Source organism: Lactuca serriola, chromosome 2, assembly GCF_051521515.1.
Source record: "Lactuca serriola cultivar US96UC23 chromosome 2, Lser_US96UC23_V15, whole genome shotgun sequence".
Classification (NCBI taxonomy): domain Eukaryota; kingdom Viridiplantae; phylum Streptophyta; class Magnoliopsida; order Asterales; family Asteraceae; genus Lactuca; species Lactuca serriola.
Window position 1 is genome coordinate 201,333,492 of NC_136409.1, and position 72,089 is coordinate 201,405,580.

General features: G+C 35.5%; 6 protein-coding genes across 6 annotated transcripts; 1 reads left to right on the forward strand and 5 right to left on the reverse strand.

The window, feature by feature from the left end:
* Positions 1–10,593: 10,593 nt before the first annotated feature.
* LOC145088133 (Mitochondrial glycoprotein family protein) lies at positions 10,594–12,711 on the reverse strand. Its single transcript, XM_079026352.1, has 3 exons — positions 12,427–12,711; positions 11,867–12,207; positions 10,594–10,882 (listed from the first exon to the last, which is right to left on the reverse strand). Exons 1-3 carry the CDS (start codon positions 12,694–12,696, stop codon positions 10,717–10,719), a joined length of 777 nt encoding a protein of 258 aa, XP_078882478.1. The 5' UTR covers positions 12,697–12,711; the 3' UTR covers positions 10,594–10,716.
* Positions 12,712–13,777: 1,066 nt separating this feature from the next.
* LOC145088134 (ubiquitin carboxyl-terminal hydrolase) lies at positions 13,778–15,759 on the forward strand. Its single transcript, XM_079026353.1, has 4 exons — positions 13,778–13,989; positions 14,501–14,705; positions 14,817–15,076; positions 15,184–15,759. Exons 2-4 carry the CDS (start codon positions 14,507–14,509, stop codon positions 15,541–15,543), a joined length of 819 nt encoding a protein of 272 aa, XP_078882479.1. The 5' UTR covers positions 13,778–13,989; positions 14,501–14,506; the 3' UTR covers positions 15,544–15,759.
* A 1,401-nt stretch (positions 15,760–17,160) lies between these two features.
* LOC145088135 (nuclear pore complex protein NUP1-like) lies at positions 17,161–22,602 on the reverse strand. The gene is made up of 8 exons (XM_079026354.1): positions 22,238–22,602; positions 20,911–21,025; positions 20,629–20,830; positions 20,224–20,517; positions 20,069–20,143; positions 19,349–19,984; positions 18,811–19,265; positions 17,161–18,711 (listed from the first exon to the last, which is right to left on the reverse strand). Exons 1-8 carry the CDS (start codon positions 22,488–22,490, stop codon positions 17,442–17,444), a joined length of 3,300 nt encoding a protein of 1,099 aa, XP_078882480.1. The 5' UTR covers positions 22,491–22,602; the 3' UTR covers positions 17,161–17,441.
* Positions 22,603–26,344: 3,742 nt separating this feature from the next.
* Positions 26,345–29,927, reverse strand: LOC145088137 (calcium-dependent protein kinase 1-like). Its single transcript, XM_079026355.1, has 8 exons — positions 29,639–29,927; positions 28,363–29,223; positions 28,102–28,245; positions 27,711–27,863; positions 27,507–27,622; positions 27,253–27,420; positions 26,948–27,169; positions 26,345–26,628 (listed from the first exon to the last, which is right to left on the reverse strand). Exons 2-8 carry the CDS (start codon positions 29,138–29,140, stop codon positions 26,503–26,505), a joined length of 1,707 nt encoding a protein of 568 aa, XP_078882481.1. The 5' UTR covers positions 29,141–29,223; positions 29,639–29,927; the 3' UTR covers positions 26,345–26,502.
* Positions 29,928–37,898: 7,971 nt separating this feature from the next.
* LOC145088138 (fasciclin-like arabinogalactan protein 15) lies at positions 37,899–41,477 on the reverse strand. Its single transcript, XM_079026356.1, has 3 exons — positions 40,455–41,477; positions 39,887–40,368; positions 37,899–38,336 (listed from the first exon to the last, which is right to left on the reverse strand). The coding sequence occupies exons 1-3, from the start codon at positions 41,258–41,260 to the stop codon at positions 38,257–38,259; spliced, it is 1,368 nt and encodes a 455-aa protein (XP_078882482.1). The 5' UTR covers positions 41,261–41,477; the 3' UTR covers positions 37,899–38,256.
* Positions 41,478–63,191: 21,714 nt separating this feature from the next.
* LOC145090723 (glycine-rich RNA-binding protein 4, mitochondrial-like) lies at positions 63,192–64,238 on the reverse strand. Its single transcript, XM_079028824.1, has 4 exons — positions 64,081–64,238; positions 63,936–64,004; positions 63,541–63,647; positions 63,192–63,427 (listed from the first exon to the last, which is right to left on the reverse strand). The coding sequence occupies exons 1-4, from the start codon at positions 64,187–64,189 to the stop codon at positions 63,323–63,325; spliced, it is 390 nt and encodes a 129-aa protein (XP_078884950.1). The 5' UTR covers positions 64,190–64,238; the 3' UTR covers positions 63,192–63,322.
* Between the last annotated feature and the right edge of the window lie 7,851 nt (positions 64,239–72,089).

Here is a 72,089-nt window from a genome sequence, read left to right on the forward strand (position 1 = left end):
GCGAACGGTAGTTGTCCCCGTCGGTCTGAAAACTGGCGTTACTATACCCTTGCACCTTCAAGTCATCACTCCCTCCAAGGACTAAGAACCATTCCTTCGTTCTCCGAAGGTACTTAAGGATATTCTTCACCGCAATCCAATGTGCTCTGCCAGGGTTCCCTTGATATCTACTAACCATGCTCAAAGCGAAGGCTACATTAGGGAGAGTACAAGTCATAGCGTACATGATTGAGCCAACTGCGGAAGCGTATGGTACTCGGCTCATTTCTGCTATCTCAGCTTCGGTACTCGGACTTTGAGTCTTACTCAACTTGGCATTACTTTGTATCGGTAATTCTCCCTTCTTCGAGTTTTCCATACTAAAACGTTTTAGTACTTTATCCAAGTAAGTATTCTGACTAAGTCCAATTAGTCTCTTACTTCTTTCTCTTACTATCCTTATTCCCAAAATGTAAGAAGCCTCTCCGAGGTCCTTCATAGCGAAGCACTTCCCGAGCCAGGACTTAACGTCCTGCAGAGTCGGGATGTCGTTTCCTATGAGTAGTATGTCATCGACATATAGAACAAGAAAGCTTACTACACTCCCACTGGCTTTGACATATACACATGATTCGTCTTCGCTTCGTACAAATCCAAACTCTTTAACTTTCTCATCGAAGCAAAGATTCCATCTGCGAGATGCTTGCTTAAGTCCATAAATGGACTTCTCAAGCTTACACACTCTATTCGGATGCTTCGGATCCACAAACCCCTCTGGCTAAGCCATGTAAACATCCTCAGCCAACTTCCCGTTAAGGAAAGCGGTCTTGACATCCATTTGCCAAATCTCATAATCATGAAATGCGGCAATTGCTAGCATCACTCTAATAGATTTTATCTTCGCAACTGGTGAGAAGGTCTCATCATAGTCAACTCCGGGAGTTTGAGTAAAGCCCTTCGCAACCAATCGTGCTTTATATGTGTGTATTTTTCCATCCACGTCGGTCTTCTTCTTGAAGATCCATTTGCACCCAACGGTCTTACGTCCGGGCACATAATCAACCAAATTCCAAACTTGGTTGTCATACATGGATTGGATCTCGCTATCCATTGCCTCTTTCCACTTTGCAGACTCCGGGCCTGCCATGGATTCCTTATAGCTATTAGGTTCATCAAGATTTATTAGTGTGCCATCACTAATATACGTGTCCCCTTCGGTAGTAATATGAAAACCATAAAACTGGGGTAGAACTCTAACTCTATCGGAACGTCTAAGAGGTAAGGATTCGTCAATCGGTTCAACCGGAGTTTCCTCCTCGGGTTGAGTGCCAGCGGTAGAGGTTCCTTCATCTATCGACTCTTGAATCTCTTCAAGCTCGATTTGCCTCCCACTGTCTCCTTGGCCTGTGAGTTCTCGCTCTCGGAAAACTCCTCTCCTCGCAACAAAGACAACATTTTCCTTCGGTCTATAGAAGAGATATCCAAAGGATGTCTGCGGGTAGTCGATGAAAATACATCGCTCACTTCGGGGTTCGAGCTTGTCGTGAGTATCTCGTCTTACGAAAGCCTCGCAACCCCAAACCTTGATATGTGCCAACGAGGGAGCTTTCCCTGTCCACATCTCGTGAGGTGTTTTGGCAACCTTCTTGGTAGGGACTCGGTTAAGGATATGGGCGGCAGTCTCTAAGGCATACCCCCAAAAAGAGATAGGTAGTGAAGCACGACTCATCATAGAGCGAACCATATCCAATAAGGTTCGATTACGCCTTTCTGCCACACCATTCAATTGCGGTGTCCTAGGAGGCGTCAATTGCGAAACTATTCCACACTCCTTGAGATAATCGTGGAATTCAAGACTTAGGTACTCTCCTCCTCGATCGGATCGAAGCATCTTGATTTTCCTGCCCAATTGATTCTCCACTTCATTCTTGAACTCTTTGAACTTTTCAAAAGTTTCTGACTTTTGCTTGATTAAATAGATATACCCATATATACTATAATCATCGGTAAAAGTCACGTAGAAGCGGTTCCCATCCTTCGTGGTTGATCTAAACGGTCCACATACATCGGTATGTATTAGGTCCAATAGACCCTCACCCCTTTCACATGTACTCGTGAAGGGTGACTTAGTCATCTTTCCAAGTAAACAAGACTCGCATATGTCATCTTCCCTAAGGTCGAATGACTCCAACACTCCATCCTTTTGGAGTTGGGATATGCGTTTCTTGTTGACATGTCCAAGACGACAATGCCACAAGGATGCTTTATCCATACTAGTGGAAGAATCTATATTCAAAACATCATTTCCTAAGTTATCAACAATCATAACAGTTTCATATATTCCATTACATGGTATAGCTTCAAAGTAAAAGACACCATTTAGATAAGCCAAAATAGAACCATTCTCATTATTAAAAGAAAATCTAAATCCTTGTCTATATAAACCATGAAATGAAATGATGTTTCTAGCCATTTCTGGCGAATAGCAACAATTGTTCAAATCTAAACACAAATTATTCCTAAGCACTAAAGAATACACTCCAATCTTGGTCACAGGCGACGATCTTCTGTTCCCCATGATTAGATTGATTCTTCCTTGCTCCACATCCCTACTTCTTCTTAGTCCCTACACATTAGAACAAATGTGGTAACCACAACCGGTATCAAGAACCCAAGAAATAGCATGATTAGAATCGTTAGATTTAATTGTGTATATACCTGCGAAAGATGGCTTGATCTTTCCTTCTTTGATTGCTTGCAGGTACTCTGGGCAGCTTCTCTTCCAATGTCCTATCTTGTGGCAGTGGTGGCACTCTTCCTCCTTCGAGTTAGGACAGGGCTTAGCGGGATCAACTTTGGTCCCACTAGAAGAGGCACCATCTCAGGCTTTAACCTTGCGATAGTTCTTCGATGAAGCTTTCCTCTTCTTTCCCTTCCCTTGACCAATAGCCAAGACAGGAGCAGTAGGCGGATTGGGAGTTGGTGCAACAGACTTGTCTTTGAAGTTGCTCTCAGCAACCCTCAAGAGACCTTGGAGTTTGCTTAGGGTGACCTCTTCTTTGTTCATGTGGTAGGTCATCCTAAATTGGTTGTACATCGGAGGCAAAGAGTGAAGCACCATGTCGATCGCCAAGTCTTCCCCAAAGTCAACATTTAACTTGCGAAGGCGGTCGACATACCTTTGCATCTTTTGCAAGTGCACGGTAAGAGATTCTCCATGACCCATCTTAGCGGAAATCATGTTGGTGAAAATCTCATAACGCTCTTGTCTCACGTTTTGGTGGTATCTCTCCAATAAGTCTTGATGCATCTCGTACAGGTACATGTCCTCGTAGGACTTTTGGAATTCGGAGTTCATGGTGGCAATCATGATGCAATGTACCTTCGTTGCATCTCGCTCATGAGTTTCAAAAGTGGTGATTTCAGCCGAAGTAGCGATTTCGGGGTTGATCTTCTCGAGCTTCTCATCGAGGACATACTCCTTATCCTCATAGCGAGCAATGGTGCGAATGTATCTTATCCATTCGCTAAAGTTCGTTCCATCGAAGGTGACCTTTTGGCAAAGGCTCATCAACGTGAAAGAACTAGCAACAGCGTTGTTAGCGTTCGACATCTACAAATAGAAAGGACAAAGATAGATTAGAATAAGAATCCCTAATTATCACCCAATTAGAAAAATTAGGGCTAGGATCCAACAATAACATTTACATAGTAGAAAAGGGATGTCGTAATCTAACATGCAAATAAATTGAAGGTAAGTGAATGACGATTCACTAATTCTCCATCACAAAAACCTAAACTATTAGTCCTAAGTGTATTGAGAATTCCTAGGTTCGGATGAGATTCATTAAAACTATTCAATGGCATGTTTAAATCTCGATATGTCCCTCTTGTTTGTGACTGGGATACCGAGGATCACAAAGCGGGTGTGAATTACCATGCAAATTCACATGGTGCCTTCATTGTAACGATCACCTATTCGATGTGTCGGTAAACCACACACGCTCCATCGAACTATGATAAACAATGAATCACCCTTTGCCACCTTTGCTTATAACCAATTAGTGTGCCGGTAAACCACACACGCTCCACCAACTTCTTAGCAAGGGTGCAAAGTGTACTTTCATGGGATTGCATCAATTCACTTTTCCTAAAGTAACTAACATTGGGAAATTTTAAAATATGTGCAGTTACTTTGTATTACTTATTATACTTTTAATGAGAGGATGAGGTTGCCCTATCCTACCCGTTCGGCTAACGACCCTCCACCGATCAAGCAAGCGGTGGGTGTGAGTGTACACCCATTAAGCGCCATTTTATAGGCCGCAACCTTATACCCACCTTATAGATCGGCTTTGTGAATGAGGCCTACTAACGGTAAGACTAGCATTTAGTTATACATACATATATATATATATATATATATATATATATATATATATATATATATATATATATATATATTATTCTAGTAATATCATATTAGTATAGGGTTGTATTTTAAACCTTTTAAAATCTTGGGTTTGAAATTTAAATTGTCTAAATTAAAACTTTTAATCACAAAATATAAATTTCAAAACTTGAGGACAAGTTTTAAACATTTAAAACATGGAGGATCAAATAACAAATAATTCCAATTAACAATTAATTTCCTAATTATCTATATTTGATTTATTCAAGATTTCTTGCAAGATAATTACCAAAATAATCAAAATAATTAATTAATTATCATATAAGGAAATTAAATATTTTATTAGTTGATAAATATCTTTAATTAGATCAAGATCACAGTCATATATATCAAAAAATCGGATTAGGGTTGATCTAATATGATTAAGGTAAGTTTCCATAAGATAATTATGAAAAAATCCCGAATCTGGCCATTGCTGACGCCTGGACTCGCCGAGTGCACAAAGGGACTCGCCGAGTCAGGCCTACTCGCCGAGTCCATGACTCAGAAACCAAAAATTGAATTTTGCAGATTTGTTTCAGTTAATCAAGCAACAATTTAATGAAAACCAAGCTAATCTCTGATACCACTGATGGGTTTTAGCCATAAGAACTTTCCTATGTGCGCATGCAAAACCCTAATGCTTGGATCTAGGCTTTCTAATTAAACATGCTTTGAATCCAAGACTTCTAATGGCTAATTAGATTAAATAACAACATTGAAACAGATCTAGAACCATACCTTTGAATTCCTTGTTGACCTTGTTGTCTTGGAGCTTCTAGAGTCACAATTGTCCCTCCTCTAATGGCTTACAAACACCAATAGCAATAAAGATGATTTAGGAGAGAGGAGAGGGAAGGAAATCGGCCAGGGTTTCTATTCTTTTGATGAAGTGCCGATTTCCCTTGCCCATGGGGTCTATTTATACTTGTAGACTCCTTAAGGGTTACAACCTAAACCCTAATTGGATAATCGTCTCTTAAGGCTATCCAAATCCTTTCCATAGATAAGTCATTGGACGATTTTGGAGCTATCCTAGCTTCTAGAATCCGTCCACTATATATCTATAAGGATTTATAGTCTAAAGCTTAACTATCAAACAATTGACAGTTTATACCCCTTTATTTAATTAATCTCTTTAAGTCACCAAATTAATTCCAATTAATTCTATGACTTATATTAATCAAATAACAATATATTATTCTTTATATTATTCTCATAATATACTAATAATATTTACTCTCTCTTAATAAATCATCCTATCAAGTTGCTATGGTGAAGGCAACCCAAAAGGACCATGCACAACCGGGTCAAATACTTGCCTAATATAGTTGCAGCCTTAGACACCATTCCAACAGATGCTTCTAATGGCTCACAACCAAAACCTAGAACTAAAAGATAATTGAGGAGAGAGGAGGAGAGGGAAATTTTGTTCATATACTTTTAGGAAAGAATAACTATGAAAATCCTAGCCTAAGGGGTCCTATTTATAGTTTAGGTAACTTAGGGACAAAGCTAGATTTGAATGGATTTAATCTCCATCCAAATCATTTCCTTATATGCATCCAAGAGGCTTCTGGGAACCCCAAGGAGGTTCCCAAAACCGTTCTTCTTTGGATGGTTCTAGAATTGCCTCTTTTGTTCAACTATTAAACAATTACAATTCACTTCTTGTACCTTTAATTAATTCCAATTAATCTCGAATTAATTCCATATTGATTTTTATTAATAATTAATCAATTCTAATTGATTTCATGTTAGTTTATTAATCATATAAATCAACAAATCAATTATTTAATAATTGATCTCATATTAATTTATTAATCACATAATAAATTAACATACTAGTTATCTCTTTCCAATTAATATATTAATATTAATCACATAATATATTAACAAATCATTTCCTTATAATAGTTTATTAATCATATAATAATCTAATAAATTATCCTCTCCCTCTCCCCCCCCCTCTCTCTCCCTCTCTACAAATGTCATTCTAACTAAGTTCTAGTTATGAGAGCAACCCAAAAAGGATTTTGTTTCTAATTACAAGAATATACCAATTTAATTACTGACATAGACACCTTAATCCAACATACACAACATATGTTTTAATTGTTTAGGACTTTCAAATTGTATACCTAGCATATGCTTCTACTTTTTCCACCGAACAACTTCATTATAGGTTCTTTTTTCATCAACTATTGCCTCATTTTCATCCATATGAAGATATGGCTCCTCATGAGGTGGATTGCATGGGGTTGGATTCACCTTGGGGAAGAGCTTACTCAAAAACACATCATTGATGGTCTTGTTCATAGAAGTACACTCATCTAAGTTAACCCCATCATCCATCTATCCTTGCAAATCATTTAGGCCAATGTCAACACCCATATCACCTTGAAAAGCCATATACACTTGAATGCTCGTCTTCAGGACTGCGCACTTCAACTTTTTCATCATTAAGCCAATTATGCAAATTCATACCAAGGTGATCAATGTAAACAGAAAGTATACAACCACAAACGTACCCTATTTTGATGAAGTGTATATAGTCGATGCCTATAGCTATTATCCTCAACCGTTCAGGAAATTGCAAGTCCGACATATAATAATACATATTCTTATACTTCTCATGTGTGAATCTTTAAAGAAAAACCACAAATTTGTTCTTGTCCGTTCTAGCAAAATAAAATGCACATCCTCAAACTGACGCTCTATTCCATTTGCGTAACTGATAGTAGGGTACCTCGTAAAAATACTTTGGAAAAAATATCAATCATCATGTAAAGAAACGAAGCCATTAGGTCAATTATTATCAAATATGACAATTGAGGTGGCTACTCATTTTAATGGTGTGGCTCATTAAAGTTGATGATTAGGAATGGGTTCACTGGGTGACCTCTTTTTTTTTCACAACGAGACGTTTAAAATACTAAACACTTGAATATGTATCCTTAGAAAGCGAAATTCAAAAAACAAAAGAGATATTTTAAATCAAAATCGGTAAGTTATAAGCAAAAATGACAATAACTATATCTTTGAGAGGGGGGGGGGGGGGGGGGGGGGGGGGTTCACTCTTGAATGGACGGAGAGCTCTAGATGCCAAAGCTTAGGAAAAAGTTGTTTAAAACTAAGGTATATCCGTGGACATATAATGTCGAGATAACTTCTAAAATTTATTGTTAGTCATACAAAAAGTCAACCAATTGCGTATTAATTATACATTGGCTACTACGTTTTCTTTGTCCTTTTTTGTCTAACATTAGAAATTTAGTTAAGCCACTCAAGTTTCAAGCAAAACCCTGTGAAGGTTGTTCTTTAATACCATCATTAATAATTGTCATAAATTATGGTTTTCTATTTTTTGAAAGACTTTAGATGAAAGTTACTTATCTCCATCATAAGAATCACTATACACACCAACAACGTTGTATGACCCATCATCTTTCATCACCACTTGAAGGTACTTACGGATTTTCACTAAGAATTAAAAAGAAATATGTTAAATAATGTATACAATTATCTAATTGAGCAATTAATTTCATGACATGTATTGATCTAAATAAGCTTATAAACAACAAATATGTGCGGTGAAATGCCAAAAACTTAATAACATATTTTGGTTAACAGTATTTTTGACAATAACAATTAAAATTTATATTTATTTGTTGATTGAATCAAATCTGATTGAGTCAATGTCTGGTTCATTCGAACTCAACTTCTTATCGGATCTGATAATAAAGATGTCAAATACTATATTACTTAATTAAATGTTTTTAATTATAGTATACTGATTGAGATTGAGTCAAACCATACAACTTACCATACCTAGTAAAAACATATATGAAAAAACCTTAGTATTATTTATGCAACTTCAAACCCTCGGCCTTACTTTGATATCAATACAATATAGATTTTGCTTGGTCAACTCCCTCCCTGTACTTAGAAAGTCAATAAAAAGAACTAGTTTGGGCCCACGTTGGCCTCATGAGACATGAAATGAACCACCCAAAATACAATGTGAAAAAGTTGGCAAGGCATGTGAGAGAGTCAATGGTTGGCTACAATAGAATCATCATGGCCATGGTATATGGGCATCAATCATATTTATCATGCTTTTATTGCTTTGTGTCTCACATTTCTTTGTACCTTTTTTCTCTCACATGTGGCTCATATCACTCATTCTTTCTTTAATTCTTATGGCTTAAGATTTTAGACAAATTAATATTCATCTCCAATAAAATTTCCAACATGAATTTGATTGCTTTATGAATTATGAATAACGTGCAAATTTAATGAGTATAATCGAAACAAAAATGACAAATTAGGTACTTAGCACCAACAATACGATACGTAAGATGGAGTGCACATGTCATCGATGACGTACCATAACTCTTTAACATCTAAGATATATCATTAATTATCCACGTGTCAAAGATATAAAATAGATAAATAAGGTATGAACTATCAAACAAAAATTCTTTGGTCTTTAATAATCCTTGTAATTTTGTGAAAAGTTGATTATTAAAATGACAATTCTATCCTTAGTTTATGTAGTTAACGAAAACGAACATTGGAACAGAAAACGAATGGTATATTCAAATCGGAAGGTTGTGGCCCATCAATATATCATTATCAAGTGCACAATGACCAATCCACTCACTTTTTGAATGATGAATTGACGAAAATAACCTCGAATGGTCCTACTATTGGGGAGAAAAAGATCCAAAATCTCTTTTGTATCCCACATAATATGAGGAGAAGTTGACACAATTGATCATAATTGTGTCAACTTTGAATTTATGGCAACAAGAGCACAAGCTTTTCTTCAATGGCCCATCGTTCCCCCACTCTATATCTATCCAAGTCATTTTGATTTAATATAGTTGACTTTTTTTTTTGTGTGTATATTTAATATTCAATTGCCACGGTTTTTTTATTTTAATTGGCATCGTTGTGTTTAATTATAAATGATTTATGGAAATGTTGATTTTACGTGTCGTAGTGTGAATTGAAACTCTCAAGTTTCCACCACAACATGTCAAGATTTCAAATAGTTGCATAATTTCACAATAAAACAATATGCGCCAATATAATCAAGAAATTTGTATGAACAACGACATTCCAAAAGAAATAAAATTATTAGAAAACAATATGTCAGTTTTCAAAATAAATACAATTATTAGAAAACTACATATCATATCATATGCCACAGTTTTCTTAACTTTGTAAAAGCTATCAATTGAACTTCATTGTGCTTGATACACAGCATAATTATTTTTTCTGAAAGAACCATGTCCGCTCACCAAGACCATAATAAAAGTCTTTTATCTTTATTTTTCAACCATTTATAGGTTCAATGTTTTTCAAAATTTGTGAGAATATTTTACTTTTTAGTTCAAGAACTAATAAGTGATTATTCTGTCATGCTTTGTAAAGTCAAAATTCATGCACATTTAGTGATTTTAATAACCACCACCAAAATCTAAGAGTATATCTTTATCTTTCATTCTTTCCTATATCATCTTTTTTGGGTTACCAACACATGTAGCATTAAAGAAGGCAAAATAGACTTGGGGGCTCTTTTTTTCTTTTTCTTTTTCCATCTAAGTTCTTTAAAGTGTTATATAGAGAATACAATATTCTTTTCTATACCGAATAAATCCCTTACATTTAAAAAAAATCATAATATTCATTAGTTTTAACAATATTCATAAAAGGTGTTGGGAGGGGAAAAAAAGAGTTAAACTCATAAAATTGTTGAATACTGTAACAATCATATCAATGCATAATTTTCGTTTAATCAACTAAAACAAACATAAATTAGGGAGAAGTTGGCAACCAAAAAAGGTAATTTAACAATGGGAATGTTAGTTGTCTAACGTTATGATGCAACTAATGTAATTATAATAAAAGTACAAGTGTATGAATGACGAATTTATTTATTGAAAAATTATGTGAAAATACAATGAACCAAAACTCCTCCAATGATTTTGATTCAAGTTTCTCTACGTAATGGGCCAAATTAAGTCTTTAAAAACAACCCCACATGCCATAAGAAATTAAGATAACCTTTTTGAGGCCGGAAAGGCCACGGGTTTTGAGTAGATAAAATGTATATGAAAAGAATAATAAGCTAGAACACAAAACGCATATAATAATTTGGAAAAAAAAAAATTGAATATATAAAGATAAAAGACTATTAAAGGCAGGATCATACATCCATTAGGGAAAAAAAAATGTTATAAAAGTAGAGCATGTAAGAAGGTAACATGACATGAAGGTTAGTTGGTTTTTTTGACACATGTCCCAACTGATTTGAACCAATGCATAAGACTTCGGTGATCCTTCACATAAAGCCATGCTTGCAGGAAAGGAAACAGAGCATCATTTATGCCTCTCTCTTCAATGTAACCATGAAACGCATCCCTCATTCTATCATCAAGCCCTCTGTTAATTATTAGTACAAACACCAATTAGTTTTATAATATTATAAAAAACCTAATAATTCAAGGGCATTGCTTGTTTTAACAAATAATATGAACTCATCATGTGTATGTCTACAGAAGTACAGATATCATTGTTTCAGAGTTTCGCACAATCAATAAAGAAAGCTGATTGAATGAAGTTGTGTGGATAAACATATCAAATGTTTTTCTTGTTTGATTTTATTTGTTTCTGTGTTACTAATTTCTTCGGTAAGAAAAATGACTGGTATACCCACATCTTCATCTCGTTCATCCTTATTCTTTCTCCCTTCATCATTTTTAATTTTTATACATAGCAAGTAAAGTAACCAACCAGTGTATGTGGTAAAGAAAAATGTATCATCTATTCACCCTCATCCACCACACCCATCTCATTTGGGCATTTCATCAAACACTTCCCTGCTTTTCCAACAAACCAATAATATCACTCCGCCAAAACCACCATTCTTCTTCTGTTTACTGATCATAGGTATTCATCAGGGTTGTAAGCCGGATAGTTTTGGGGGGAAATAAAAGTAAAGGTTCTGTAATCTATACAAACCAGAAGCTGCAGTAGAGACCACAATCTTGGATTGTTGATAAGGTGTATAAATGCATACATAACAAAGAAGCATGTATGTCATCTTATAGCCAAGAACTATAAACTACACAAGATATCAATGGGGAAAAAAAAGATAAAAACCCCACAGAAAATTGGTGTGCTGATGAGAGTATGATGATGAATATGCAGTTTAGAGAAGAGTTTGCTGGTTTTACAGCTAATTTCTATGCTGTCAATAGGATTATGAAGTCATCTCAGGTAAATCCCAACATTCTGTTCATATTTATGGTCGAATAGAAAGTGAAGCACAGAATGATATTTGTAATAGAAATATAAATCATGAGATAAACATTAGATAGCTATGGCAGTTCTAATATTATAAATTTAGAGCATGAGATGACTTACTCAAAATCAGGACCATTGTATTTGGATGGAACCTCAAGGAGCCCTGAAGTTTCATTCTTATGTCTTAAGGAAACAGAATGAATTCCCAAAGCATCTGGATACAGCCCACACAGAAAATGCAAAACAAAGTCTTGCCCAGGCTTCGATATATCAGCATGAAGAAACAACTGATTGATCTCGTCGTCACCATCAATCTCAGCAGGATCCAATCCAGGGAGAATGTTAACCATCCGCATTACAGATATACTGATCTCCTCATCTCCATACATTCGCTTCAGAACAGGACCACCACTGTCAAGTGCCCCTTTCACCACTGTAAATGGTGAAGGAGGACTCACCTTCTGTGAACAAATAATAAATCAAATAACATCTAGAGGCAAATACATAAACCCCACTTAAACCCTACATTTCTTAATTAACCATAGGACAAGTACTTTTGTTGAATCAATAGTGCCTACCAGGTGCTCGACGTAATATCAAAGAGTTGAATAGACTTTTGTTTCAGTTTTTCAATCTAAGTCATCGTAAACCCTACAGTTAGAGATCAGATGTGCACTTACAGGGGGAGGAGCCATTTTGGAGACTTCGGTGTAGTGTTCTTTAAGAGAACGAAGAATCATGGAGTTAACAACGGCAGATGAAGTAGATTTGCTGCTGGAGGAGTAGTGGCTGCGGAAAGGTGTGCTGGTAATTCCCTGCAACGGCGACCGAAGAGCCCCGGTAGCGCGCGCCATAGCTGTTTTCCACATGGTTTCCTGTTTGCCTGTGAGGTATGCGCCTCTCGCGAATCGCGATGCTGTAGTTACAACCTTCAACGATTTTGTTACCATGATGTGTTTTGTCAATTTTTAATGTTTACCGCATAAATGAATTCTTTTTTTTTTTTTTAATCATATTGGTAGGCTTTGTTTTAACTTTCGTCATTTTTCCATTTCATTGATTTCTGAAGTTAAGAGCATCTAAAATAGCAGTTTACTATTTTTTTTTTTTTTTTTCGATGGAGCGAAGAACATGTTTTCTGTTCTCAAATTATTTAGGGTTTATACTCCATGTTGCTATCTTAACTACGAGAAGTTATGTGATCCATAAAGTATAGAGTACAAGGATAAGATCTGCAATTGTGTATTGCATAGATCACAAATTGTATCCTTTCATAGGAATTATGTTTGACGCCCGAACTTATGAATTAATGTTTTGACCTTGCTTTCATTATTGTTTAGAGTTATATTAACTCCTAAGTCCTAACTCTGTGTTTTAATAAACTTTTGGTGTTACACACAAGTACTTAACAATTAATATGGTTATGGAATTGTTAAACTCTTAGAGAGTTGTCCTTAAAATGTGTATAAAAACATTGTACCACTTGACAAAAGTAAAAGATGTTTGTATTTGTGATGTAGATAAAAGCCCGAATTTGCATAAACTTGTTGGATGGAAGAATTGCACATAGAATAGCCATTAGGCGTTTGCTTGTTTGGAAGACCCAAGTTCAACACAAACTATAATCTTATAAGCTAATATCATGATATAAAGTAATAAAACAAATAAATTTATCAATTTCTATATCTATATATGAGTGTATTAGGAGAGATGATTTCAAAAGGTCTGAATCAAATAAATATATTTGTCTAATACTATTTATATCGATTTTTGTAAATGATAATTTCTTAATATTGGTAGTATTTAAGATTGTGTTATAACAATTATTTTTATGATATATTATGAAAATAATCATGGACTTGAAAAATATATGTTTTATCTAATGTTATTAACATTTATTTTTGTCAAAATTTTCTATAAATGATATAAAATAAAATTGCATAATAAGACAAAAAAAATCAATAATTTTGTAATTAAAAAAATATATATATATCAATTCATTACATTTTAGTTTTTTAAAACTCATTTTTATTTGTAAAAGGCCATGAGATGTTTTACATCAGCAGTCCAAAGAACCCTTGTTACAACACAACTTCAATCTTCGTCATCGTCTCGCCATTAATTTCAAAACTATAACAAACCAGACGATCTATCGCCTGTAAATTCTTCTTATTTCTGCATAAACCCACCAACTTTCTTTAAGAACTCGGGCCGAAAAGTCCGTGCATCATCCTTCGCTTGAGGTTTGTCTTCACTTCTGTTTCTCTCTTTTCTTTTTGAGTAGATTTAAAATTTCAACATATTGGAACATATTTTGTTTAAAATTAAGCTTCATTCGCATGCCTCACTGATTAGGTTTTCAGGTTTTTGTGTTTCTTGGGACATTCTGGCCTTATTTGTACAGCCTTTTTATTTGCACACCACATGTTTGTTGTTTTGCCTCGCTTCATTCTCCCTCCCTCGCACACAAACTCACAAACAGTTTTATCAGTATATACATATATATGCCTACTCACGTGAAATGGAACAGTAATTGCATCTTTATTGTTGTATCTAAATAGGGTTTTTGGGAGGTAAGACAGCATATGAAATTTGTATGGATATACTTTTTTTTTCAAAAGATCGAAATACTCACCTGTTACCACAATGGCATACTGACTTACTGAATTATGCGATGAGATGTTTGTTGATGTAACTGCGATTGGAATACTGATTTAAGACTGATTGATTGTGTTGCTGTTTTTTGATTAAAAGGAGAAGATGAACAGGCAGACACCATATGGTGATGCAGGTGTGAACAGATATGGTGGTTCTCAATCTCATGCGTCTGCACAGAGAATGCAACAACATGCTCAAACACCTCAATTTCCATTTCGAGGAGATGGGCGACAGCAGTGGAATACAATTGCAAACCCACAGATTGAATTAAATCCAATGTCCCCTCATTCGTATTCCCAAGGTAAGTATTTCCTTCATTAATAGTTCCGATTTAAAAATTAAAAGAAAAAACCATTTAGTTTTGGTGATGGATACTTATATGCTTTCCTTTTGTACTTGACAATTTGTGAAGGAGGTCATAAAGGAAATATGAAGATCCAGTCCCAAGAAAGGATGGGAAATCAAAAGTATAATAATTATGAGAATCAAGGAAATAAGGAAACAAGACTACAGTCACATGAGCAAGAAATGGAAGTTGGGTATGAGGACAACACTTACACTCCTTCTCAATTAAGTTTTGAAGGAATGGAGCAGAGATTCCAAGATGAGATCATGAAATTAATAAAAGATCTAAGCAATGCAGAGGATGCAGAAAATGCTAGACACAAAGAGGTTACTTTATTCTGTTATTTCATATCTTATACCTTACACCCGAAAATATTTATACATTCTAAAAAGTAAAACCCCTGTGTCACCATTTTGCATGTTGTTTTTTTCAGAGAATAGTAGAGATCAATATGCGATACCAAGAGAATCTGTGTTCACTTAGAGCCCAACATGCGTCACGGGTAGGAGAGTTTGTTGGCAAGGAATCGGAGACACGGTTGCATCATTATCAACAAGCTGCAAATGCAATGACAGAAAGGGGCCCACCTGGGGGGATGGCTAGGGAAGCACGTAGGCGGTATGACAACTATGGAGCAATACCAGATGAGTCTTCTTACAGAGAGTATCAGCATCAGCATCAGCATCCTCAGTATCGTGAACATTCACGGGAACCCATGACAAGTCAAGGCTATGAATCAAGGGTTCCACACCCTCATGGCCGAGTTTATAACAATTCTGGTGCTCATTACTAATGTCAAATTAGACTAAGTCTGTGTTGTGTTGAGCACGCGTCAACTTATAAACTATTTTTGTGGTCTCACCACACTCTAAATTGCAATAAGCTTAAAACATAAGTGCGCAAAACACAGCCTAATTTGAACTTTTGCTAGCATGTAAGCTGTTATGAGTTTGGGGTGTTGCTAGATTATCAAGCTTTGTACAATGCATGCATGAATACTCCTTTCTGATCTTGCAGACTTGTCTTAAACAAGGGAATTGATTTGAGCTGGGTTACCCATAATGGGGCCCGGGATTCAGGATTGGCTATGCAAAGCAGGCCTGGCTCTGGTCCAAGAAAGACCTGCTGGTTACATTTTGAAACTAAGCCTGTTAAAAAGCCTGGCCTCGTTTGGTAGCCCTTTTTTTTGTCTTTTAAGTGTTTTTTCCATGGGAACCTTTCATTTGGTGTTTTATGCTTGGGTTGTTTGTTACCATTTTACCCCTAGGTGTACGTATATGGGAGTGTTTTGGTTACAACCCAAGTTAAAGGAAAATTTTCATATATGCCCTAAATAAACTATAAAGTATCATATTTGTCCTGATTAATTTTTAAATATCATATACACCCAATTTAAACTTCCTAAATATCATATTTGTCCAAATCATTTTTTAAATCATTTTAATTATTAAAATAACTTAGATTGATAATATTACCCTTACTTCGGAGCTGGTTGTATTTTCTCTCCTTCTTACTAAAAAATATCCATTGTTTCATGATCCATCTCATCCTTAAAAAAGGCAAATGAACGATTCCATCTGTTTATACTTTTTTGGGTCTGAATCCTTTATTATATTTGGGCTGCTCTTTGAATTCTATGGTACTACTGCAATTGCTTTTTAATTTCTATTGATTTTCCATGGTTTATCCCTTGATCGGTGTGCTCCGAGATAAAAAGATGGGTTTTAATTGATTTCCTTTGGTTTTTTGTTCCTATGCAATTAGTTTGGATATGTGAAAAAAAAAATTGTATCTAATCATGCTTCATCAAAAGCTTTACTTTTCACAGTCCATTAATTCACTTTTGGTTTTAACAATGTTAAAAAAAAGAAAAATCATGGTTTTTTTAAATGGCGGATGTATGTATTGATTTGTTTCTGTATATATACTTGATTTGTAAGTGGTTGTTTACTTGTTTTTAAAAAAAGAGTTTAGGTAAATATGATATTTAAGAAGTTAATAATATATATATATATATATATATATATATATATATATATATATATATATATATATATATATATATATATATATATTAAAAGATGCTCTAAAACTTTGTACTTTTAGCAAATTTCTGGTGTCTAAAGATAAAAGGGTTATTAATAAAAATAAGAGAGAGAGAGAGAGAGAGAGAGAGAGTAATCAAAAAAGCATATTCAGATAGGTTTAAAGAGTTGGGTAATTTTAAAAAAAAAAAAAAATGCTAAAAACACGTAGATCTGAGCTTGAGGTTGCAATGGCATAATGAAATAAGATATGGGCTACTAGTTTAGATGATCAGTGTTGTAGAACGTTGACAACGCACAAGTTAACTAAATATGTTTGTTTGTACGTGGATACAGAAAAACCTTGTAAATCTAAAGTAAAAAAGTTTGAATGAAAAAGATACAAGCCGTAGAAGCATTACGGCTCTAAATTTGATAGGTTTTAGGTTTGTATGTTTTTACAGTACAAAGCAAGAAAGATATGACTTGGCACGTTGTTATGAAATCTGGAAAAGCAGCCCTTCTAAAAAAAACTTGCTCCAAAAATGAGATATATCATATCCTTCCCTAACATCTATTATATTCTATAATACCACAATGGTACATAAAAACGCAACAAATTTTGCCTTTCAGACATCTCACCAAGTAATTTTTTTTATTAAGTTTGTCACTTCTTCCTGTTCTTGCTGTTTCTAACTTTCAAAATCCTTCTACCGGACTTGTCACCTCCACCTGAGCCCAATGAAAAACTTCCTCCACCACTAAAATCTGCACTACCAGACAACTGAAAATGATTATTCTGAGATGGTGGTTGGTTTGTCTGGAAAGGATTCTGTGGTGGTTGGCTTGTCTGGCCACCAAACTGGAAGGGAACCGTTGACGGTGTCGGGGTGCCTGAACCAAACATGAAACCGGGGGTTGGTGTGGGTGTGGCACCAGCTTGTCCAAATGCAGGAAGTGAAGGAGAAGGACTGGGTGTGGAGTCTTCAGCCATAGTGTCTTCCATACTCATCTGATCATTGTTGTTGGGTGAAGATCCAAAAACAGGGGTCGAGTTTCCAAATACAGATGTAGATTGAGCAGGGAAAGCTGAAGTTGTAGCAGAGAATGAAAACAGGGAAGATCCTGTAGAAGCATTAATAAAAGGACTAGGAGAAGTGGATGTTGAAGATGAAGATGAAGATGCCCCGAAGGAAAATGTTGTAGGAGGTGAAGTCTTGGGAGGCTGCCAGGCCGAATTAAGACCAAAACTAGGTGTTATGCTGGTGGTGGAGCTACCAGATTTTATTTCTGATGTGGCAACAGCGGAACTCAGACCAAAACTAGGAACAGAGGAACCAAATAGAGAACCCCCTGAAGTAGATGACTGGACTGCGGTAGTCCCACCAAAAGATGTCTGAAATCCACCGGTGCCGCCATTGAAAAGGAATCCCTGATTGTTGGTGGCTGCTGGAGAACTGAAACCAAACATGTTGTTACCTCCTCCGGTGGTAGTGGTGGTCGGAGTACCAAAAGGTGAGGTGGTGGTGTCAGATTTTGGTTCTGCAGTGGTCTCTTTTGGAGGTTCTGCAGATTTGGTTGAAGTGATTGCAGACCCAAAACTAAAGACAGGTGGAGCAGGGGCAACACCACTGGCAGCTGACATGGTGGTGGATGGCAAGGAAGTAGTAGTGCTAACACTGAAAATGTTATTTGTAGAAGAAGCTGGAAAAGAAGAGGAGGGAGCAAATGTAGATGGGGTTGAAATTGAACCATTGGTAATATTTGTATTTTTGGCACCAAATGAAAAAACACCACTTGTTGATGATGATGATGATAATGGTGTTAATGTAGGTGAAGATTCTGATTTATTATTGATCAGAGCATTGCCATTGTCATCTTTTTTGGATGCTGGGAATTGGACTTGATTGCTTTCCTTATTAACTGAATTAAACATGCTGCACACCGCCAAATGAAAACGTGACACAACACACACATGAGATTCGTCATATTATATGCAACAAACAACATCAATTTTTGCAAAAATTTATCATTACCTGGTTGAGCCAAGTGGTTTTGCATCTGTGGTAGCGTTTGGTTTGAATCCTGAAGGCTCGTTAGCAGAAAACAAGAATGGTGACACGTTCTCGGTAACTTTAGCGGTACCACCAAATGTTGGAAAAACTGTTGCTTTCTTCTGTGGAGAAACAGTATCTGTTATTGCAGCTGGCTGGGTCTGAGTGTTGTTGTTACTTGCAGGCAAGTTAAATGCCACCTTCTTATTAACAACAGAACCATCAACAGATTTAAAACTGGTTTTTGGAAGAGATTTAGAATCATCAGTCTTTTGAGTTCCTGGAATTTTATCAACTGGAGGAGATTGAATGACTTCAGCAGAAACATCCTTATTTCCAAACACAGATGTTTCCGGTTTCTTGTTTTGACCAAATGGGATGGTAGATACATGTCCTCCATTAGAACGGCTATCGTCATCCGCTAACTCCTGATAATCCTTCACAAGACAAACATAGCAATTAAGAGCATAATTTTGTAAAGACATTACATATGTTGAATACAGATGATGATATAACATACCTCATGTGCACTTATCTGGAATCGCTTCTTCTGGGGAGGCTCTGCTGGCAGCTTGAATGTAGAATCTGTTGGTCCGTTATCTCTTATAGATACACCAGAACTCCCATTCATAGTGCTCAGAACATTTCGAGGGACAGCAAACTTCTTAGGACCATTTTCTTCAACTTTTTCTTTACCTTTACTCTGGGTCTGGGTGGTGGTTGACTCACGAGTATCAGGAAACAAACTTTCTGGCTTTTTATAATCTTCAGAACTTGACATAAGTTTGGGTGTAGAATCTGGTTTCTCCTGTGGTGTCAAGGGCGATTTCTCACTCATTCGAGTAAGCCTGGATCCTGGAGACTTCTCCTTTGGGCTCAATCTCTCAAGTTGTTCCAATATTTTTGTAGCCATTTGGGTCGACTTTGTTGGGACAGATGCATAACCTAAACTAGACCTGCTGGTCTCCCCGTTTTCCTCTATTGCCTTGAAGCTTTTAGAGTCAGCTTCATTCCTTAAAAGCAGTTTCTGCCTAAACTCACTTGTGTTTTTTGAAAGAGGACTTCCTTGAGAAAGAAGATTAGCTTTCTGTCGGATCCTACGCACCGGGCCTCCAGACCCAATATCATCTAGCACAGAGCTCCTACGCTTGGAAGCCTGAACAAAAACTTAACAAGTCAACATAAATTCAAATGTCACAAAACAAATAGAAATATTTAGATCATATATATAGATGGATACCATCTTGCTTGACTCAATTGACCCTTCTTGTTCCCAAGCAGGCTGGGACAATGGCAATGATGGTGAATTCATACCCTGAAAAGAAATCAATTGCAGATATAAAGATACTGCAAAACAACGTCAAAGGGTATCTAGAGTTGTTGGTTTATTTATACCTTTTGGCCAAAAGTTGAAGGTGGTCTGGAATATGGTGTGCGTGCCATGCTGTATATTGCTGATCTGCCTCTTGATCTTGGGGTTGTCAAAAAACCATTTTCAAGACCCTTGAAGGTTCCTGTACTTCTTGGTACAAGTGATGTGATGGGTGTTTTGGGGAGGATTGCTGTGGTATTAAGCAATGCTGAGTCTTGGCTGCCAAATCTCAGGGTTGACGGTGACACTTTGGGTGCTCTTGTACCCATGTAAGCCCTTGCAAGCTCAGCAGGAGAAGCAACATCCTCTTCAAATGTCTGTAGACAGCATATATTTACATCGAATCAGTATTTCAGTACATAGCATAAACCCTTTTGGCAACAACTTTAAAACAAACAAAGGAACACACTCATACAAGTACAACTCACTCTTGAAGTAACAACAGGAGTTGAAGTAATAGCATGAATGTTTTCCCTCTCTTCCACATGCTTATTCAGTGGGCTACTTGTGGATGCTTCGGGCCTCTGAAAATGAGATGATGGGCTGGGAAGCTTTGCTCTATCCCCTTCATCGTCATCTGAGTTAGTAGCTTTTGCATGCAGCAAAGCTGTCAAATGCTCGATTTCAGATCTGAAATGGACCAAATGGTATATCACATCAATTCTGACACAGCAGAAAGAAGGATAATGATCATAAACAAAAGAACTAACCTAGTAAAAGTCTTGTGTTTCAGCATATGCTCAAGCTCTGATATCTCAGTGGTAGCAGAGATGCTAGCCAAATTCCCACCTTCATTGGTGCTAGGATCCGGTTCTTCAAGGGTCTCTGGACACAAGAGAAATTTTGTAAGGGACATTGAGAGCATTAGAAAGAGATAAAGCAATGTGATATAAAGAATATGTAATGCGGATGTCATAGCTACCATGGAGACCAAAGAAATGTAGAGCACAAAAAACCAATTTCATATTAGAAAAAATAGATCTTCAGAAAATATTGAAACTTAAATGGCATGGAGTTGCAGTGTATGGCATAGTATTATGAATTTATGATAAAGACTTGCTTGGTTGTCCATATTTAACCTGACTTGTATTATAACAAGAGATATGTTTTACATTCATTATTAGATAAAATATTATGATCCATAGTTGATATTTAGTTAATTACTTCTAGTATATCAAATTCCTCCAACTCCCCTTACCACTCTATCGAGTTTATGTCTTGCTGGAGCTTATGAAGAGAATGTAACAAGCACAAATAACAAATACACAAGCATCAGTGATGGTGTGCAGTGAAATATATGGTAATGAAATACAGATATACAGAAAACAAACAGTCTTCGAATGAAGTATATGGATAAATGATATTGTGATGGCCTTTCCACTTGCAAGATATATTTTTCATAGTCGTTATCATAAGAAAACCCTAAACCTTTGTTTAATGGAGACCTTATGAAACTGAGCAATGTTAAAAAGACCAACAAACCAAAAAATTTCAGTTCCACTCCCCTACCAAATTTTCCAATTCACCAACATGACTGCAAACTTAATACATTGAAGAAAAATTTATCCCATTCGGAGACAAATCACCTCTATAAACTAACAAATTGTATAGGAAGCCTTCAGCAATGCTAAACCCGATCGAATCAATACGCCACCCATCAGCAGCTCAGTTCAAACAAAATAAAAACCACTCAATTCTAAAGCTATGCCAACGATTACTAAGATGAGTTCTTTCTAAACCAATATTAAACCCATCAGCTGAAAATGCGGCAGCAAGAGAACACACCATATCGAGCTTATAAGAAGTGACTCTAAAGATACGCCCTTTATATGGTAAAAATATAAGCAATATAAAATCTGAGCAAATAAAAGATCAGGAATCAGCCAATACAACCAAATCAGGCCTAAAGTCACACGAAACATATATAATTCCGACAACGATCATACAAAAAAAATCTGTACATCCACAAATCCTAAAAATAAATTCAAATCGCAAGAAAATGAAAAAAGCAATCTAATTGTAACAAATATATTGAACCTGGCGGACGCGGTGCAGCGATGGAAGGAAGCCGCTTACGAAATACGCCGAAGAACCTATCAGCCCCAGCGTGTATGAGCCTAGACGCTGGGTCTACGAGTTTCGCGAAGAGGCTAGGGCTCTTGTTCCTGAGTGCGGTAGAAGGTCGATCGTATGGTGTCGCCAGACCACTACGCCGAATAGGCTTCTTCCGAAACTTCCCCCCGGCTCCGCCGCTTTGGTATGGAGTCGCACCGTCGCCCGCCGTCGCCATAGGAGAAGCTCGAGCTGTTGAATGAGGAATTGCGTAGAGAGAGAGAAAGTTGAGCGGTGGAGAGAGAAAGAGTGGGAAATTAGGGTTTTTATCTGAGCGCAGACACAAATACGGCTTATGGATTTAATTTTTATATTTTTTTAAAATGCTTTGAAGGCAGGGAGCGTTGGAGAGAGAAAATGGGAGGCGAATATTCCGGTTAAAGTTACAAAAAGACCCCTTAAGTTAATATCAGTTACATAAAACACCTCTTTGTAAAATTCCCGTTAATTATGGTTCAATTTCTCTCCAAACTTTCTAAACTGTTTTTAATACCCGAAGTCCATCATAGGAAGCGATATCGTGAATCGTGATATGTATCATCGGTCATCCCCTTAAAATAATCAACAATTTTTTTATATTGTAGGTGTGATAAACACGATATGTAAAAAAAAGTAATTGATAGTCAATGGTTTATTATTTTCGTCCAAATATTTCCTTGTATATGTTAAACGAGTCTTAGATGTTTTATCCCATGCTTTATTATACATAAGTCATGTATCACTCATAATAGAAACCAGACTTATCTAGAAAGAAGACGATTTACCTTGGAGCAATCCATGACATATTCAAGCTTCAAGTTATTCCTTATATCAACACGAGTGAAAACTAAAATCATAAGACCGGACGGAATGGGGTGAGGGAAAGGTTCCCTCCCCTCTTGAACACCACTCCATGGATGAGGGAAACAATGCGGGAAAAGAGGTGGGGGAGGGGGTGCTGCGCTCTCTCTCCTCTTCTCATTAGCCAGATATTTTTTTTTATTTTTATCTTTTTTAATATTTATAAAATTATATATCTACTATAAAAATATAAAAAATATATCAAAATTCATTGTTTTTAATTCTTTACAAAATGAGTATAATATATGTATAAAATATTAAAAAAAAAATGAGGGAAGGGTTTCCTACCCATTCCTTGGCTTTTTGGTGAGGGAAAGGAAAGTGAAGGAAATAGAGGTATGGTCCACCAAAAGTGAGGGAAGAGTCTCTCCCACACCCTCCGGTCTAAAACATCCATGTGGATTTGTTCCAATTTTACGGAACTTCATATTTCTCAATACCCTATAAAAAATATCAAAGTTTTCTTTTTCGATTATCCGATAAATGAATATTTTTTAGGCTCGGCACACGAGTCACTGGCCCAAATTTTCTATAAATGTGTGATTAAATCGGAGAGTAAACAATAAAACTCAAAGTTAATTATTTTTTCTTTATCACCAATTGGAAATAGCCCGATTGGTTGGGCATAGTCTCTTAGTTTGAGATAAAATGTTTATCAGTCAACTAGAGGTTTAAAAAAAAAATCTTTATCATCTAAAAAAAATGGTTACCAATATAAAATGTTTGAATCGGATAAAATATCACAAGGTTGTAAAATAAAAGTATAATGCAAAAATGTATTAGTTGTATTTATATAATTAAATTAAGATTTGTTTTTATTAACGTTAATAACAAGGAAATGTATATAATTAAAATATATTGATAACAAACAAACGGTTTCATCTCCCATGGAATATAAACTATTTACTGAGAACGAATCATTAAAAAATGTTCAATTCATGTGTAAAAAATAAGTATTATTTTCCACGCATTTCAACTTATTTCATATTAAACAAATTTATTCATTAAAATCATATTTTGACTTGATATATTTATACAACCAATTTTTTATTTTTATATTAACATAAAACAATTGTCTAAATTGCTGAAAAAAACACTCCGGAAATTGTGAGGATACCTTTTCTTACAAGATATTCATTAATTTAGCAACAAATTAACGATTATACTTAAACTAGATGTCAGACCCGTGTAATACACGGATTGATTTAAAAAAAGATTAAACATTAAAATATAAAGAAAAAATATTTTTTAATATACAACTTTAAAATAAAAAATGAAGAAATGTATTTATTGCAATTTAATATTATATATATATATATATATATATATGATATTCAATACTTTACATATATACGTTTATGATTTTAATTTTAAAAAATTTAACAAACCAAAAATTGACAAGTGGATAATATTTATTTCAAAAGTACCACAAAATGACAAGTGTCAAAACTCATGAGAGATTGACATGTGGCAAAAAAAACCTTCATTTATTAAGGAGGATATAAACAAATTTTTTTTTTTAATATACAACTTTAAAATAAAAAATAAAGAAATGTATTTATTGCAATTTAATATATATATATATATATATATATATATATATATATAAGTTTATGATTTTAATTTTAAAAAATTTAACAAACCAAAAATTGACAAGTGGATAATATTTATTTCAAAAGTACCATAAAATGACAAGTGTCAAAACTCATGAGAGATTGATATGTGGCAAAAAATACCTTCATTTATTAAGGAGGATTTATGAAGAGTTCACAAAAATAATACCTTTTTTACAAGTTAAACGATTAAAATAAATATTTCTAAAAAAAATATAAACAAATAAAGGTTCAATTGAAATGTATCTTAACCATTTTAATGATACCTTATTTTGTCTATGTTTGTTATGAATATTTATCTTTACCAAATTTCAAAGCATTTAAAAAAAAAAATCGTTATTTTCGGTTCTTTATGAATTTTATTTAAAAGTTTGTGTCTTTTAGTTTACTTGCAAAAATTAATCCTTGTGAAAAAAATAGTTGTTTTTTTGTTTATTCGTGAACCCACAACTAAAATTCACGATTTTCTGTAATAAATAGTTTTTAATGTCATAAAAAATATTCTCGCAAATGTATTAACTTTTTTCGCAATTTGGTGGTGATTTTATTAAATAATGCCTTGCCAAGTTAACATGACAATGGAATTTATGCAAACCTTAGATCACAAAAATGACAATAGGTAATATCGTAAGGGAGCAATATGTAAATTGGTAAAACCGAAAACTTTTCCCTCCCATTACATCCCATGGCGGGGAAGTTTTGTTGGTTAAACTTTTTAGCCAAAGCATATTTTAAGAATGAATGGAAGTGTTTTTTCAAAAGTGGTTTTGCCGGAAAAATAAAGTCTTTTATGAATATTTATATATCATTATTACAATTCTTTTAAAAAAATAAAACAAGGTACCAATCATATGAATTTCATGGATATGTTTTACAATTTTTTATTTATTGAAAAGCAATTTAACTATTGATTGATACTCAAATATCTTATTAAAAGTCAGTATTTTTCCCATTCCTAAATTCATTATAAGATGAAATAGGTATGTTTCTAACGTCCATATTTGGTGCACATTGTTACGTCTCAAATTCTTTTTCTCGTCCCTTTATATAAAAAGACAAATATATATGATATGCGTGTGTAATAAAGAAGTTTACTTATAAAGATAATATGTCTTTATCATTTATACCATGTATGTTCATGTTTTTTTTTTTCTTTTGAATGAAATGTTGTCCATTTAATGTAAAAAGAACCACTCAATAGAAAATCATTTTTTTTAAAAATGGATTTCTGTTAAATCCTAACTATTTGCAAGTCTTTCATCATTTATTTTTCTTTTCTTATAAGGTTTGTCCAAGTTTTTATCTTCAAACCGAAAACTAAAGCCCAGACCAAATCATATCTTGATACGAAGTTGTTCTGAAAGCCTATATAAATTCTTTACTTGATTAATTATTTATAATACCTCTAGTTTCCATCGCAGTCCCCAATTATTTATGTTAGATATAAAGTTCTAGAGTATTTTTTGTTATTATATTACAAAATCAATACTCACACAGAGAAATGAACAAGAATCATATCATCATTACTTTCTATCACATTCACTTGTATGTATATAAGACCAATATAACTTGTGTAGACTTGCAGAAACAAGTTGAACTTCAAAACCGCAAGAGTTTGACACCCGAATCCCGATTGGTATAACAAACAACTGTTTAATCCTATATCTTCGTATGATTTTCTCAACAAATAACCATTAATAAATAAACAAGAAAAAAAAAACCGAAAACCTTTTATGTTCATAGTTTTAGTGCCTCTCTAAATTTAATGCTGAAACTAGTATCTAAGCTTTTCTTAGCACCCACATTCACATTGGCATGTCCTTGCATCATTGCCACAAACTCGTTGTAGTCTATGCGCCCATCCTGAAAAAAAAAAAAAAAAAAAAAAAAAACAAATCAAAGATGATTATGTTCTATCATGAACAAAAACAAGCTTTATAGGATTATTTTCGATGATCACAAGGATCAGAAGGGTATTCATGTCTTTTCATTAACAAAAAAGTCAAAGCAAATCCTTTTTCCACCTATTTGGATTGGACCAAAAAAACAAAATTTTGTCTCATACACATCGGTCTTGGACTCTTGTCCTAGTATGTAGACCATAAGACTGTCATATTCTGTCATGTCATGTCCTGCTATCTTATGTTAACATGACAAACAGAAAGGGCAATAAGGAAGTTACATTGTCTTGGTCAACATCTTGAATCAACTCTTCAAGGTGAGCATCTATGCCAAACTCCTCACAAGCATGTTGAAGCTCATCGGCAGTAATATAACCACTTCCATCTTTATCAAAGTAAGAAAAAGCCGCAAATAAATGATTTTCTTTCTCGATTTTGTTCATATGCAACGTTGCAGCAACAAATTCTCCATAATCAATTGTTCCACTATTATCCACATCTGCCTGAGTTCACCATGCAATCATATTCAATATTTTTTTCAACATATCTCCATCTAAAATATGTTGTAATAAATATTTGGTCTTACTGCTTGCATAAGATCGTAGATTTCTGACTCATTAAGATTAGCACCAACTCTTTTTAATCCATCCTTAAGTTCATCAAAAGTAATTTGACCACTGTTATCAGTATCAATCATCTCAAACATTTGTTTCAGTCCAGCTATTTCTTCTTCCGATAAGCTCTCCGCTATAACCTACATCATATTATTATTATTATTATTATTATTATTATATTATATTATATACCTATATACATTATTAACTGAATATTTGAAGATACCCTAAGAGCCATTTTCTTGAGCTTGTTCATGGCTGTAAATTGTTTCATGCGACTTAGAACGGCAGAGTCGAGAGGCTTGTCTGGAGCCACACCATCAACTTGAACCCAAGGATGGCCTAAAAAAATTCAATTAGTTAGAATATAACTTATTAAGCTAAAGAAAATTATATAAATAGTATTTTAGTATGCAAATTGAAGGCTCACATAAAACTTCATGTGCAGTTAATCTCCTTTTTGGGTCTCGAATAAGCATTCTTCTCACAAGATCTTTTGCTCCATCAGAAATACATGGCCATGGATCAGATGTGAAATCAAGATCACCATGAAGAACTTGTTCAAATATTCCTTGCTCTGTTTCTATATATCCATCACCAAATTATAACAATTAATATAAAAATTTGTTATGGTGAATTGTAATATTTTTATCACAATTTAACATAAAAAAGACATGGATACGAACGTTAAAATTGATTAATATTGATACGAACGTTAATACTTTTATCACAATTTAAGTATTTAACATAAAAAATACATGGATACAAGTGACTTTACCCATACAGAATTTAATGCATCCCCTTAAATATTAATCACTCACCAGCCCAAAAAGGAGGAACCCCACTTAATAAGATGTAAACAATCACCCCTGCACTCCAAACATCTGCTTCAGGACCATAATTTTTTCTCAAGATTTCTGGTGCAACATAATATGGGCTACCAACTACATCATGAAAAGATTCACCTGAAAAGAAAAATAATAATAATCAAATTTATAGAAGAACCATGTATGAAGTCAAAAGATTGTAAAATATAAAAACTTTTTTTCGAACAGAACAAGAAGAATGAATCAAAAGTATACCTGGCTTAAAGAAAACCGATAATCCAAAATCTATAGTTTTGAGAAGAGCGTCTTCCCTTTTATCCACAAAAAGAAAATTCTCAGGCTTCAAATCCCGATGCATAACACTCATAGAGTGACAAGCCTCCACAACTCCGACGATAGTTCTAGTAAGCTCTGCCGCTTTTCTTTCTGTGTAATGTCCACGCTGAATAATCCGATCAAAAAGCTCACCTCCGGCACACAATTCCATAACAAGATGAACAGCTACAGCATCTTCATACGCCCCTTTAATCGATATAACATTTCGATGTTCCGCTAGATGATGCATTATTTGAATTTCTCTTCTCACATCTTCTACATCCTCATCGGTCAATAACTTCCTTTTTGCGATTGATTTACAGGCGTAGAGCTCACCGGAAGCTTTTTCTATACAGAGAAACGTCGTCCCAAACTGCCCCTGTCCTAATTTCTTCCCCAAAGAGAAGAATTCCTTCAGGTTGCCGGTTTTTCTTTGCAAGACGGAATCTGTACGGAGTCCGGCACTTGACACCCTCTTCATCTGACCAGCTTTTTTGGGTTTCACTGGTTCTGTTTCTTGTTTCTTTCCGGTTTTCGGGATCGTTATGTGTTGTGGTGGTTTGTTTTGGACGGGTAATGGCGATTGGTGATCTGTAGCTTCATCTCCGTTAAGGGCTGCCGGAGGTTCATCAGGTGATCGGGTTCGCCACATTGTATCGGAAACTGATTGGATGAATCCATTCTTTAAAAAACTTGGTCCGACGCAAGTATTCCCCATCTAGCAATCTCTTCTCAACGAACCCCTTTCCGATTTAAACATAGAGATCCAACTTCACTGCAGTTACTCGATAAAATGAAGATCTATTCAAAATCAAAAACCCAAAACGGATAATCATAATCTAAACTCACGCATGAATTACAATCGGCAAGCATAAAGAAATTAAAACAATATCGAAGTGATCAGAGCGTATTTCTAGTCTATATGAACTACAAGTCTACAAATCGCAAGAATCGGATAAACTAAATTGACTGATACCAGATTTGAGTCAACGGGTACATATGTACAGCAAACTGAACATCAATTAACGATGAATGACAACAAGAATCGAAGACCTTCAATCATTCCATATACCCAAATGAAGAACGCCCAGAAAAGTGGACGTGAACGAGGAATCGATAGCTACTCAGGGAGATAAACAAAAAGAAACACGAAGTCCCAGTTTATTTCAAAATAAATTGTTACACAATCATACGGTAAAACAAAACGGATACTAACCAGCTAGGCGGAGAAAGTCGAAATTATGCTGACTTATTCCAGCGATTTTGTTTTCGTGGGATTTCTATTGGTTTAAGGAACCGCAGTTTGTTCGAATCATCGAGACTTTTATTCACAGGACACGGGAAATATGTTATATGGCTGCTTCTTCACTCTTCTCGGATTTGTCGATACCCGGAATTTGCGTCTGATTCTTTGGAATTTGGATTGTGGGCATGACGAGTCAAATGAGTTGTTCTATTTTCCATAGATTTTTTCGTTGCCTTTTCTGGCTCTTTTTTCTTGAACGGAAAAAGTGAATCTTAGAACATGAAAAGTGTTTCATCCACCTCATCAAATTTTTTAGGTTATTTTATTGAATAAAATATTTTTTTTATGATAATAATAAGTAATAACCAATATTTAATTATATTTACTTTAACATTTTAAACAAGTCGTTTATCTTTTTATTGCACCTACTACGCTATGAGTGTTGTACAAACAGCCCTACCTATAAAACCTCTTTTGGAGTAAATATTGAGGATGACATATGTCTTATTTGGAGAATTTAATCTTTATGATTTAATATGTAACATCCCAAAAATAAGAGTAAAATTTTTATTTTTCCAAAACAACCCCAAATCAATAATTGTTAACAAAAACATTGTTTCAAAAGTATAGTTCGTAAATCATAGTATCCCAAAATCCAATAACATAAAATCCAAAGGATGTGCACGATAAAGCCCTCTCCTGAAACTTGATAGTGATCTTTGTTACAGTCTCAGTAGTCTAGTGGAGATCCAGAAACTCTGGCGCTAACTGTTGTACCTCAATCGTTGGTGCAAACTCAGCTCGGAACATGGTCGAGAAGTCATCCCATAACATATCATCAACAACATCATCACCCAACTCATTACCAACCTCTTCCCACCAATCTCGTGCATTGTCCTTCAATAGGCAGGAAATATATTTGACCTTTGCCTCTTCGGGGTAGAAGATCGTCCTGAATACATTGGCCATATCCGCTAACCACCTCCTACTAACAATGGGGTCCCTCTCCCCATGGAACGCAAGAGCTCCACAAGCACATAACTCCCAGAAAGAAAGAATGCGAGCTCCAATGATAGCCATAATCTCTGCACGGAACGCGCTCAAACACTCATAAACACTACGAGAAATCTCTGATGAAATGAACTCCCGCAACTGCTAGCTAATCGGCTCAACACCCGCACCTGAGCCATAACCTGAACCTGAACCACCTCCCTGAGAGCTCATCTCCAAACTGAAAATACCACAACCCAACGATCAAAACATACTCAAGAATTAACATCCCCTAAGCTTCTTAGATTCTCCAAGACTCTCACCGATTCGAGTATGGATCATGTGCTTTCAGTAGTACGGGCCCAATACTACCTTCCACACCTATCCATACTTTCATCATAAATCCTCCTAAATGGGTCAGCATTGGTGCCTTCGACCTATAGAACAGTAAGGAGACTCGCCTCAAATGCAGAAGCTCGCTGAGAGAATTCCCTAGCCGCTGCCCTGACGACACCTCCGAACTATCCGATCAAAATAACACCCAATTAGCAATTGGGTTCCATTCTAAGGCCCACCAACCATACTTGGGGTAAAATAACCATTTTACCCCTAACCCAACATGAACCAAAACCGAGGCTCAAAACCAAAAGATTCACAAAGGCCCACTAATGGCCCAATTTTCCAAATTGGTCCCAATCCCACATGGGCCTTAACTTAAGCCCATATTTTCCTTAAATACATTTCAGATTACCTCAAACACCCCATGGGACAAACGATCGCAACTTCTTCTGTAACGCCCGTAGATTCGGGCTAGTCAATTTAGAGATAATAGGGGTCGAAAACGACTTTTCGACAAAAGATTATTTAGAATAAATAATCTTAACCAAGTTTTAGAATATGTCTCAAGGGTTCTGTACATATAAAGAATGCCGAAATCCGAGTTATAACGAAGAAGTTATGGCCCGTCGAAGTTTTACGGCAAAACTGGCACGGCACCGGGAGACGTAAATAGTGAATTTTTGATAAAGTTGTAGCGCCTGGTTCGTGGTATGTATGATTTATCTGAGTATTTTACATTTTTAGCCTTGGACTCGGCGAGTCGTAGGCTAGACTCGCCGAGTAGGGACGGGATTTTGAGCACGTTTAAACCCCCCTTATTTCAGGGGTTTGCACCTTATTTAAACCCCCCTTATGCGCCCCAAGTTAGCCTCCTTCACCCTCAGAGCATCATATACCGAACCCTAACCCTCTTCTTGTGATTTGAAGTGTTCTTGTGCTTGTTCCTTGAAGATTGAAGAAGAGAAGGAAGGAAAGACCAAAAGAGAAGGTGAAGAGCAAGGATCTAGGACTTAATCCAGAGTTCATTGAGGTACAATTCGGATCTATTTTGTTTTCATGCTCAAATCCCCATTAGAACACCATAAAGCTATCTTTGAACCATTTCCAAGCTTGTTAGTAGTATAGGGATCATAATGGGTTGAATAGCTGCTAGATCTAGTCATGTTCGAGTTCCAGAAGCCTAGATCTAATACCTGTATGGGGCCATATTGCATGAAAGCCCTAGATCTACCCCTTTTAGTGTGTTTTGAGCCTTAGAATCCCCATTAATGATTATATACACGTAAAGTTGGAAACTTTACGTGTTAATCGAGTCCTAGGAACCCAAATCTATGAATGGAATGCACTGGATTCAAGCAGAATCAGTGTAGAGAGATTGCATGTATGCGACTCGGCGAGTCGAGTCGTGAGTCCCCGATTTTTCCCCTTTTCGAGTAGGCGAGTAGAGCAGTGAGCCATAGGTGGACTCACTGAGTCGGAAGCCAGACTCAGCAATGGAGGGACTCGGCGAGTCAATGCCCTAACTCGGCGGGTCCAAGGCAATCTTCATAGAACTCGGCGAGTTGTTCATCAACTCGGCGAGTCGAGGACAGAACATGTTCATCGGATGAAGATCAACTCGACGAGTTGTTCATACAACTCAGCGAGTTGGATGAAGGACCATTGAGTATTCAGTTAGGAGGTGAACTCATCGAGTCAATGACTAACTCGACGAGTAGAGACGGGAGTAAGGACAATCGACTGGATATGTACTCGACGAGTTGGCAAGCCAACGCGGTGAGTCGGGTCAACTGGAAGTTGACTTTGACTTGACTTTGGTTTGGAATTGGTCAGGGGTAAAATAGTCATTTTACCTTAGGAATAGTATCAATGTATGATTAAGTGTTTTATGGGAATATAGCCGGGGGATCACCGGTAGGGATGAAAGTGGGTCCAAACCCGGACCGGATGGACCCGGAACCGGTTAACGGGATTTTATAGAACCGGACCGGTATATAGGAACCGGTTCTGGTTCGGTTCCGGGTAAAGTGGGTCTAGAACCGGAAAACCCGGAAACATCAAAGTGGGTAGGTTGGAACCGAAAACCCCGGAAAAATCAAAATTTTTTGGTAATTACTTGCTACTTAATGAGTTGAACTTTGAAAATTTTCATATTGATATCCCGACTTTGGTTGACCGTAACTCATTGAATATGAAACCAAAATTAACAAAATTATAGTCTAAAATCATGTACAAACTCTAAAATACACTCTGGAAATAACCGCATGTCAATCCGACTTTAAACAAATGATATTTTCATGTGTTAACATTTTCACATAATAGAAAGTGCAAAAACAAATAGCTGAAAAGTTGAAAATTTTTAGTTTTGATATCCCGACTTCGGAGGGCTGTAAATCATTGAATGTTAAATCAAAAATGACAAAATTATAGTCTAAACTCATGTCAAACTGTAAACTGCAAGTTGGAAAAAACCACATGTCAATCGACTTCAAACGAATTAGATATGCATGTTTTAAAACTTTCACTGAATACAAAAAAACAGAAAAACTAAAAACTTCCAGCTTTGATATCTTGACTTTGGAGGACTATAAGTCAATGAATATAATACTAAAAATGGCAAATTTATAGTCTAAAATCATGTACAAACTCTAAACTACATGTTGGAAAAACCGCATGTCAATCGGAGTTGAAACGGATGAGATATGTATCTTTTAAACGTTTCACAAAAACCGGTTCCGACCCTAAAAGTGGTTCTGGTTCCAAACATCGGTTCCGGTTTTTAGACCCGGTTTACCCGGACCCGATGGACCCAAAACCGGATTACCCGGAACCCGGATAAAGCCAATTTATAAACCCGGAACTGGAACCATTAGAACCGGTTCTATATATTTCGGTTCTAACGGTTCCGGTTCGAGTCTGATTCCGGTTCCGGTCCGGTTTTCTAGTTCTAAATCTCATCCCTAATCATCGGAGCAGCTGTCAGACATTTGCAGATCAGCTTTTCAGCAGTTAGCCTTTCGAGGTGAGTTACCTTCCAGTAAGGGTGGGTCTAAGGCCACAATGTCGGTCCACCAAGTAGGAGTATTTTAGAAGATGATTGTCTCTGTGATAATTATCTTGGTATGGATACGTGTTTGGTTATGAGATATATATGTATGATATGTTACACGTATGATAAGGATAGTTTTCCCCTGACAGTGGTCTTTAGGACCAATGGGTAGGTCAGTACTCGGATATGCCTGATTGTATGCTTATACCTTGTTGTTGTATGCTAGTAGTAGGGGTGGAATAGACCCCAGTTACCGGTTGAAAGATATCGTTGATGATTACCGGTTGAAAGATACCGATGGTATTGTATGGTATGTGGTATGATGAGGACTCTCACTAAGCTTCGTGCTTACAGTTTTAGTTGTGGTTTCAGGTACCTCTTCGTCAAAGGGGAAAGAGTCGACGGCGTAACGGCGCATCACACACATGACTTCCGCACTGGATTTTATGGGATCGTACTCTGATTTTCTTGTTTCCGATGATATTGTTTTGAGACATAACCTTATGTTTTATAATTAATGTAACTTCGACAATGTTTTAGTAACACGCTTTATTACATGTTAAATTCAAAAAATGATTTTTTTGGCCTCGAAATTTGGGATGTTACAAAAGGACTTTTTAGCCTTATCGATCCAAATTATTCCAAATAAAAGTTGTTGTATATGTTAAATCGAGAACATACAAAAAAAGAACGCCCAAATCTGACTTCGTATGAGGAAGTTATGAATTTTCTAAGATTTGGCATAACAGTGCACGGCCCGAAACTCGAATTTTAGTTCGAACGGTTTTTGGGCTACGCGACCTAAATGAGAATTGAAGATATCATTAATAGAAACTCAACAGTAAAAAGACAGACGAAAACAGAGTTTGTATGTAGAAGTTATGAATTTTACGCGGACATTTAACAATATAATCTCCTCGTACTGTTAAATTTAAGATCGGTCGAGAATTAGCCGACAGAGTTAAAATGAAAGTTGTAGATCTTATTTTTACCTACGTGTGGATATAAAGAACGTCAAAAACGGAGGTCGTATGTGAAAGCTACGGATTTTAGAAGTCGAAAGTGTGCTGTGCGAAAATGGGTGACGTGACACAATCTTGGCCATTAATTTCTCCCCAAGTATTGTCACTAGATAGTGACATGTGGCACCAAGTTCAGCCATTTTCACCCTATAAATAGAACCTCTCACACCCTCATTTTCTTCACATCTTTCCCATTTTTTTCTTTTTTTTACTCTTTCTCTCTCTCTCTCTCTCTCTCTCTCTCTAAAACCTCTCTCTAGCCCCGAAACCCTCCGAAAAGCCTAGGGAACCTCCCTAGCACGAGGCGGAAGACCCGGAGTGCTCGACGGCTCCTAGAGGAAGAGCTTTTCGGCTCGGGAACGCTGCTCCAAGCAAAGTCCGATTTTCTATAAAACCCGCTGTAAGTGAGCTACGTCTACGCTATTTTTAATATATCGTTTATTTAATTATAGTAACGTTATTAAGAACTTATAATAAGTAATTAGACTATTATTATGGGTTATATAAGTATTGTTTAACGCTTATATAATAGTAATAATAGCTAGACTATTAATTAGTCTTGGCGAATAATAGACTAAACTCTAGTCGTAATAATACTAGGTTTCGTAAAAAAAATTATTTTTTTAGAAGCGAAGCGCTGTCTGAGTTCGGAATCACCACCTTATCAAGTGAGTGCATAGTCCCTTTCATGAACATGATTTTAATACAAGTATTAATTAAAGTATTAAATATATGTTAAAGAGTTTATGTGTGAATGCATAGTCCCTTTCATGAACATGATTTTAATACAAGTATCGATTGAAGTATTAAATATATGTTTATGTGCGAATTATTTGATGTTGCCTGGGATATTTGTTAAAGAACATACCTGATTGTATATGCTGATTTAGGATAAAGAGTAAACCTAAATTAATTATGAGGAATATTGGGTAGTGTTTTCTTACGAGTACGAGTGAATTATACTCAGAGAATAAAACCATAGTATATGTCATTGATCCGGGAGCATGTATTAGACATTGTCATTGTCCCTAGTCCGAGAGTATAGATTAGACATAATCATTCATCATTAATCCGAGAGTATGGATTAGTCATTCGTCCCTAGTCCGAGAATATGGATTAGGTGAAGTCGTTCATTTCTGTTCCGGGAGTATGGATTAGGTAAAACGACTAATCCTAGGTCCGAGAGTATGGATAGTCTCGTTGTGATGATCGACAGGGGTGGGATAAGAGTTGTTTTTATGTATATGGTGAAATTGTATATTTTGTGAGTTTTAAACTATATATATGGTATAACATTGTGGGATTGAAATCCCTATGTACTCACCAGGTTTCCCAACCTGACCTACTCAGGTTATTTATATCACAGGTGTTGATATGAAGTCACATTACACTGAGAGATTAAGGAGATATAAATCACTAGTGATAATGAATGTAAGTTCTGTTTATGCTTATGTTTCTGTATTGACGATGCCATCCCAAATGTTTTAAAATGAATAAAAATACTTTTATTCAAAAATGGTTTGATAACGTATTTATCACGTTTTACTGGGAACAAATTCTGCAACATTTTTATTAAAAGAGGTACTCTGATTTTTATAAAGCATAAACAAAATCGGTCTTTTCTGACCGTGAAAATGAGGATGTCACATCTTCGTTCAAACTTTATTTTCGACGTTCTTTATATCCACGAAAAGGTGTTGAAGAGCTCTACAATATTATCTAAATATATTGGACTAAAATTTCTCGAACAAAAATCCATATTTCGTGCAAGAACCCGGTCTATGACTTTTCACTTTCTACCATTCAGCCCAAAACACAATTTAAAGTTAAATCTCTTAACTAACATTACCTCCTTCCACAAGGACTAAACTTTGTCTCCTTGAGGCCCAAAGCCTTACACAATCGACTTCCGGCTCACGACCCATAAATAGGAGGAAAATGTATGTTACATAACATCTCTTTGTCTATCGTCATTGAGCATCCATCTCAAGAATAAAGAGTGTTATCGTATCACAAATCCCTAAATAATGTCTCATATCTCTTGTCCAGGTTTATTAATTTTCGTTGTCGTAACGTATGGTGTTTCAATCCAACATCTTGACTTTATTAATCAACTTATTCTTGTATTATTCGGATTAATTTAATATTTTTTCATGTTTTGATTAACCCGATTTCAATCCACATTAGGGTGACAATCCATGACACGACACGAAACGAAATTGATTTATACATAAAATTGAAATTTGAATTCGTGTTTGTGTTCGTGCTCGTGTCAAGTGTAAAAAACACGATATCGTGTCGTTTCATGTTCGTGTTCAAAATTTCATACAAAATTGACACAATTTAGCATTTGTTTGTCATGTTTTTCGTATTATGTATGACTAAGTATTAATTAAATAAATTAATTGTTATTTTATGTTATTTTTAATTAATAAAACAAGATATCATGGAGTGTCAGTTAAAAACATGATATGATTTTCCGATTTGCTAAATGCAGATTTCTATTATAAAGTCAATAAAACCTTCATTTAATTAGAAAGATACGTGGATCCTAATTCATATCTAAAAACATGATATGATTTTTCCGATTTGCTAAATGCAGATTTCTATTATAAAGTCAATAAAGCCTTCATTTAATTAGAAAGATATGGGGATCCTAATTCATATCTCTTTATTTTTTCAACTTGTATTGAGCCAAGTATTGTTTACTTTTCCAAAATGTGACGAACATGTAACATGTTTTCTAATTGCAAATCTATTAACATGTTTTGTAACATCATTTTAAACTATTATCATAACTTTTTTTTTGTTTGTTATTTTGATGTATTGATTTTCTAAATAAATTTTGTGGGTGTGATCCTTTTATTGAGAGGTCCTACTTTCAACTTTCCAAGTGGTAGGCTGCTCTTTGACCAACCTACACGTACAAAACACAGAATCAACTCCCCATCTCTTCGGCCACCAATACACACCATATCTTATTCCGACTATACCCCATCAAAAATCTGATCGATATATCCCAAATCAAATGACCATTTTACCCCCTCCCCCAAATACACACAAAAACAATCCTAATCACACCCCAAAACCCAAATATTTCGAGGATACTTCCTTTTCCTTCACAAATCTCTATCTCCTCCACCTTCTTTTATGTCTTTACACAATTGATTCCCTGCAATTTTGGGTGATCAAATATGGTGGCATGTCGTGAAACTGGAATCTTGCCCAATGCTCCAAAGTACATTGCATGCTACCTCCAGCAACTTTCCTGAAATTAAAATCCCTACCCATCATTAATAAACAACTCATATCTAATTATATAATTATTTTGACTATCAAACAAATGTTATTAAACATATGATTTGAAAGAATACTTGGTAAAACTATTACTTATCTTGCAATTAAAATGAAGTCCACCCCTATTTATATAATACCCGAAAGCAACTGCATAACTTGTAATTTGTTCAACTCATCATCATCATCTTAACTTGTTAATAATAGACTATAGTAAAAATTGCCAATCCAACTAACAAAGTATGGGGTATAACTTATTAACTTGTAGTTTGTTCAACTCATCATCATCATCATCATCATCATCATCTTAAAATAAACTACAGTAGAAATTGCCAATCCAACTAACAAAGCATGGGGTATCATTTATTCATAATTTATATAGACTTAAGAAGCATGAATAATAAGAAAAGACAAAAACAAAATTGGAGTATTGACAAAAGATGTTATTTGGTGGAGACTGAATTATTCTTAATGACAGCCCAGAATTGGAAAATGTCAAAGATGTACAAGACATCCAATGATATGATATTGATATGTGCATAGAAATGATTAATAAAATACTGTTGTTTACTTAACATTTTGCAACAAGTATGCATGCTTTTAGAATCCTATAAGCAAGTAGACGCACGATGTGTATATATATATATGTACAAACAAATTAACGTAGGGTACAAGATGTATTCTAAAGCGATGCGACCGACAGTTGGCCGCATGTTAATTGCCAAGTATTCAATGGACCCCGTAACTGCCCTCTACAACTATTTAATAACAATTAAGACGATTCTACAATATATTTATAAATATTCCCCACTGAAACTTATTGTAATTCATTTAATTATAAAATCGTGGGAAATCTATTATGTTTTAGTAACACATCTATTTGTTTAAGAACAAAAAATGAGAAATGAATAGATGGGCCAGAGTTGATAATAGTTAATCTCTTAAACTTAAGGTCGTGTCACTTAGCATAATGACAATCTTGTCCTTGTTGACTTCTCTATTTGACCCACCGACAGCCCAACTTTAACTACCCTTTTGCACGATATGTATAAAATACAAAGACTTTTGTATTAGTTTAGTATATGATTAGATTAGATTATATATGTTCATTCCAAATACAACATTCAATTTAATAAATATGTATTAATAAACAAATGATCTTGATAAAATAAAATGTACAAATAGGTTTTTAAGTTTTTTTATATACAAACATGGTATTTTGATAAACAGCTTATAACTCGAAATAAAAAGACTTAATTATTTAAAATTTATCAGTTAATGAATTACTATTATTCGTTTAACATGTAAATGTATTGATGGCGATAAATGCTTGCAAACACCCTTCACAAGCCAATGAAAGTTTATTAATTAATAGTTAAAGTTAAATTTTTTAAAGTTAGAATAAAAAATTGTAATCTTTAAATGAAACAAAAATTCCCCGGAGAACAGACCACCATTGTTTCCGGCGACATAAATTAAAAAGCCTTAAGACATAAATTCAATGCAGGAAGATGATCGACGTACCTCTACGAGTTTTGGGAATGACCTTAACATGGTCAACCGTTTCTGCAGTCTTCGTCTTCTTCAAATCTGACTCCGTCGTCGACGGGAATAAAACCCCATCAATCCCCTGAACCGATATTCTTCCGTCGGTATAAATGTCGGGATCGAATAAATAAGCAGTTTCCTCGCCGTCGCCGAACTTTACCGACCCATCGGCCTCCTGCGCCATCACCTTATGCGGCAGGTGAAGAGTGTCGTACTGAATTTTCCCGAATCTTCTTACTGCATTGTACATACTCTCTTCCGTTTGATACTCCGGTACGATATGGTAGTACATGATCCTCTCCGGCGCACCTGGCTCCGCCAACTGATCGGTGGTCAATTTCGCCATGGCTTCGTCGTTCGGTGCCAGCACCGTTAATACGTATCCCTCTGACACTAATTTCCCCATTTCCGTTGCCAAATTTGTCAGATTCACCAGAATGTCAGCCATCTCATTGTACCTAAACATGAAATCGAATTAGGGATTTCTGGATGATGCATAATTGAATCGTTGAATCGTAAACAATAGTTGTAAATTGGTAATTACCCTCCGTAGTGTAGAAGCGTATGGATGAAGTCCTTGACCTGACTCTCGCCGTCGAAATGGTGGCGAGGGCCTCCGGGTCCGGGGGCAGGAGCCGGAGCCAACGAAGGACCAGGCGCCATGGCGGAGTATATGGGAAGAACAGGGGCCGAACCAACAGGAACAGGCGGTGCCATTTTTCTCAATCTGTTCGTCCTGGGATCCACCTCCGGTGCTCCCTCAGGTTTAACGGCAGAAATGGAACGCAAGCTCCGGCGAGTATTGAAATCCTGTTGTACGGATTTTGGGATCAACAACCGACCAATCCCGTGGATAATTCCATCGTTTCGAACAACGTCTTCCACACGAACAACCTCCGCAGAACCAACAAACTTCACCGACGACTCGGAATTGGAAAGATGTAAGGGGTCATCCGATAGCGTATCATGGCGTGTAGTTTCATTCGGCCACCGTGAGAGATCGAGTCGAGTAGGGAGGATGTGGTGGAGGATCAGCTTTTGAAGCGATCGAAGATTCCGGGGTTCGAGAAGGAACCGCTTGAACTCCGGGTCTAGCTCGCGTTCCAAAGCTTCATTTCTGGGTGCAAAAATGGTAATGTTGTGAATGGCGACAGCCTCTTCCAGGGTTTGCAACAGAATCGCCTTCTCTACGAGCTCCGCCAACTCGGTGTAACGGGAATCAAGAAGCGCGACAAGGACGGAGTTAGAGTTCACCTGAGCGGCGGCGGCGGCAGTGGTGGTGAATTGGTTGAGCAGGGGTAGAAGTAGAAGGAAGAAGAGGGTATTGAGATAGTACTGTGGCGACGCCATTGATTTGCCACTGAGCAAGTGTCGGCGACTATGGCGGATTGGCGGGTCGAGGTTGAGTTATCGATGTACGTACGGTTTTATATATTTGTTGTGAGATGTTGACTTGTACGGTGGTTGAGAATAGTGGTTTTGGTTGGTTGCGGTTAAAAACACCGTCGGTGGTTGCGTAGTAATCCGGTGTCGGATGTCCAGGTGAAAACGCAAACAATCTGATAGTCTCAAAGTTCGATCGTCTTGTTTTTAAACTAATACACATTTAATTATATTTTGATTTATGAGATGATGATGAGTTAATGCGACCAAATTGATCATTAAATGAATACAAGTTACTCAATTTTTAATTATTTTATTATAATTTTTTTGTCTAATGGTAGTATCTGATTTGTAAAAATAAATAAAAAATAGCACTGGTTTTATTTCGTGTGCAACTTGGTTTTGAATTCTAAATCTCATGTATCAAATTTCACTTCCTATTCATTAGGCTCCCATCGTAGTGATTTGTATAAATACATATAGTAATGCATCTTCATGACTTCATATGTGTTAGATTCAAACTTTCTAAATTATAATTTGGATTACCTCATAATCAGTTAAATTCATATAATAAACGTTTTACTTAAATTTTATGAAAATCGCATGACCTAAAAATAATGAAAAAGGACAAAAAGAGAGAGTGAAAGCAAAATATGACAATATCTTCTTTAAATGGGAAATTATGAGTTTGGTGACTTCATAAAGGTGGTGCCATGAAGAAATCAAGATGTGGGGACGATAATATAAGTGGTGTAGATACATTAGGAAGTAGGAACTCGCCAATTTATTTCGATGATATAATATGATGGTAATTAATTTATTATATATTTAATTCGTATGATGCGCTATTTGTAATTATTAAATCTATAAATATTTATAAAGGAGATATTTTTTCCTTTCATCATATTCATTTGAAACTTTCATATATTTTTTCTTTTATTACATTCATTTGAAACTTTATGACTTTTCAATTTCTTTCTAATAATAATTATAAGTTGGTTAATAAGGTTAAATAAATATAAAACTTAAAGTGTAATGATATATAAACTAAATTTCAATATTAAAATAATATATTTACTTCTACTTATAAAGTTATGTTTTTTAACTTTTAACATACTCCATTATACTTAATTAATTAGTTTTAGTATATTGTTGGATGTAAACCATTATCATTTTAAATATACAATTTTGAAGAATTTGTATAAAATACTTAAATAATTAATTTAAACATAACATTATAGGGTCAACTTAAATATAAATTTTAGTTTAACTTAAACAACCCAAACAATATTTTGTAAATAGTTAAAAATGATAAATTATAGTGTCTTTCTAATAATGATTATAAGTTGGTTAATAAGATCAAATAAATATAAACCTAAAGTGTAATCATAAATAAACTAAATTTCAATTTTAAAATAATATATTTACTTCTACTTATAAAGTTTTGTCTTTAAATTTTAACATATTATACTTAATTTATTAGATTTAAAATTTTGTTGTATGTAAACTATTATTAGTTTAAATCTTCAACTTCTGAACAATTTAGACAAAATACTTAAATTGTTAATTTAAATGCTAACATCACATTAACCCATATATTATATTTAATTTTATTCATATGTAACTCGCGGTTAGAAGTCATTCAAAAGATTGAGATTATACAGTTATAACAGATGTATATATTATCATATAATTCAAAATAATCAATATATTATATTAATTTAGTATACGAATTATTATATTAAATTTAATAACAACGTTATTATTATATTTAAAAATATATATTTATAAATACTTCAATTATATTTGTGTTTTTGCGCAACGTGTAGACATTCGTCTAGTGATAAGTAATAAATTTCACAAACGTCTTATTATTGTATTATACTAATTTTACTTATTTCTTTTCAAGAATTATTCATAAATGACCAAACAAAATATTTATGACAATATACAACATAAAAAAATTTCGATAGGCGGGTACTTCCATTGTAAAGGCATATCAATAATAAAAACGTTTTGTTTTTTAGGTTAATATGCTAAATATGGACTCTTATTTCTTTGAACGAGTTGGTTTTTTAAATGTTTAATTGTTAGGTGATATTACTAGACAAAATTAACGAAGGTTTGTAGTTATTATCAAAGATTGTGAAATAACATGAGTATTATATTATATATAATTTATTTTTATGTTCTTTTGAACGGCAAATTATTTCTTAATTTATTTATGTTAATGAGGAGACTTGCACTCTCAATTTCAAAAAGAATGACAAAACTTGATATCGTTCAACTTTGATATATAATTTATTTATTTCAAGAGTAGTGTATTTTCATGGATCATTCATAAATGACCAAACAAAAAATTTATGACAATTTGAAATATGAAAATGTTTCAATACACAAGTAATTCCGTTGTAAAGCCATACCAATAACAAAAATGTTTTGTTTCTTAGGTTAATATGCAAAATAGGGACTCTTATTTTCTTTGAACGGATTGATTTTTTATGTTTAGTCCTCAAGTGATATTTACTAGACAAACTTAACGAGGGTTTGTAATTGTTATTAAGATAGTGAAATAACATGAATATTAAATTACATGACCTTTCTTTAGATTTTGATTTTATAGTCTAAGAGTTATCATGATTCGTCTAACATTTCTAATCATGATCACCTTTGAAACGTGATCGTTGTTTTGTTTTTGCATTGGATGGGTCTAGGTAATCAATTTTCCTTGATTTCTTTGTTTTTTATTGGATTTCTGATTTGTGGTATGGACATTTAGACTTTAGAGGGGGGGAGGGGGGGGGGGGGGGGGGGGGGGACATAGAGGACTGAGTTTGATAACCAATGGACGTATAGGGAGGGGAAGGGACAAAATTACAATAAGGGTGTAGCTTTTTTTTTTTTTTTTTTTTTATCAATTATAGCCACATAGATCTTCACATAATGATGTGTAATATGTTTCTCAAATGATTATGTTATGAATTCGGAATTCCTATCAAAGATGAACAAAACTGTATGTCAAAGTTGACAATTTTGTGACATGTGTTACATCCCAAAAATAATGTTATTTTTTTAATCATTAATTTTGTACATGAAATTTCTCAAAGTCAACCACAATACATAGTATCAAGATCATTAGAGTAAAAATAATCAAAAGTGCGGAATCATGAGGCCGGACTCTTTCCTTTCTTATTAAAAATAACTGAAACCTAAAGGGCCTAGTAGCGTCCAGATCTGAGGTCTCAGCTCCATAACATACTTACAACCATTAATGACTAAAGGAGAAGCTAGAAAGGGCCATAAACTCTCTAATGGAGAGATCTAACAGCCAATTGATCAAGGTAATGACTTTTTACCTTCAAATAACTGCTACCACTGAGATGATGTCGGATCCAAAGACTCCTTCTTGTTCCAAGCCTTCTATTTTTTGAAGGAATGCACCAAAACACACTCTCTATCGGCTCTAACCACTCTCAAATGGAAGGTACTCGATTAGGGTTTGTCTCAGGGTGGTAAAGTGATGAGGGAGGCGGGTAAAGGAGTTAAAGTCCTTTAAATAAGGTGTAAGCCCGAATAATTAGGGTTTCATCAAACAGACCTAACTTATCGAGTTTAGTCCTCCGACTCGACGAGTAGACTTCATATTCCGCGCGTCCTGATCAACTCCTACACGACGAGTTGGGACCAACCAACTTGTCGAGTAGGTCCTCTAATGTGAATAAAATTCTCAAGTTCCACATCCAGGAAATCAGGGTGTTCCAGACTAAATGCAAAAATGTTATCATAGTTGTCATTACCATGCATGTTTTAGTACACGACATGGACCAATCACATATTTTTTTCATGATTTGATCTTTATTTTATCAACATATCTTAAATAGAGATGTAGTAACATAAAAACGGAGCACCAACTTAGTATAAGTAGAGTTGTAAAATGCTTTATTTTTTGTAGCATTGTAGTTGTTCTTACTTGCAGAAATAAACTTCCAGTTTGGGTTTCATATTCGCTCAAAATTTCTTGATTCTTTTTTATTTTTTGTCTTTTTTTTTGACTTTTACAAGATAAGTACATGTCCTGTATATATATTTTTTTGTTCCATAATAACTTTTTATAATCATTTAATAAATAAATTTCAATCTTTAGAACAATCCGATAAATAACTTTTAATGACCATCATTTTATACAAAACTTTATAACTTACTTGACACATCAATCAATCGCATGATTAATAACTATCCCTTTTTCCCTTTATCTTTTCTTTGCAAATCGACCAAAATTATAACCAAGTCATAAGCGCATCCAAATCATCGAAATCCATCAAGATTGCACAGATCTGCATAAGATTAGATTGAAAACTGATTTAAATAAAGTAGGGTCCATAAATCAATTTCTATAGCAAAAGCAAGCCAATTCATCCAAATCGATTTCAAAAATAGAAGAAGCATTTGTTGAAGTGTTCATTAACGTTAAAATATTCATCAATATTGAAGTGTTTATTAGTCATTGTTAAAGCGTTGGGCCAAGGTAGATATCAATTTGAAAGGAAGGTATTAGCATCTTTTGACATTTTTTTTCTTCATACGTTTTCTCTACAATTTATTTTAATTTGTTTGAATGAGTTGGTTCTTTTTACCAAATAGTGCATACTAACATTCCGATGAAATGGTTAAATGAATATGATGCCGAAACAATCAGATTGAATGACGGATTACAATCAACAAAAGCATAAAGAACAAAAAAAATAACTTCAAACGTATTCTTAATTGATAATAATAAAAAAACTCACCCACAAGGCACAATCAAAAGAAATAGAAAACTTATAACGAGGATAAGGTAATCTTCCTTCCTTGACACTAAGAAATCAAAGTTGATTAGGAAAAGATTCCTAATCAGTTATCTAAATCAAATTTCAAAATAAAAAAAAAAAGAAAAAAAAAAAAGAAAACCTCAGTTTTGAGGCTCTAAACGATCCCAAATTGCTAAAAAAACATCAAACATCATGGAATTTTTTTGAGTTTTTTTAATAGATCAATTTACATGTTGTGCGTGAATTTCGTCTAATTCTAAGCTATTGATGTCGTCACACTTCTATTCCTACTAATAGTGACCTCAACAAAACATGCATTAGCACTTATAACACCCGCATTAACACTTGTACCATGCGTATTAGGATATCTTCGAGATAACAAAGTCTAATTTTCTAATATTATGTTTTTATAAGTAGGTCCAACGAAAATAAGGAACAATAGCATCGTTAGTGAAACAACAATATATTGCAAATATTTAAAGGTTAAACAGAGCCGGTCCAAACGTATATGGGGTCCGGGGCGAAAAGAATAAAAGGGCCCTCAAAGACAAATATAATAAAAATTAAAAAAAATATATCATTTATTCTTTGGTATAGACACGTTCAATTAGTAAAAAAAACAAGCTAAATTGTTTATCTTTTGAGCTAATTTGAATTTGAACCAATTTTACGCCCTAAAAATCATTTAGGTAATAACTTTTTTTATATATATACACTACATAGCCCATAAATTTTGGGCCCCCTAGAGACGTGGGCCCTGGACGGTTGCCCGGGTTGCCCACCGTCTGGACCGGCCCTGAGGTTAAATAACAATTATATTTTTATTAAATATATATATATATATATATATATATATATATATATATATTAAAAGACATTGATACTTTTAACAGTAACTTTTCCTAATTCATACTTTTGACACTTAACTTTTATTTTTTTCATTTTTGCCTTAAACTTTTCTAATTCATATTTTTGCTACTTTTAACTTTTCCCAATTCATATTTTTGCCACTTTAGTTTTATTTCCTTACACTTTTGCCTTAACCTTTTCCAATTCATACTTTTACCACTTTAGTTTTATTTCTTTACACTTTTACTTTAACAGAACCTTTTCCAATTCATATTTTTGTCATTTTACTTTTATTTCTTTACATTTTTGCCACGAAACTTTCACTTTTACTTATTTGCACTCTTGACACTAAAGTTTGATGATTTGTTACACTAACGCCACTAAACTTTGACAATTGTCATTTTTGTGCCAAATTTTTTTTTTAGAAAACTTTAAATTATTTCCAACCAATTTTTTTAAGAAACTTTAAATTATTTCCAACCCATGCAAAACATGGATTCTTTCCTAGTTTGGATGAAATATCGTCATTTAATTAAGGATGATAAGGGGACAAGTATTGGTGATCCCATTTCAATATGTGATTGTCAAATTATATCTCAAACTTTGTCCTATCCCATAAGTACTCGGTTACTAAATAACCATTGGGTTCACGAGTATATTCGTAGGTATTAGGCATCCCGTTTATGATCCTATTAAGTTAAATTTTACTCGTTAAAATTTTTGCTACCTAAAACTTTATCACAGTCTTATAAAAAATAATGACTTGAATTCTAACTATTCCAATTTATTACACCAAGAAGTTTTATATCTAAAAAATATTACATAAATATAATTATTAGCACTCAGTATTTAAAATATTTGAATTTCATGATAAACCAATCGAGATCATAACATAAATAACAAAAAGATTTAATTAATCTTCATTCTAAGATGTACGTAGTAATTTCATAAGAAACTTTTACTTTTTTTTTTTTTTTTTATATCACATATAATTTTAAAATCATAAATAATAATAATAATAATAATAATATACTATTGGTTAGATGTTGGGTAAATGAGCACAGTTAATCACGCGGGTATAAATCTAATATCATAACTTTCCCAGACTTTTTAATATTTTTTAGAACAAATTTGATGCTCGATCTTATAACGATTTACTTGAACCAAATGCCATCCCAAAAGTTTGTGTTTCGGTTTTTCTTGTCGGATTCGGGTATTTTTGTCATCCTTAATTTAATCTGGATGGTGCTTTTAAATATCTAGTTATAACTTATTAAGCATAAGTTGTTTGTCGATGCAATCAAATCAGAGCTATTCCTTCACATAAGGTAAGCCATCGAATCTCCAAATAGCAAAAGCAAATCAATATTTAGATATATATTCTCGCTCACAAAACAGAACTCTTTGTGTATATGTATGTTGTATCATCGAGGAGTTTTATTATGGGAAAATGACTTGTAAGGGTAACGAAGTATTAGACTTGTACAAAAAATACTATTGAACTTTTTTTTGTACACATATCACCAATCAACTATAGCTTTTGTACACATATGACCATTAAACTTCACTTTTGTTCAAAAAATACCATTATGTTACCGGTAATAGTAGGTCACCAGCCACGTAACATGCCACGTGGCATGCCATGTGGCTGCTGACGTGGATTTTATTGTATATTATGTACATATTATACCATTAAACTATTTTTTGTACACATTATACCATTAAACTTTTTTTGTGTACATTTTACCATTAAACTTTTTGTACACATTTTACCATTAATCTTATATAATTTATTCAAAAAATATCATTTCAAAAAATACATATTTTTACATAAAATGGGTTTTCTATCACCTATTGTGACTCCCTGATTTTGTAAGGTTTGGAGGAAACGGTTTGTTTTTTACAATGATACTAAGGACTTTCTTTTACAGCTACATTGAGAATTTATGTTGGTCATACATCAATTGAAACCCACAAGGTTTGAACTTGAGACTTTTATCTGGAGCGGCGATGAAATACTCAATTGTTCATTATTTTAGCTAATGTCTAGTAAACATATTCTTATAAGTCATTTTCTTAGGAAACTACGTTTGAGGCACACTTATAAACTCATGAAACATTTTGTACATGTTACCTTATTATAATCTCCCGTCTTCTTGATTATGGTTGATGATTAAAAAAGTGCATTGAAATTATGTCGTTGTTTACCGATAGGAAAATGACTTATAATGATAAGTTTACTAAAATTTAGAAAATCAGTAAAATCCACATCAGGTGATGGGAAACCTACTTTTATGTAATGATATGTATTTTTTGAAATGATATTTTCTTCAATAAATTATATAACATTAATGGTAAAATGTGTACAAAAAAAAGTTTAATGGTAAAATGTGTACAAAAAAAGTTTAATGGTATAATGTGTACAAAAAATAGTTTAATGGTATAATGTATATATAATAAACAGTAAAATCCACGTCAGCAGCCACATGGCATGCTATGTGGCTAATGACCTATTATTATCGGTAATATAATGGTATTTTTTGAACAAAGGTGAAGTTTAATGGTCATATGTGTACAAAAGCTATAGTTGATTGGTGATATGTGCACAAAAAAAGTTCAATGGTATTTTTTGTACAAGTCTAATACTTTATTACCCTTACAAGTCATTTTCCCTTTTATTATAAAACTAGAGTCATATGTATAAAGGGAAAAACCAAATGATAGGAGTTAAATAACGTTGTTACCGGTTGACAAGGATGAAGAATTGAAGATATCCATTAATTAGGCTGGAGGGTGTGGTGCCACCGAAACCGCACTCCCTCCCCCGCCACATAAGCGCCATGTCATTTTTTACCACTCAAGTGTGGTTTCTTGCCACACCAAGGGAGTGGTGCCACACATTTTTTTTTTTTTTTTTTTAACTATTTTAATTTAATAAAACTTTTTTTTAACTATTTTAATTTAGTAAAACTTCTATTTTAATAAAAAAACATAACTTTTCATTACTTGAAAATTAAAAAAAAAAAAAAAAAACATTACATTGCATTACCAAAAATAAATAAATAAAAAAAACACGAAAACCACACACATGACATTTAAATAATTCTAGAAACTTAAAAAACCACACACATGATTTTTTTTAAAAAGGTTTTTTGAAAGAGACAAGAGATTGTGTTGTGAAAAAAAAATGTTAGATATGTATATATAAGAAAGAAAAAAAATAATAACCGGCGATGCTCCCTTTTTCCCCTCAACCAATCAGAAAGCGCGGCACTTAAGAACCGCAGTGCGGCCAAGACCGCACCAGACGGCGGTCTGGGGGCGGTGTTCCTAGTCTACGAGGCACAAAGTGTGGTCTGAGACCACACCCACACCCTTCAGCTTTATAGTCTAATGCGATATTTTTGAGTTTGTTAATAATACATGTTATCCATGTAACGCTATTTGATTGATTTAGTTCGAATCTAATGAAATCTTCTTTTGACATAGGTGTTCGTAGTGAGCATCGCTAGTTTCTTGACTCCAGAGTAAAATTTTGTGTTAATTTGATAATTGCAGCTTTTTATTTATCTAATAAACATTAACTACGATATAAAATATTAAGTTTACAAAATAATGTTGTAAAATTATCAAATTATATGCATTTCATGTTACAAAAGTAATTTATCATTTCCAATAAATTTCATTCCATTTCGTTGGGTTTTCCTTACAAACAACATAAATTAATAATTCATTACATTCCAACAAAACAACCAAATGTAACGATGAGATGATAATGATTTATTTATTATCTCATCAATCAATTACTCAGTCCATTCCATTCCGACCAACCAAACAATACCTGGTAAACACTTCAATAATCAATCCTTAACAAACTCTTAGGTATCAATAATTCAAATTCTCCTTTTATAATGTTAAAGTTCGAACTTTTTTTGACACCCTTTTTTTTCTTTGAGTTTGCCTTTTTACCTTATTCGATTTGAAAACTGATTCCTACCTTATCATTATTAGCATTTTATTAGTATCATAATTATATTATCGATAATTATATTATCGTGGATCAATCAGGTTAGATCCAATAGATCTTTTACTTAGCAGAATTTTCGAATTAAAAAAAGGAACTAATCCTAAAATCTTTTTTCACATATTCACATATAAAATAAGAAAAATGGAAAGTTCTTACCTCTAGGATCTCAATGCGAAGGACACCGGAAAGCATCTTACACCTACCAATCTTCCATCACCTTAGCAAACATCTAAAACCATATGCTCCAAAACATTATTATCATTAATATTACTTTATTCCACAATATATTAAAAATGATGGAAGATATTCTTTCTTGTCTTGCATGTATATTCACAAAAAAAAAAATTAAAATAAATTCCACATTGTTTATAAATTTAAAAAGTATCGATCAAAAGGGTTATTGAATTTATCATAATTGAATCTTTATTAGTTCATGTTATCAAAATTATTGAGTCTACCCAATATATCAGATCAGATTTCCTTAAAACATTATTTATATAATTGGTGAAGTTTGTAAAATCCTTGTCCCAGCAAACACCTACTAAGAGATATGGTCGGGCTTTTGTGTTGTTCTTAGTTATACATACAATTTTCATATGCATCATGTAGGACTTCGATTCACAACTATATTTTTTATTTTTGTTTTTTACCTTCTTAAGTCCAAGACTCGCATTCAAGATTAGAAGAGACCATAGATGATGTTTTCCCTCGTGGTTTGCTACTTTACTTTTTCTAGATTATAATATATTATTGTAAAATATATTAATCGACTTTAATAGTTAATCTTAAAACTAATTATTAAACAATTAATAATAATAATAATTAACAAAAGTGTAAGTACGTTGATGATATTGTTTCAATAGGCAATGGTGAACGTGAAACGAGTCGCTTAAAATAGCTTTTATCCAAATAATTCGTGGTCATCTCAAGTATTTTGTGAAAAAGGGAGTTGCACAGTCAAATAAGGGGATTTTTGTCTTTCATTTATTGACCTTCCAAGTGTTTCGAGGATATTTGAGTAGGGTGATGGTGGAAGATTCCTTATAGATCGTGTATGTTCACTTTCTGAACTGATATTTTCACTATATGTCTGGGTTACAGGAAATCTAGTTTAGGATAATCCAAAAAGACACTTGTGTAGGCAGTAAACACAAGCCAAATCGCTAGAGAATTCTTAGATCGTTTAGAAAAAGAAGAGTTGAGAAAAAGGTTCTGTCTAGGACTCAAAAGAGGAGTCGTATAAATACATGACACATTATGGTTAATCTTCAAAATTAGTTATGCAAATATTGAAATTAATGGCATAATCAATGGTTACCAAAAGTGACAAGATTTGTGAATCTTATGATAATCACCCACTAGATTTCGGATTTTCCATAAAGAATAGTGGAACCACCGCCAGGGGCTCTGTCCCTTAGACCCCGTTAGGGGCGCTCCCCCTTGGAGCCTACAAAGGGGGGCGACCCCCTTGAACCCCATAAGATTTGTCAATCTTATGATAATCACCCACTAGATTTCGGATTTTCCATAAAGAATAGTGGAACCACCGCCAGGGGGTCTGTCCTTTAGACCCCGCTAGGGGCGCTACCCCTTGGAGCCTACAAAGGGGGGCGACCCCCTTGAACCCCATATTTTTGTCATATCGGCTTATAATTCGATCTTATATATGCATGCACTTTGCATTCACCAAACATATATGAGATAGTATAAACGATAAGCCCCTTATCTTACTTGTTCGTTCCAATTACACAAAATGTCATGTGACACTAGAATCACGAACACTAAGTGAAACTGGTATGATAGGTTACGAACTAGTTGACGTCCCAATTGGACTCATATGTCAAATTGGGAAATAGAATAGGTGGCGCTACAATGGATAAAGGGAGGTACCAACGCCTCGTGGGAAAGCTCATATACTTATCTCATACATATCCTGATATTGGTTTCCTTTTTAGTATGGTAAGTCGGTTCATGAAAATCATCATCAAGAACACATGGATGTTACGTTTTGAATTCTAAGATATCTCAAAATAACACCGATAATTTTTTTTTTTTTGAAAAAACCATAAGTAGAACCATTGAAGTATATACATATGCAAATTTATTCGGAGTTTTACCTTATCTAAAGTCTACACCTGGATAGTGTTCATTTGTGTGGGGTAATTTGGGGACATGGTGTAATTATGTCTGTACAAGGTCTAACTGTGTATTTTCCTTGTTTTATTTTTCGTTGTACATCTAAATATTTTGTACCTCTTGTGTGAATGAAATCGGGATATTCATTTGACTAAACGCAACATCATTTATTATCTTTTCTCTGTTACCTCTCATACTTCTCCTTGGTTCGTCTGTATTCCAATAGGTCTCAAGATTATCATGTGAAATGCCCACAATATTAAGAGTTATGATGGGGTAAGTGTTTTCATCCTCTCTTGAAAAAATTTATATGAAGAATTCCACATCTCTAGATTCTATGGTGATGATTGATTCCTCATCCGAGAGTTTGTAACCCTTGTTATTCTTTGCATATCCAATGAATATACTCTCAATAGACCAAGCTCCCTACTCCAATGTTATCGACTAGGTGTGAAATAATTTGTTACAGACCCTAGACTCTTATATAGTCTATATTCGACTTTCTTCCTTTCCATAATTTGTATGGACTCGTGTAAATCACACGATTAGTTTAGACTCACTGTATACGCTCAACAAAGCTTCTAACCATTTGTTTGAGAGCGAATGGTGAGGTTCATTTGTTTTTGTATGTCATTCTCTTCGTAAATGCATCAAACTCCTTAGTAAATATTCTCTAACGCTAGTTGAGCGAGATTATTTATGTATGTTTCTTGTTGATTGTCAACCTTTGTCTTATACATTTTATATGCATTAAAAGCTTCATCTTTTTGTCAAAGCACATAAACTTGTGGATGTTGGCTCAAGTCATCATAGAACCTAACAAAATACACATCACCTCCTCGAGTGAGTATTCTATTAAGTTCATGTAAGAGTGAATCAACTCCATTAACGATGTAACCCTTTTAACCGAAGAATTGAGTTCTTTGTAAATTTTGATTTCACATAAGTTTCATATTTTTCAAATTATTTGTTGTCAAAATTTAACTACCGTCTTGTTTGTATATTTTTTCATTGTTTATAACATTTTGTGTGTGTTCAACATATATGTCATAAAGAAATTGAACAATTGAAGTGACAAAAAAAAATATTCATTAACAAAGCCAATAGGTACATTCTTACTAGCAATAGAAGAAGCTATGGTAACACGCATATAACTATTAAAACCAGGGGAGGATCTCTTATCAAGGAACATGCGATACATGCCACCAAGCTTTTTAGTTTTTCTGACATAGATACTTCCTCTAGAGATCTTTCTTGAACACCATCTTGAAAAGGAATCCTATCAAACTTGTTAGCAGACACAATCCATTGTGGATAGTAGGGACGTATAGGACATCTCAAGAGTTACCCTATGACTACATCTATCAGTAATGCCAAGAACCTCAAGTCTGCCTCTGTCTGCACTATCTCTATTGTCCTTACAGGTGTGGGACGATAGCTAAGAAATTATGATCTACCTCTACAAACATGAACCAAAATTAACTCCAATTTCCAGAGCTAACCATGAGCAGCTTGCACACGTGAAAATGTGAATATCATGTAAGCTACCTGGTTGACAACCTCTTCAAAAACATTAGCAAAAAAGGTCTAATGTAACATCCGAATTCGCGGGTATGCTATTTTGATTATTTAATTTTTGGAGTCATTGGAGGGACTCGACGAGTTGGTGCATCAACTCGTCAAGTAGGGTCGTGACTTTTGACGCGTTTTAGCGACTGGCTTCGCCGAGTCGGGTATCTGACTCGACGAGTCGGTGCTGACGAGGAAAACCCTAATTTCTCGGGTTGAGGACCTATTTAAAGGTCCTTATGGCCTTCATTTGCGGCCACTTACTCCCCTGAGATACCCTAAAGAACGAAGAGAGCTTAGAGAGCAAGGGAAAGGCTAATTCTTCATCCTTTTGGTGTGATCTTGCAAGAAGGAGTGGGAAAGTCCAAGCTAGAGCATTTGTGGAGCTTGGATCTATGTTGTTCATACTGAGATTCGCTTCTGGTGGAACAAATCCTTTGCCATTTTGTGTATTTGATAGATTTCTTGAATCTAGGGTTTCTTTGCATCTTTTTGAGTTGGATCTTGAAGCATGTAATGTCCCACGGTGGTGTAGATGTTAGATCTGGACCATGAGAGGTCCAAAAAGTCCCAACCATCCATCTTTATGTTGTTTCATGAGAGTTTTGTGAGCAGGTTACCATTTTAAAGGTTATTTCTCCATTTACGGCTTTGTATGTGTTGCACGAACGTAAAGTTTGAACCTTTACGTGACTTTGAGTGCTAGAAGGTTAGATCTACTAGTTGGAGAAGCAGATTTGACCTCAGAAGGTCGTTTGAGTGTTTCCTTGGAAGGAACTCGCCGAGTCCATAAGGGGACTCGACGTGTCGAGTCGGGTTGCCCCGCGATTCTTGACCAGTGGTAACCCGTCGAGTGGAAGGTTCACTCGACGAGTCAAGTGAGGTTTAGAAAGACCCAGAGGACATGCTTAGACTCGCCGAGTCACCTATGTGCACTCGACGAGTCTGGTCAAAGTTGACCGTTGACTTTCGTTGCCTTTTAGGGTCTAGTCAACGTTCGGACTTCTAAGCCATTGGAGGGGTAAAATGGTCTTTTACCCTCCTGAGGGAACTAAGAGAGGGAATAGCCTAGCCTTTGAGAGTCATATTGATTAGAGTAATTATTTTATGTGATTAGGCGGAGGCTAGATCAGTATTTTCAAGTCCGAGATTTACCGAGTTACCCGAGGTGAGTCTTCTCACTATACTCTACCTAGAGTGGTAATTAGAGTTATGTGACAGAGTATGTTGTATGTTATTATATGATGTGATATCTATGTGATTCTGTGTTATGTGTGATTCAGAGTTTACAGAGTAGGACCGAAAGGTCCATAGAGTTAGGACCAGAAGGTCCACACAGGGATGGCCCATGGGCCAGGGCAAGCTGGGCAACCGCCCCAGGCCCCCAAATGCCAAAGGGCCCCCATTTTATACTTGTTATATTGGGTTATATATTTGTTATATTGGGTTATATATTGATAATCTAATGTTTTTAAGCTTAAGGGATTGGTTCAGAGGCCCAACAGTTCTATACTGATTAGGTACCAACAAGGGAGCAGGAGCCATTCCGATTAGAGAGAGGCGTGCGATATTTCCGAATTTCAAGGCTCATCAACAATATTAGTCATCTAGTTTCTATGGAAACTTTAAACGCCATCGCTTCCACTTCTCTAGATAACGGTTAGTTCTAGACTTATTATATTTCTTATTCTTCTACTTTGATTTTTGGGTTCAACCATTTCTTATTCTTCCTTTCTGGTTTCTTCTAATTTCTGAAACTCAATTCTTATTTCAAAAATATCACAGGCACCAGATCATTCCTTATTCTTTCCTTCTTAGTTTTGATTTCTTGTTTCTAAACTAGCACTACTACATCATACGCAAGTCAGTGAATGGGAAGTTCTTTCTGAATGCGAACTTCGAGAATTGAGAGTAAGACTTAATTAATTTCTATTGATTTGTTGCAAAGGGTAAACATGGAAAAATAAATATAATTTATTGTTGTAGATTGTGGCAGCGGACTTGCATTATACTTTTTATTTATTTGATTGTTCTTATACCTCTAGAGTATTTTTGGTTTACTGCTTCTGTTTTGGGCCTCAATTAATAAAATATCAAAATGATCATAATTTTTTTATTGGTAATGTTATATATAATTATAAATATATCATTATGAAAAACAAATTAGATTTTAAGTTTTATTTAATTTCTCTTTATGCTGAACCAAACAACGGGAAACCGATTAAACCACATTATTTTGTCTGGTTAAAGTTTTATAACTAAAAAAACACCCTGAAAAGGGCCCCATTTTTTTTGTTTGCCCCGGGCCTCTAATCGGCTTGGACCGGCCCTGGGTCCACAGAGTTATGGGACTGGAGGGTCCCACTGAGACACTGTGACCAGAGGGTCATACAAAGTTATAGCCTCGAGTGGCTAATATATGTTGTGTGTGGTATTTTAGGGAACTCACTAAGCATTTATGGTTACAGTGTTATGTGTTATGTGTTTCAGGTACTAGTGACGATCACGTGAAGGCGTCGACATGATCCGTACACACAGACCGAGGATTTTGTTTGTGATCTTGAGATATGTTTTATTTGATGACAATTGTTGAACATGAGATTTGAGAATGTTTAAGTGATAATTATGTTGTTTGAAAAATGAAAAATTGTTTTGAAAATTTACGTCGTTACATCTAAATTTCCTTTCTTTACACCCGCATGCATATTATACCTTATCTATTCGCATATGTGGCAATATTAGGACCTTTTTGGTTTTTTGGCTTGGTTCGATGTTGTGTGCTTGTTGACGAGCAGACCTCTTAAATCTATTTTCTTGGGTGACAGGTAGGGCTGTTCACTATTCGGATAAAACCAAATTATCCAATTTGACAATTTGGATTGTATTATTTGGTTGGGATAATGACTTGCAAGGGTAACGAACTTTTGACTTTGTTCACGTTTAGTCACTAAACTTTTTTTCGTTACCTATTTGCCATTGAACTATTGAAACTGTTCACATTTTACCCTTATGACCGGCTGTTACCGGTCATAAGGGTAAAATATGAACAGTTTCAATAGTTTAGTGGAAAACAGATAACGAAAAAAAGTTTAGTGACTAAATATGAACAAAATCGAAAGTTCGTTTCCCTCTAAAAAGTTCAATGGCTAAATGTGAACAAACTTCTATTGTATTATGTTTTAGCAAATTATTTATTTTAGTTTAATTGTAGCAACATTTGTTGATGAAGAAATCTATGAAATAAAAAAAACAAAATGTAACATCCGGATTTCCAGGTATCATAATTTAAGTATTTTTCTTTTGAGTTAAGAAGAGAGACTCGACGAGCTGACGCCTCAACTCGTCGAGTAAGGTCGCGACTGATGACTCGGATTAATGAATGGACTCGACGAGTCCGCGCTGTTGGCAGAAACCCTAAATCTTAGGGCACGAGCCATATTTAAAGGCACTTATGGCCTTCAATTGCGACTACCTTTCCCATAAGTGAGAGCCCTAGCGAGCTTAAGTGTGTAGAGTGAGAGGAAGAGTTATCTTGAGCTTTTTGGTGTGATGTTGCAAGAAAGGAGAAGAGTTCCAGCAAGAGGGACCAAGGAAGGTTATTGTTCTTAGTTATTCAAGCAAGGAGCTTCATTCTGAGGTACAAAAATGAAACCCTTTCCTTCCCTATTGTGTAGATTCCATTTTGGGGTTAGGGCTTAAATCACTTCATCTTTGGGGTTTTGAATGCCTCAAACCCCTCTTGCAAGTTTGTGTTATAGATCTGGACCCTTCTAGGTCCAGAGAGCCGAGAATATGAAGCTTTAGTAGAGTAAACCTTGGGGTTTGAAGTTAGGAATCTGGACCCTTCTAGGTCCAGAGAGCCGAGAATATGAAGCTTTAGTAGAGTAAACCTTGGGGTTTGAAGTTAGGAAGCATTTATGGGATTTTTATGGTATATATAGTTACTTTCATCTTACACATAGATATAAAGTATTTTATATAAATTACATGTTATGTGTGCATATTATTTGAATACTTGTTGTCTATGCTGGATGAAAGATTTTATACATGTTTTAAAAGATTTAAACGATATATTTATTTTATATCTACAAATATGTTGCGATGAAACATGGGTAGATGAAATAGTTGGTGTGTGATGAAATAAAATGATGAGAGATAGATGGTGATAGAAAGGTGATGATAATTAGGTAAATAGATGATGATGAATAGGTGATGTAGGATGAAAGGAGATACCATAACCTTAACCGGAAATGTGGCGATGTAGTCATCTAGCAGAGCATAGATGACGACCACGGACTATTCTAGACAACCCAGTGGAAACACCAACATGCCCATAACCTATAGGTGATGAATTACGAGTTCAGACGATGTTGTAACTACGTATTTATGCGATGATACTCTAACCCCTTACTATGAATTACGAGTTCAGACGATGTTGTAACTACGTATTCATGGGATGTCACAAATTCCGCATTCTAAACCAATGGTCATAATTCACATCAGTGAGAATGGTTCATTTTTTTTGTAAAACCAAAATCAGATTGGAAATTTTGATTTTTTTATTTTGGAAAATGTCAAACCATTGGTTATTTTATTTCAGTTTCGGTTTTTTGTTTTTTTTAAATATATTTTTAGGGTTTTGTTTTTTTTTTCCATAGATTTCTTCATCAATAAATGTTGCTACAATTTAACAAAAATAAATAATTTGCTAAAACATAATACAAGAGGAAGTTTGTTCACATTTAGTCATTGAACTTTTTAAAAGGAAACAAACTTTCGATTTTGTTCATATTTAGTCACTAAACTTTTTTTCATTATCTATTTGCCATTGAACTATTGAAACTGTTCACATTTTACCCTTATGACCGGCAGCCGGTCATAAGGGTAAAATGTGAACAGTTTCAATAGTTCAATGGCAAATAGATAACGAAAAAAAATTTAGTGACTAAATGTGAAAAAAGTCGAAAGTTCGTTACCCTTTCAAGTCATTATCCCTATTTGGTTCGGATATTCGGTTTTTGGATTGGTTTTCAACAAAACCGAATTATTATTTTGGATTTCGGATTGGTTTTGGTTTATAAAATAAGAACCGAATAGTCCAAAAAACTGAATAAACATTTATCCTTTATCTATTTATAATATATATCTATAATTATTTATTAATTTTGTAATTTATTTTTTCAAATAGGTTCAAAACGTTTCACCCGATAAAAAAAAACATTAATATGCATTTTCTCTCGAAAGTTTTGTATCTATAAAATATTTAACTATAATATATCTTCTTATTAGTTATTTATAAATTTCAAATCACAAATAAATTATTTGTTTTTACTTCTTGTGTAAAGTTGGATAATATTATAATTATATGTCGTTTTAAAATGTTTCGGTTTTTGAAAACCGAATTATAAAAACCGATCCAACCGAATTGTAATTGGATCGGATCAGATCGAATTTAAATTTAGTTTGGACAATTCGGATTCATGTTTTGAAAACCGAAATCAATTTGGATTTACTTGATTGGATCGGATGAAACTGATCTATCCAAACGAACACCCATAGTAACAGATTGTGACACTCAAAATTTTCCTTTTCGCTATAACTCCCACCTGGCAAATGATCCACTTAATTCGTGCTTACCAAATTTATTCCTGTTGCGACTCCTCCTCACCACGATGTGCTTCAACATATTATCCAAAGAGTAGTCTTCATATTTGTGCACCATCCTTTTGGAGAAATCCTTCCAGGAAGGTTGCAACTTTGTAATAATTGCACCAAATTGAACGATTTCTAAGAGAGAAAGAGAGATAGAAATGTAGTCAAGGATATGGAGTTCATTCACTTGCTCCAAGTTCGGTTTATCTTCAAGACATCAACCATTTAGAAGTTAAGAAGCTTAGTTATAAGGTAGTTATTAGTATCTTATTTATGTATTTCTATTTGTGCTCCAATGCTTTCAAAAGCTATTTGGGATCTGTAAATGCAATCAGTGGCGGAGCTACATGGGGCGTTGGGGGTACTACAACATCCCCAAAAAAATTGTTATACGTATATAAAAAAATTATCTGTAAACATGTTCTATGTTATTATACCCCCAACTAAAGAGATTATATCATATTTTTAATGCCCCAAATATGATAACTGCATAGAATATTTATTGATAATGTTTGTATCCCCATATAAAAATTTTAGCTCCGCTACTGATTGTAATTGATGAGTACAAACCATAGAGAGAGTGCTTGATGTGGCTAAGACACAGATCTTCCGCATATTTGCAGAGAAGTTGTTTCTTTTCCAAATATGAGAATATTTTCCGATGTTCTTTTACCGCTTCGGGGTATGATAAGAAAAATAAGGGCAATAATGGTGCTCGCACGACTCACAAGGTTTAATTTTCTTTTCTGTATTGATTTAAACTCACGAGTTTAGGTTGTCAGATAAAGTGCATACCTTGCTAATTTACGATCAAAATTTATGAGCTTTGTGGTAAATTCTTGGCAATTGAAAAAAAAGGTGGTATTAAGGGTATTCTCTAAATATGATCACTTTTGTCAACAACAGCACAACAGAAACAGCAACAGCAACTGCAACACCGCCACCGCCACCACCACCACCACCACCAACAATAACAACAACAACATCAACATCAACATCAACAACAACAACAATTTAATTATTCATTATTACAAATGGGATATTAGTTTTAACTGCAAACCGACCTTATCATTCATAATCATTTCGATTATAAGAAAGGGTAAGAAGAAAACTTATCTCGTTATCAGACAAACTTAAATACACAATAACAAAATTAAAACCAACCTCATTGATTAATTTCCTTAACAATAACGATTGCATTAATTTATATACATGTTCTTAAAGTTGTTTATGTCACTTAATTGATGAAAGTGTAAGGCATAAATGCCTAATATTTATTACAGAATAACTCTTAACTCCAACAAGAATGGAATAACAATCGATGAAAGAGATTAACTAGAAATCAGAAGAGACTAGAATCTCATAAACTTCCTACTTGCATTTTCAAGAAAGAGAGGAGAGGAAATCAAATTTTATGATGTGTAGAAATACCACACGATATGTTGTATTTATTTTGCAGAAAAACCATAAGCGGCCCTGATAATCTATGATTATGACGACAAAAGCGCTTTCATGTGACGCCACGTGGTAGTTGTTGGTGAATTGTTTCACTAATTGTATTCAAGTATAATGGACTGACTTGTTGACCAAAATCAAATTTTGATGAATATCAAACAAGGAAGGTGCAGAGTGCACACTTGTTAAAGTTTGTTCAAGATTCAAAGTACACTGTCATTTTGGGGTGAAGCCCCTGAATGAACGGGGGTCCGCCCTAGGAGCGGGGTCCAAGGGGCAGACCCGTGCTTGGGGTTGAAATCCGAATTATTGAAAATGAACCCGATTTTTGACTTTGTTAAAATCCAAATTTTTTATTTGTGTTATATTGCTTTGTTAAAGATGCATTGGAAATCCGAATTATTGAAAATGAACCCAGTTTTTGACTTTGTTTTGACTCTTATTAGAATGTCCGTCTTTATGACGGTTTTGACTATTGGAGACAGTTTGGGATAAAAAACTGATTTGTGACAGTTTTCAGACAAACATGGTTTATAACCAATTTTGTCTTCATTTTCTGGTACTCATGAAAATCATAACTTCTCATTCTTCGTTCTTGTTCTCTAATGTTCTGAGTCTTATCCAATTGAATATTGAAAAGTACCACCAAATACTTCAATTTGAAAATGATTACACAATTCTCAAAATTTGTAAGGGCTTTACTTGTGAGGAGTTAGTAAAATTGTTGCCTCACACCTTGACTACGTGGAAGTTATCCGTTGGAGGTCATAAGGGGTTGATCCAACCATTTGCATCGTAAAAGTAAAAGCTTCTCACGACCATGCGAAGCACTAATTGTGCCCACATCGCGTCACTTCAACTATGACTAGGCGTGTGTTTAGGTTGCACCCTTCTTTGACCCAAACCGTTTTGTCTTATATGACAAGGTGGGAAAGATGCTTTCAAATCCACTTTAGGTTTCTATTATATCAAATGTGGCCAACAAAAGAAAGCTTTTCTACCTTCTTCCATAATACATACAAACTGCTTGATATAATGTGGGAGCAAAAAAATAAAAAATAAAAACAAGTAAATTTGTGTCCGGAATCATGGAGAGCTTGCATAAAAGAAAATTTACTGTGTGATATATTTCGTTCGTATGATGTTGTAAAACACTCATCTAATAAAGCGTTATCAGAAACGTAAGCTATCTGCAATTATTACTTTTCTTCAAAAAACATGGTGATTGGCCTCATAGGCATGTCACATGGTAAACACAACACCATTTATGACATTAACACTATATTTTATAACAATTTTGATACGAAGTTGCATTCATGTATGAGGTTTTTTATGGTTCTTGTATTATAAGAAATAGAAGTAATAGAAAAAGAAAAAAAAATATCAAGTCTAAAACTGTACAGGTGCCAAATTAAGAACTTTGATTAAACTTGAAGGGGATAATATGTTATAAAGCAAAATTTAGTGAAGATTACATAAATTCATAATCTGGAATGCTGATATAATCATATATGACAGAATAAAATTGTTGCATCACTGACTGAAAGTAGTTGCCCTGTTAATTTGGCGAGTGATTACAGGTTCTTTACGGACCTTGTCCAGAGCAAAACTGACACTCAATGGCCTTCCTAAAAAAGCCTGCAATTTGAACCACATATATATATATAAAGGATTAAAGGGTGACAAAATGGAATTCAGTTCATATTTTGGGCATAAATATGCTTAAAAGAGTTAAAAGGTATTCGCTTAACCTTTCCATCCATGGCGTCTTTGGCTGAACTGGCTTCATCTTCACTTGAGAAGTTCAAAAACCCGAAACCTCTTGACCTACCACTGTCTTTATCATACATGATCCTTACTGCAAACAACATGCCATTGCCACACAATTTAAACCACAGAGCAATGTTAGTTTGAAGTACTGAACCAAATGTGACCTTACCCATCAACCAAATCGTCCCTAAAAATCTTTATTCTAATTAATGTGTGTGTGTGTGAGAGAGAGTGAGTGTGTCGGTTTCTTTATACGCAGTGCCTATTCTCATTCAGACATTTCATCGAACACATGGCGAACAAAGCGAATACAACTCCAGGCCCGAGATAAAGATGATTTCAATTGTTTTAAGTTGAATTATGAGAAGCTATTTACCTTCGGATACATCGCCAAATGATGAGAAAGCTTCTTTCAATGATTTTTCGTCCACCGACCATGACAACCCTTTAAAACCCACATCAAAATAAGTATAAATTTCAAAACACGTTCGATAAGTATACTAAGCAGCGTAGGCAATCACCTGCCACAAAGAGTTTATTGTTGGAAGGGGGAGAAGAGAAAGAACGGGAGTGAGAATACGAGGATGTGATAACTTGTCTCGCAAACCGTATCAAACTAGTTTTCCTCATTTTTGCTGACGAACCAATGGAGAACGGAGATGCTCTTCGACTTTAATCTTTGTTCAGTATTATTTATCTTAAAAAAAATTAATGAACATTTTAACAATTTGAAAAGTTTTAGTTTATAAAAAAAAAAAAATTAAGTTATTAAAATTAATGATGCTTGAATACATTTAGGCCTGACAATTGAGTTGGATTCGAATTGGCAGGTTGGCGGGTCAGAAAACATAAACTCAACCCAACCCATATAATATATGAGTTGACGGGTTGGCGGATCATAAGTTGGTGGGTTGGAAACCTCAACCCAACCCAAGCCATATAACCCCTTTAAGTATACGGGTTCACGAGTTCACAAGTTAATGGGTCAAACTCAACCCATATAACCCGTTTAATGAATAAACAACACATTTTAAAAAATAAGATTTTTTCAACATAAATTCATAAAATGATTAAAGTAATTAACATAAAAAAATGTTTTCAACATAAATTCATAAAGTCAATAACATCCAAATAAAAATGAAAAATGAAAACATTCATCAGAAAAGTGGATGTGTTCTTCGGTCGTGACTCGTAAAATAATGACATGTATATATATATATATATATATATATATATATATATATATATATATATATATATATATATATGGGTTGGTGGGTTGAACCGCGAACCCAAACAGATAACCCAACCCAACCCATGAAATAAGCAGGTTGGTGGTTGGCAAGTCAAAAATCTCGATTCAAACCCGTCTATTTTTGGGTTGGGTCAGTGTCGGGTTACGGGTTGAGTCGAGAGTTGTCATCCTAAATACATTGAATACATTATATATATATATATATATATATATATATATATATATATATATATATATATATAAACCCTTTCTAGTAAATATCTTACATATTAAATGTTGAATTTTAATTTAATAAAATGACAAGTGCAAAATGAAAAAATTTAGACAAATGTCATGTGTCCAAATTAAGAAAAAAAAATGACATGTGGCAAAATATATTTTGATTTATTAGGGATGACTAGATTATAACCACTTAAAACGCACTAAACATATAGAAAAATACATATAAAGTTATAAAAAAAAACCGACACTATTAAAAAAGAGATAAAGTAACATAAAATGACTTCGTATTATTGATTATATTAAAATGTTTAAAAAATAAAATGAAATATCTGATTATCTATAATCTTTGAATGACCTTTTTGTTGATGACATTTTTTTGTTTTATTGGTTGGACGGCTTTCCTCGTTACATATGAGGACCTTCAAACCTTTTTTACTTATCACGCGATAAACAACTATATATAACTGATCATGAGTGAAGACACGTCTACACAAATACAATCCAACAATTGATAATGACTGTCCTTGACTCATATTAATGGTCATAGCAAAATAAATAGCTACGACGAATTGCCTCCGCTAAAAACGGAAGGAGATTCTTTTTTAAGACAAAGTTAACTTTAAGTGATGTATATAAGTAGTCTCATTAAAGAATACATCAGCTATAATCCGTGCCCCAATGACAGGTTTTCTAAGCCTAACAATTTGTAACCTACTACCATGACAAGTTCTCCAGCTTTTCCATTTTTAGGGATCTTTAGAGTAGCAGCAAGAAGAGCACCAGATTTCGAATAAGATCACTCTAAAGTGTTGGTGGTGGCAGCGATATTATAGGGCGTTTGCGCAAACTGAATGATGGTGTTAAAGATTCAAGATCTACAACCTCAAGATTATCACGATGGATCGAATTATACTTTTCCTGTACAAATGTGTACAAGGATGAGTAATAATTCTGATTTCATTGAGACTTTTAGAATTTTATGTTTATGCATAAAATTTTCACCTTATTTGTCATGTTAATAGAAGTACCATCGTCATCACCAATTTGTTGTTCATACGCTGGTGAAAGTTTGAAAACCTTAGTAACTACACTTTCATCACCGGTCAATTTAAGCACAGTGTGAGCAAGATAGTTATTTTCAAGATTGAAGACAAAGATCTGAACTTTGAAGACATACTTTCTATTGAGAAGGGTTTTGAACTCATCGGGGATATTTTGAAGTCCTTGATCCTAATTTAAAATACAAGTAAATATGGGAACATTTAAAGAAGAGATATAAAATATGTCAATTATTTAAATAGTGCAGATTTATTAGCAAACCTTTGATATTCTTTCCATAAACCATAGTTTACAGCTGTGAATGTAACAACCCAATTTTCACGTCCATAAATTTCATTTTTGATTAAGTGATTTGCAAAACATTTGTAAAAAAATATCAACCGATCATATCATTTCATAAAAACATGTCTCGTGTCTAAAAACCAAATCGTAAAAACATAATAATGTCAGAGTACAAATCCAAGAATAACTCATAGTGCGGAAAACAATGTGTGTGTCTGATGTGCCGCTACCGCGCCAACTCCTTCCCTTTCGCTGAAGAGGTACTTGAAACCAAAACTGAAAACTGTAAGCACGAAGCTTAGTGAGTTCCCCCATCGTACCACATACCATACAATCACATAGCATACATACTGCCATACAATTTTGGGGTGCCCGACCTACCCAGTACGACCATTCTGGGGCACCGACCTACCCGTACGACCATTATGGGGTGCTGACCTACCCATGCGGCCATTCTGGGGTGTCGTCCTACCCATGCGGCCATTTTAGGGTGCCGTCCTACCCGTGTCAAGCCATTATGGGATGCTGACCTGCCCGTCGGTCCTAACAACCGACCCTCGGGGACTATTCCACCCCCTACTGCTACTATCACATATATCATAACATAACCATATTATCAGACATATCTGGGGTGTCCGAACCACCATTCGGTCCTAACAACTGAACTTTGGGACAATTCCTCTCCCACTACCACTATCACATATAACATATCATCACGTATTGTCAGACATATCTGGGGTGTCTGACCTACCCTTCGGTCCTAACAACCGAACTCTACTACTATCACATATAACATATCATGCCAGCATATAACATATCAGGTAGTAGCAAACCTAGATGAATATCACAAAGACAATCATCTAACATACGACTCCTACTGGTGGGCCGATATTGTGGCCGTAGACCCACCGCTACTGGAAGGTAACTCAACTCGAACAAGTAGCTGCTGATAATCTGTGTGGGAAGTCTCTGTCTGCTATTACTCCGGAAATCCTCCGGCTATAATCCCCCACAAACACTTAGTCAGAAACCGACATCTACTCTTAGGGTAAAATGACTATTCTACCCCCAATCAAGTCAAAGCCAAAGTCAACTTCAAGTTGACCCCACTCGCCGAGTTGGGTCGTCAACTCGCCGAGTCCCTCACCCTTTACTCGTCCTCATCCATGACCCCACTCGTCGAGTTGGGCCGTCAACTCGACGAGTTCTTCCCTCATATGAACATCACATGAAAACTCATCCGTCTCGCCGAGTTGATGAACAACTCGTCGAGTTCACCTTCATCTGATGAAAAAGTTCTTTCATCGACTCGCCGAGTTGATAAACAACTCGTCGAGTTCATCTTCATCCTTAAGAAGATTGCCTTGGACTCGCCGAGTTTGCTCATACACTCGCCGAGTCCCATGAATTTCCAGAACAATGGCTTGGCCCAGAACGTTGGGTCACTCCCCGGGACTCCCTCAAACCTGTCCACACTCAACTGGGTCCTTTTGACCCTCAACTGATATAGGACAAAAACCTTGGACTCACCGAGTCCAAGGATGGACTCGTCGAGTCGGCCACATCTTCTCACTAAATCTTCGATTTCTGATGTACAAACCTTGATCAAAAGATAGATCTATGCTTCTACAATCGATTTAGCGCGTAAAGTTACAACCTTTACGTGCTTGCATGGGACATTGAGCTCAAAAGGTCCTAAAACAAGCTCTTACAGTGCATGGGGCCTTCTCTGAGTGCAAAAGCCACTCCTTTCTGACTTGTAACCCCTCTAAGGACCTAGATCTGAAACATCAACCCCTAACTATGCTTGCAATCATGGTTGGTGACTAAAATGGATTAGAAAAGCCCTAAAACTCCACAAAATGGGATCTATAACAAGAACAAACAAGGTATAGACTTTATACCTTCTTTAGACTGCAAATGATGCTCGAAATCGGATCCCTCTAGCCTCCTCTTTGATCCTTCAAGCTTTTCCTTCCTTCCTTGGATCACAAAAGCACCAAAATCACTCCCAATGCCTTAGATTGATTCAATAACGACTAGGGTTTGCTATGTGGGTCTCTGGGAGCAAATGGGACGAAGGAGGCCGAGTTAAGGTGTTTAAATAGGGTGCAAACCCTCGGATTAGGGTTTTTGTCCAGACAGGGCCTACTCGCCTAGTCAGGGACCCGACTCGTCGAGTCCACTGCTTAAACCCCGCGTCTCATCCCGCTTCTACCCGACGAGTTGGTCGTTCAACTCGCCGAATTCAAGGCCAAAATGCAAAATATTTTAAAGAATTAATAAAAGAATACGTACCAAGAACCAGGTTGTAACACCGTAAATTTTCAAACAAATTTTTCATTTCAAAATAAGTTATTTTCATTCAAAACATAGCATAAACATTTCAAGTGTCATGTCAAAAATACAAGTCATCTAAATCCCAAGATCACAAAACATCCTTCAGTGTGTACAGATCACGTCGGCGCCTTCCCACGGACCTCGCTAGTACCTGAAACACATACATAACAACTGTAAGCATAAATGCTTAGTGAGTTCCCCAATATACTACTTACGTATATACGCCTTTCCAGGCCCTGACCTTCCGGTCCATGTGTCTCAGGGGACTTCCGTCCCTGCTGGGTAAACCTTCCGGTCCTACCTACGCCGACCTTCCGGTCCATAACACAACGCCTTCCGGCCCATAACATATTCGCCTTCCGGCCCATAACTTAATGCCTTCCGGTCCATATCAAACATATCATACATAGCACATAAAACACACATATCACATATCATATCTGACCTTCCGGTCACACAGTCAAACCCTTCCGGGTACAGTATAGTGAGAAGACTCACCTCGTGAATATCGAAAGCTAGCAAATCCCGAAATCACTCGTGCTCGATCCGCCAAGCTACAATCTCCCTATAACATCATATATCTCTTATTAACACTTTTATCTTCTAAGTTTGACTATCCCTAAGAAGTCAGACATAGGTCAACTCTGGTCAACGGTCAACTTGACCGGACTCGGCGAGTGCTAGGACGACTCGGCGAGTCTAGACGTCCTCACCAATTCTCTAAGATCCCCTTTCTACTCGTCGAGTATCCTCCTTGACTCGACGAGTTCCTCCTGGAAGAATCGCGGGGCCACCCCGACTCAACTCGTCGAGTCTGAAGAACAACTCCACGAGTCCCAGTTAATCTTCAAGCTACTCGCCGAGTCTGTTCATCGGACTCGGCGAGTCCATGCCATGCAACCGCTCAAACTACTTTCTAAGGTCAGAACTGCTCCGACCATTCATAGGTCTGGCCTTCCTAGGCTGATTCATCACGTAAGGTCCTCATTTCGATGCTCATAATACATCCTATGACTCATAACTTACATTTTGACCTAAGGCATAAGGATTCCAATCCAAAACCTCCATTGATTCCCGAAATGCTCAGGCATGGGACATTCTGGACTTCCAAAGATCTCAATACAGGGTTCCAATCGTTTGGGGGACTAAAGTAACATCCCATCTAGCCACAAAAGGGTTCAATAAACCTTAAATCCATATACACATCAACATAGAAAAATGTAACTCGAAATATAACCTAAATAACGTGCTCTCTGTGTCCCCAATCTACAGAACGTGGCTTCCCTTGTTGTTCCCTTAACCAAAGCTTCTTCTTCCTTGCAAAACAACACTTCCAAACTCAACAATGGTCTTCAACCTTGCTCCAGACGCTCACAATCGAATTAGGGTTTCTCTCAGAGGACTAGGGTGAACAATGACGGCCATAAAGTCCCTCATATACGTCCCAAACCTGAATAGTTAGGGTTTTCGCTAAACAGCGCAGACTCGCCGAGTCCATATCCGGACTCGTCGAGTCCAGTCGCGAACCCGCGACCAGATCCGCGATCCTACTCGGCGAGTCTAGGCTCCAACTCGCCGAGTCCCCTCTTAAAACACCCAAAACATAAAATATAACAATACCTGAAATTCCGGGCTGTTACAACTCTCCTCCACTAGGACTAGACTTCGCCCTCGAAGTCTCACTCTGAAAATAACTCCGGATGCTGCTCCCGCATCTCACGCTCCGGCTCCCAAGTCATTTCCGATCCCTTCCGGTGTTGCCACTGAACCAATACCAGAGGTACCTCCTTGTTCCTCAGAACCTTGATCTTCCGATCCCTGATGGCCACTGGTCTCTCGGCATAATTCAGGCTCGCATCCACCTGAATATCCTCTAATGGAACCACTGCTGACTCATCGGCTATACACTTCCTCAATTGCGACACATGAAAAGTGTCGTGGATCTGTCCCAACTCTGCTGGCAACTCCAAACGATAGGCTACCCGGCCTATCCTTGCAATCACACGAAATGACCCAATATACCGGGGTCCCAACTTGTCCCTCTTCCTGAATCGAATCACTCCTTTCCAAGGAGAGACCTTCAGGAGAACGAAGTCGCCGACTTGAAACTCAAGCTCGGATCGGCGTCTGTCTGCATAACTCTTCTGTCGGCTCTAGGCGGTCAATAACCTCTGTCTAACCTGCTGAATCTGCTCTGTCGTCTGAAGCACGATCTCTGTACTGCCCATCACTCTCTGTCCCACCTCTCCCCAGCAAATGGGGGTCCGACACCTCCTACCATACAACAGCTCAAAGGGTGGCATACCAATGCTCGAATGGTGGCTGTTGTTGTAGGAAAACTCTGCCAAGGGTAAGTACGCATCCCAGCTACCCCCGAAATCTAACACACACGCTCGAAGCATGTCCTCCAGCGTCTGAATCGTTCGCTCGCTCTGACCGTCTGTCTGGGGATGGTATGCGGTACTAAAATGCAATTTAGTACCCAGCTCCTCATGGAATTTCTTCCAGAATCTGGAAGTGAAGCGCACATCACGGTCTGAAACAATCGAGATCGGCACCCCATGCCGAGATACCACTTCTCTCACATATATCTCCGCCAACTTCTCCGCTGAAGAACCCTCATTGATGGCAAGGAAGTGTGCACTCTTCGTCAACCTATCCACAATCACCCAAATTGCATCGACTCCTCTGACAGTCCTCGACAATTTGGTGATGAAATCCATAGTGATCTGTTCCCACTTCCACTCGGGAACCTCCAATGGCTGCAACTTGCCATGCGGTCTCTGGTGCTCGGCCTTACCCCTACGGCAGGTCAAGCAGCTCTCAACGAACCATGCGACGTCCCTCTTCATACAGGGCCACCAATACTCTTTCCTCAAATCCAAATACATCTTCGTAGCCCCGGGATGGATCGAGAATTTCGATCGATGAGCCTCTTCCATCAAAGTAATACGCGTACCACCCACGAACGGTACCCAAATCCGACCCTGAAACGTCATAAGCCCTCGTCCATCCGTAACGAACTCTGAAACCAAACCAACGACCCGCTCTTTCTTCTGCATCTCTGGTCGCACAGCCTCGACCTGTGCCCCACGAATAGCATCCAATACTGGAGCTATCACAGTCAATCTCAAACATACATCTCGCAGTGGAGTGCTCTCCGCCCTGCGGCTCAATGCATCAGCTACCACATTAGCCTTGCCTGGGTGGTACAGGATCTCACAATCATAATCCTTGACCACATCCAACCACCTCCTCTGACGCATATTTAGGTTGGGCTGATCCATCAAATACTTCAATCTCTTATGGTCTGTGTATATCGTACATCGAACCCCATACAAGTAGTGGCGCCAAATCTTGAGAGCGAACACT

Coding starts and splice junctions, on each gene's coding strand:
- LOC145088133 (XM_079026352.1), bottom strand. CDS start 12,696: ATGGTAACAAAATCGTTGAAGGTTGTAACTACAGCATCGCGATTCGCG. Junction 12,208..12,426: donor CCAAAATGGCTCCTCCCCCT/GTAAGTGCACAT, acceptor ATTTGTTCACAG/AAGGTGAGTCCTCCTTCACC. Junction 10,883..11,866: donor TACAATGGTCCTGATTTTGA/GTAAGTCATCTC, acceptor AATAATTAACAG/AGGGCTTGATGATAGAATGA.
- LOC145088134 (XM_079026353.1), top strand. CDS start 14,507: ATGAACAGGCAGACACCATATGGTGATGCAGGTGTGAACAGATATGGT. Junction 14,706..14,816: donor CCCTCATTCGTATTCCCAAG/GTAAGTATTTCC, acceptor CAATTTGTGAAG/GAGGTCATAAAGGAAATATG. Junction 15,077..15,183: donor AAAATGCTAGACACAAAGAG/GTTACTTTATTC, acceptor TGTTTTTTTCAG/AGAATAGTAGAGATCAATAT.
- LOC145088135 (XM_079026354.1), bottom strand. CDS start 22,490: ATGGCGACGGCGGGCGACGGTGCGACTCCATACCAAAGCGGCGGAGCC. Junction 19,985..20,068: donor CAATTGAGTCAAGCAAGATG/GTATCCATCTAT, acceptor GTTTTTGTTCAG/GCTTCCAAGCGTAGGAGCTC. Junction 19,266..19,348: donor TCCAGATAAGTGCACATGAG/GTATGTTATATC, acceptor TGTCTTGTGAAG/GATTATCAGGAGTTAGCGGA.
- LOC145088137 (XM_079026355.1), bottom strand. CDS start 29,140: ATGGGGAATACTTGCGTCGGACCAAGTTTTTTAAAGAATGGATTCATC. Junction 27,623..27,710: donor AACTGCACATGAAGTTTTAT/GTGAGCCTTCAA, acceptor GAATTTTTTTAG/GCCATCCTTGGGTTCAAGTT. Junction 27,170..27,252: donor TCTACGATCTTATGCAAGCA/GTAAGACCAAAT, acceptor TGGTGAACTCAG/GCAGATGTGGATAATAGTGG.
- LOC145088138 (XM_079026356.1), bottom strand. CDS start 41,260: ATGGCGTCGCCACAGTACTATCTCAATACCCTCTTCTTCCTTCTACTT. Junction 40,369..40,454: donor ACGCTTCTACACTACGGAGG/GTAATTACCAAT, acceptor TTTCATGTTTAG/GTACAATGAGATGGCTGACA. Junction 38,337..39,886: donor CATTCCCAAAACTCGTAGAG/GTACGTCGATCA, acceptor TTTTAATTTCAG/GAAAGTTGCTGGAGGTAGCA.
- LOC145090723 (XM_079028824.1), bottom strand. CDS start 64,189: ATGAGGAAAACTAGTTTGATACGGTTTGCGAGACAAGTTATCACATCC. Junction 63,648..63,935: donor ATTTGGCGATGTATCCGAAG/GTAAATAGCTTC, acceptor TGTTGTTTGCAG/TAAGGATCATGTATGATAAA. Junction 63,428..63,540: donor AAGACGCCATGGATGGAAAG/GTTAAGCGAATA, acceptor TTCAAATTGCAG/GCTTTTTTAGGAAGGCCATT.